Genomic DNA, 61,043 nt, shown 5'->3' with positions numbered 1-61,043 from the left:
CGTCGAACACCATTACGATACTGTCGTGTCTTTCCGTACCATCCCTATAGTAAAAAACCGGCCAAGAGCATGTCGGGCCACGCTCAGTGTAGGGTTCCGTAGTTACTCTTCCGCCACAATAAGCTAAACCGGAGCTTAAAGTATAGTAAATTGTTAACCAAAGGATAAAACGGTACCTTTCACGCGAGTTAAACAAATAGGCAAATTTGCATGATCAGTACCTAATTAAAGAAGTCTTTTTACTATGAAGAGGAAACTTTTTGCGATAACTCAAAAACAGCTAAACTGATCATGTCCGCTATAGTTTTCATTTAATGTCTTTCTTAAGCTCTACTTCCACGATTTTTTTCATATTTTTTGGACCTATGGTTCAAAAGTTAGAGGGGGGGACACATTTTTTTTTTTCTTTCGGAGCGATTATCTCCGAATATATACACTTTATCAAAAAATGTTTGTTAAAGACCCGTATTAGTTTTGAAAGACCTTTCCAACAATACCCCACACTGTAGGGATGAAGCAAAAAAAAAATTCACCCCCACTTTACGTGTAGGGGAGGTACCCTCAAAAAAATTATTTTTTTAGATTTTATTGTATGACTTTGTCGGCTTTATTGATTTATATATCCATGCCGAATTTCAGCTTTCTAGCACTAACGACCACGGAGCAAAGCCTCGGACAGAGAGACAGACAAACATACAGACGGACATGGCGAAACTATAAGGGTTCCTAGTTGACTACGGAACCCTAAAAACCGACGTTAGGAGTGTAGCCTGGTCGTTATTCCAATGAAACGATTGGGCAGAATCTTAGACTATAAAACTGTAATTTTCGGCAAAATCGCACTGTACAAAGATTTCTCCTTTATCAATCGTCTCTTTAAGATGCCTAAAATAAAGTGCCTGTGCCTCTGCAATATAAGCATGCGGTTTTAAAGTCTCTAGGGCATCACACAAACTATCTACAAAGTCATCAGAAGACAATATCTGTGTTGATAATGTGAAGCGATCTGTGCCAAGCCATTTTTCAAACCGTACTTCTGTCACTTGATTGTTGTCGAATCCTAAATTCAGATGTTCACGAATTGCTCTCAAGCCAGGACAAGATTCACAACTCTCATTAGGTGGCCTTTTTGTAGTCATTAAATGACACTTCTGTGTTGGATTGGGACACATCATCTGGCGAAGGCAATCCTTATATGTTGACAGTTCCATGGCAGTGCCCGCTGTCAGATTAGCAATAGCTCCACCATCCAACATTAGCTTCACATTTTGGTGATAAGTACACACACTTTTACCATATGTGTTCTTGGGTCGCCAGCGAGGACACATTGCTTAGGTCTTAATGTAAAAAACTTTGTTAAACCTACTCGAACGTTCGGATATTCCTCTTTGAACTTCTTATATAATTCGTTTATATTACACATTAGAAGTTGTTTCTGTACGTGGGGTCTTTTTACCGTCATCGAATTTGATATATATAAAATCTTTTTTTCCTGGCATGATACGACTGATGTCTTCTCGGAGATAAAAAGATTTTACCATATTTTCAACCTCAGCTGAGTTTGCGGCTAATAGAGTCTGGCTAACCAAATATTGTTGACAGATATTTCCTTGTTGTATCACCAATTGTCTATGATTTAAAAAAAAAGCTAAAAGTCTGTTGTCAATTTATGTCATACATTTAAATTGTTCGCGGTTTATAAGTGGTTTATTTCAGTTTATTTAACCTCGTAAATAATTACGACAATGTGCGAAGTCGACGTGAAGCGTTGTATAACGAAAGACTGCAATGTTAACAAGTCGTAAACAATTTAGTAGGTCGGTTATAAAGGTAGGTGCTCTATTAATATTTTGATACTTTAAGTACTAGTTTTAACATTTGCCTATAACTTTGATTAACTACGTGAATTTCTTAATACCTGAATCTTATGAACAGTGCCCTTAGTGTAAATTTAGTCGATAGCGAAACGTGACGTACGCGTTTGCGATAAGTCTCATTTTGTATGGGTTTTTGAACAGCGCGCCAAGCGGGACGTTTTGGAAAGTCAAAAATCTCATACAAAATGACACTTAACGCAAACGCGTACGTAACGTTTCGCTGTCGAAAATATTTACACTAGGGGTACAGGAAAAAGTGTGTAAAGAAACGGATAAACTAGAAGTTTTGGAAAATATCAATAAAATCATAACATTGGAACGTAACGAGTTACTGAAAACCAATATTTAGAAGAAATCTGTGGAGTGACTGGTCAGTAGTAATTCGACATAAAAATTTAAAATATATAAAAATATCTTGGAGAAACATGTCTATACGTGTATGACTTTGTACTTTACATAGTGCACATCAACGTATATTTAACTCATTTCCTTCGGTACCCAACGTGTGCACAGAAAATCAAAAATATTTTATAGTATCAAAACTTTTAAAGTAGAGGAATTGCACGGTGGATTGATAACACACAACTCGAAATAACTTTTGTCGATTTTATTATATAATTATTAAATTATATTTTCATGTTTGTAAACACGTCTTTTTATTTTGACAACTGACACCAGTTCTAAATTTGAATATTATAGGCTAGGTATTTTGCTACGCAATCACCATAAAGGTTGCACCTTAACACCTTCTCTCGTTGAAAAGACCTAGCTCGCTAATCAACTTTTCCAGTCTTGGTCTAGCAAGTGGCTTCGTAAATATGTCAGCCAGCTGTAACTCAGTGCTTATTCGCTGCACGTTTAAGTTTCCGTTGGCTACTAGCTCTCGAACAAAGAAATGGCGTATGCGTATGTGCTTAGTTCTCCGATGAAACTCTGGGTTTTCAGCTAGGCGCACAGCTGCCTCATTGTCCACATATAATACTGGGAGCCCTTCCGTCTTCACTAAACCACCGATAAGGCGACTCAGCCAAACACTCTCTCTTGCTGCCTCGCTAGCCGCGACTATTTCGGCCTCTGTAGTTGAAATCGCCACGCTTGATTGCCTCTGGCTAAGCCACGACACTGCTCCACCAGCATAAAGACATAGAACTCCAGATGTCGATCTTCCAGTTGTGGTATCACCACCATGATCGGCGTCACTATAGCATTCTATTTGGCCTTTTCTATAGTCCTTTTTGTAAATAATGCCCATATCTGGAGCATACTTCAGATAGCGTAGTATTCTTTTCAATCTAAAACAATCTGCTTGTGTTGGTTTTTCAAGACTCCTAGACACCACACTCACAGCATATGCGATGTCAGGTCTTGTACCAACCATGAGATATGCAAGTGCTCCGACCACCTGTCTATAATTGGTTAAGAAGTAATCTTCAGCCTTCTCTGCTTGTAGACTAGTATCTATCTTCTGAGGTCTTTGGCATGCATCATCTTTCACTATTGGAGTGGTCACTGGTCTGCAATCTTGCATTCCGAATCTCTGCAAAATCTTCTTTGCATAAGCTGTCTGATGTATCCTTACATCACCATCTTCTCTGGTTTCGATTTCTATTCCTAAGAAATGTGAAATTGGCTTTGAAGTGATTTTGAATTTTCTGCTTATTTGCTCAAGAAATTCCTTAATTACGTCCTCACTTGAGCCAGCGATTAGACCATCGTCAACATAGAGGGCCACAATTAGCTTTCCTTTCGCATTCTCTCTCTTAAATAGGCAAGGATCAGCCTCACTGACTTCGAGACCTATTTTTATAAGGAATTCTAAAATGGTCCGATTCCAGCAACGAGGAGCTTGCTTAAGACCGTAAAGGCTTTTCTTTAATAAACAAACTCGACCCGTACCGTCGTCATACCCTTCAGGCTGTTTCATGTATATCTCTTCATCAGATAGAGAGCCATAAAGAAAAGCTGTGGAGACATCGAACTGACTTAGCTTCAAGCCTTCACTAGCCGCTATAGATAGCAGGGCTCTGACTGTCGCCATCTTGGCTACTGGGCTGAATGTCTGGTCGTAGTCCTCTCCCTTTTTTTTTGTTTAAATCCTTTTACAACAAGTCTAGCTTTATACTTGTCTATGGATCCGTCAGGGTTCGTTTTGATCCGAAAGACCCATTTGTACGGAAGTGCCTTGCGGTTAGGCGGTAAATCACACAATGTCCAGACATTGTTTTGCTCTAAGGAGGCCATTTCACTTCTCATGGCATCAATCCACTGCTGTCTGTCTTTTCTCGACACAGCGTCCTTGTAGCTTGTCGGAAAATCTTCTGATACAACTGAGCAGATGAAATCGTCATATCTTTCAGGTCTTTTGATCGAGTTTCGATCCCTCAGGTCGTACCTTGGTTCTTCTATAACGATTGGTTCCTCTATAACGGTCGATTTATCGTTTTCTTCTGCATCGTAAAACTCAGATTCACCTTGACCATATTCTGCCTGATCGTGGGCTTCCTGTTCACGATCTTCTTGGCCGTAATCTTGGTCGCAATAATCCTGGCCTTGGTCTCCTGTACAATCTCCCTCTAGATCATGGCTAGGGTTGGCTCGGACCTCAGGTACATTCTCAATATCACATTGAACTGGTTCGGCTTGATCCATTCGTTCCTCGGGATGGATTACGGTTTGTTCCGGTGTTTCACGTTCATTGAAGATTGCTCCCTCTGTTTCTATTGGTGTTTGACAAGTATCTTCTGAGCCAATTGATATTTTAAATTCCACTTCACTTGCAAACGTAATATCTCGAGAGCGGTTGGTTTTCGTTCCGTCCCAAATACGATAACCGTCATTGTTTTCATAGCCGATGAGAATTCCTTTTATGGCCTTTTTGCTGAGTTTTTTCCTGCACTGTTTGGGGATATGAGCATACACTGACTCCCTATGACTCGCAGGTGAGAAATTTTAGGCTTTTTTTCCAAACCATAGCTCATATGGACTTTTATCTTTGACTTTGGTGGGTCCCGTCCTATTCAGGACATAGGCTGCTGTGTTTATAAGTTCAGCCCAAAGTTTTTGCGGGAGCTCACCTCTGGCGTGCAGCCAGGTCCTTGCGGCTTCGACTAGGGTGCGATTCTCGCGCTCGCTACAACCACTTTGTTCTGGTGTGTACGGCATGGTGAAACGCTGCTGGATCCCGTGTGCATTTAATATCTTTCTGACATCTTCGTTGTCAAACTCTCCTCCGTTGTCACTCAGTAAATATTTGACAGAGTGGCCGGTAGTCTTTGTTTCGTTGAGCATCAATTTCAATTTGTCTTTGACTTCTGACTTGTGACGCATGAAGTAGACTAGGCGGTATGAAGAGAAGTCATCCTTGAAGAGCACGAAGTATCTGAATTTCTGTCCACTGGGATGTTCGAATGGTCCGCATACGTCCGTATGTATCAACTCACCAGGAGTTGTTGCTCTTTCTCTTCTCCCAAATGGCAATCTATGAGCCTTACCGAATATGCATGCCTCGCACTTACCATTATCTTCAGGTAAGTTAATCCCGAACTCTCTCTTGACTAGAGCTTTGACATGTCTCTTGTCTTGGTGAGCAAAGCGTTCATGATAAACTTGCAGCATATTGGTGCCTATGATTGATTCCACCAAGACAATGCCTTTCCCTACTGCAGGATTCATTGTTCCGTCTGCTGTCTTCACAGATTGGTCATCAGAATCAAATGGCTCGAACTCTTGAAATATGTCTCTTCTAATGGTTATGTGCATCGTTGCTCCATTGTCAACATACCAATTTTCTGTATCTTGATCTGCTGCCTTTGAACAGGCGTTGACTGCCATTAGCGTCATGCTTTGTACTTGCTTAGACGATGAGGCTGGTGCTGAGCTGCTTGGCTTTGGTGGTTTTCCATCCTTTATCCATTTTTTGCAGTTCCTTACTCTATGTCCCATTTGTGAACAATAGTTGCACTTGACCTTCGCATCTTTCTTCTTTTTTGACTCTTGAGTTTGTTGGATTACTAGCGTCTCTTGACTAGTAGTCCCTTCTTTGTTCTCCAGAGCTTTCTCATAGGAGCACAATTGAGTTGTCAAGTTTTCGACAGTTCTATCGGTCTTATTCAGAAGTAACCAACTGGATTTGAACGCAAAAAATCTTTCGTCAAGAGTTTCTAATATCTTGCATATTAGTAACAGATCTGGGAGTTGGCCTGTGCCATCTGCTTTAGTCATCTCAACATTTAAATTGTTCCATATATTCTTCAGTTTCGACATGTGTGAGGAAACGTCATCGGATGGGTTTCGTTTAAAGTTAAAGAATTCCATGCATAAATGGTACGACCTGTCTTCCCTCTGACCATCGAACAAGCGATGTAACTCCTGCCAGACTTCATACGCTGTCTCAAATCGCATTATCTTCTGCAATGTGTCATCAGTCATATTCGTCGTTAGAATGAGAAGAGCGGCGCAATTTGCCTTGGTGTACCTTGCCAATGCCGCACTGTTCCTTGCAACCGCTGCTGCGTCACCCGCTCCGTTTTGAAGAGGTTCTGGTTTATTCAGTTTGCCCTCCAAAACATCCGTTGCGTCTGCGGTGCTACGTAGTAATATACATATTTTGTATTTCCACGTCGTCCAGTTATTTTTCCCTTCTAGGTTGCCGATCGAATATTTGTTCGAAATAATTTCCATGGCTGAGCCGTATAACCTTTTAAAGTAGAGGAATTGCACGGTGGATTGATAACACACAACTCGAAATAACTTTTGTCGATTTTATTATATAATTATTAAATTATATTTTCATGTTTGTAAACACGTCTTTTTATTTTGACAACTGACACCAGTTCTAAATTTGAATATTATAGGCTAGGTATTTTGCTACGCAATCACCATAAAGGTTGCACCTTAACAAAAACTATAATTCCTACTACACAAAGTGTGACCAGCTAAAGATTTTTTGAATTTCCCGCCAAAAATGTGTATAATATTTCAGTAGCCAGACTCTACCACCACGCTGGTTCGGAGAAGACAATATACCGAACTGGTCCACAAGTAGTTTTGCTTTCCTTGCCTGTCGCCTAGATGTTCCAAACTCTTCCGCAAGTTTATTTTCTGCCCATGATTTTAGTGCTGTATTCAATATCATAGTTTTCATGGAAATAGACGTCGATGGGTCATTAAATTTCTGCTTTAACTGCTTTAATATTTCTTCATTATCTAGGGCTGTTTCAATTTGAGTGGAATTGTTTAAATTTGTCTTCGGGAATGAATGGTTTATCTTGGGTGTTCTGCAAAAGTTCACTCGACGTTTGACTACATTGAATAATCTCTCCATTAGTTACTGGGGGCACTGGAGGTGATTCATTTAAAAGTCGTTTCCTACAGGATGCACATACATTAATACCTGGGACCTTTTACTCCTAATCTTAACCCCCAATTCCTCAACTTCCAACCCCGACCACTCAACTCCTATACCTCCCGATTCCTCAACTCCCAACCCCTTAGTCTCCGACCCATCAATTCACCACCCCCTCGACCCCTTAACCTCTCGAAGCCTGACTCGTCAAGCCCAAACCCCTCAACCCCCAAATCAGACCCCCGTCTGCCTTCACCACCACCGTCTACCTCACACACCTCTCACACCTATCCCTCACCTCTTATTTCCAACACTACCTACATCAAAAATCATAATACACCCATTACATTTATTTATATTATCCTATACAATTTAAATAATAACAAAATTCATTCCAAACACCACTTATATAAATCACTATTATTACAACAAAAAAATACACCCAATTGTTATAAGTAAGTTCAACATATCGCCCGTGGTCTTCATAATCAGTAAGTAGTCGCCTTACCACGAGTTTGACACTGACATATTTGCTATAGCGTAACTTACTTTCTATGCATCTCGCTTGTACTGGCATCCTATTAGGGCGAGCGAGATGTATAGAAAGTAAGTTACGATCACGTCACTTAATATGTAGAGTCAAACTCGTGGTAAGGCTACAGTTGCACTACATCAATTTGGCAGTTTACGAGAGGAAATGCTTGAGTTGCTTAAGAATAGAGTCATATCACCATACATGTGTTTTTAAAAATTAAGGAGTTCCCTCAATTCCTTGTGGACTCCATCATCAGATCAGAACCAAAAATATTATGTGAGCACCTTGGAGGTAACTCCTTTGAAACGAAAGAGGAATTACTGAAAGCGGACCACGGATGTAGGAGTAATCGGTGAACATACTACTTTAAAAAAAACATCATCATTATTATCAAAAATCATCATCATCAGATCCATTTCATCAAGTTGATGGTTTTTGAGAGAAAATTCTCTGTTTGCTCACGTGCTCATGGATCCCATCATCAGATCAGAACCCAGTTAAAAAAGGGCCAACTTGGAGGTATAGGTAAAAAACTTAAGTAAGTCACCTGATGTATGTAGTTGTGACGTGTTCGAATAGACAATACATGTTTAAAAGACACACACAAACAAAACAAATGTCTATTCGAACACGTCACAACTACATACAACAGGTGACTTAAGCTTTTTACCTATAACTCCTTTCAAACAAAAAAAGAATTACTCAAATCGGACCACGGGTCACACGGGTGTCGGAGTAATCGGTGAACGTACATAAAAAAAAATACCCAAAACTGAATACAGAACCTCCATCCTTCTATGATATTGAAGTCGGTTAAAAAAGTAAGTTTTGAGTGCAAGTGCTGGCGCTCGGTACTTTCACTAAAAATGTACATGTAATGTATCCAAATTATTCATTTTAAATTGCAACAGTGTGAGTTTGTAATGAAGAGTGATTTATTTTTATAATGTATTTATCGCTATTCGTAATAATTATATAGTGCTGAATTAACAATATCAAAAAACTGTAAGTATGTAAAGTCATATATTCGTGTGTACTCATGTAAGCAATATCGACCAAGCAAACCGACCGACAAACTTAAACCGTGACGTCACAAACGTTTTCGCGCGAGGTTTAAAGTAGCTACTACTTTTGAGTACCTATAGCTGAATTAGCTGAAATATTGTGTTTCTCGGAATCAATACAAGTGTACCATGAGTGTACCGACAAACGTGATTCAAAAATTTTTAATCATACCAATTGAAAAAACTAATATGAAGAAATGTACTAAACTCATAATATTTGCACAAAATACGATCTAAAATATATACAAAGATTACCAATTCACTGATCTTAACTTTATATTACGAGGGTTGATTGAAAAATTCGCGGCCTGGCCAATTAAAAAAAAAACTTCTTTCAATTCTGCCGCCATTTTGAACTGTCATTATTCAACTGTCTTCCCGCGAAATTTCAATTGGCGTCTATATTTAAAAGCAATTTTACGGCATATTTAAAGTTACGTGTCGGTAGATATCGTGAAAATGGAGAAATTAGAGCAGCGTGCTGTGATTAAATACCTGCATAAAAAAGGATTGACACCGAAGCAAATCTATGATGATATGCAAAGTACATTAGGGCAATCCTGTTCATCATATACGATGGTGAAAAAATGGGCAGCTGAATTCAAGCGTGGACGAGATAGTATCGCAGATGACCCTCGTCCCGGGAGGCCAACAACGGTGACTAACACGGACAATGTGGCAATTATATGCGAAATGATAATGAAAGACCGGCGATTAAAGGTGCGAGAAATAGCTGACATCGTAGGCATCTCTTATGAAAGAACTAAAACTATTATAGTCAAAGAATTAGGTTTTTCCAAGGTGTCGGCGAGATGGGTCCCGAGGCTTCTTTCAGTAGAACAAAAAATCGCTCGCCGTACTAATTCACGTGAATGTCTAGACCTGTATGAAGCCCATACTCAAGACTTTTTGGACAGATTTGTAACTATGGACGAGACGTGGGTCCACTCCACCACTATATACCAGATACCAAACAGCAATTCAAGCAGTGGGTTCATCCTGGATTTCCGCCTTCCAAAAAAGCCAAAGCAATTTTGTCGGCCAATAAAGTCATGGCATCTGTTTTCTGGGATGCAAAGGGAATAATAATGGTTGAGTATCTCCAGAGAGGTAAAACTATAAATTCCGACTATTATTGCGAATTATTACGCAGATTACGCGAGGCTCTGAAAATACAAAGACCTGGAATGTTGACAAAGAAAGTTATCTTCCACCAGGACAATGCACGTGTTCACATGTCACTAAAATAAAATGGCGGAGATTGCCAAATGTGGGTTTGAATTATTACCCCACCCACCCTATTCACCCGATTTAGCACCATCGGACTTTCATCTGTTCCCCAATTTAAAAAAAAAAAACATATGGGTGGTATGAAATTTTCAAGCAACGCCGTGGTCCAAGCTGAGGTGGATGCCTATTTTAAAGGTCTCGAGGAAAGCTTCTTCAAAAGTGGTGTAATGGCTCTGAAATCCAGATCGAACAAGTGCATTCAACTCGACGGGGACTATGTAGAAAAATAAAAATAAAATAAAAACCTCTGTTTTGTTTTTAATATTCAGGTCGCGAATTTTTCATTCCACCCTCGTATATTAAATGTGGGAGGAAATAATCCACAACGGCCACATTTCACGTTTACCACGCCCACCAGGGATATAACCGCGAAAATCGAAGTTCGACAATTACGGGCATTTTCTCTGTCACTCTAATTACATCTTAGTGAGAGTAAAAGAGAAAGATCCCCGCAATTTCCGAATTCCGATTTTCGCGGTAAGCCCCCAGGCAACCAGCTAAATCACAAATAGCTAAGGAGTAAGGACTAATCTGTAAAGCCCTTTTATCCTTTTTTTATATAGTCTGTGGTCACCAATGTTGAATTTTCACGTCGAAGTGGCAATTACATCCACACTTCCCGATATCGCGCCCTAAATCAAGACTATAACCGTGAAAATCGAAATACGTCAATTGCGAGAATTTTTCTCTGTCACTCTAATTACGTCTTAGTGAGAGTAAAATAGAACGACCCGCGCAATTTGCGAATTGCGGTTTTCGCGATAGGCCCCCAGTCCCAATTTGATAATCGTTTTCCGTTTCACGGAATATCTTATATATTTGAAATGTAAAAAATACTTTGTCTCTAATTGCGAACAATATTCTGTTTGATATTTTTGCATAAGAACCATTTTTTTAATTTCAAAATATTGTATTAAACGATGTGCTGATATTTAGTGAAACGAAAAAATACCCTTGCTCGGGCCCGAAATCGGGTCAGATATCAGGCCTGATTAAGTGTGGATGGAATTGGCACTTGAGCCAGTGTAGGCATTGTAGGTACGTCACATCCTCATTCTCACGTCAAACGTCATAAACGATACGATTGTCTGTCACACTCACAACCACAACACTAAAATACTATATCTGCTTCGTGTTGTCCGAAGAGAACCACAAATTTTATGCGAAATTGATATTTGTTGAACATTGATCAAAATATGGCAGCAATACCGCTAATGTACGCGCAAGAAGATTGTGAACTTGGTGGAAAAGAATCCATGGAGGTAAATTTTTAATGATTCATTACGACATCCTCATTTTCAACAATCGATCACATGAATAGAAAGTCAAGCGTATTGCATGGATATATTAAATTTGTATGTTTTTACGTTTCTTACATTTTGTTTTGAAGCTGAACGTTGCAGCGAACTCGACCGAAAGCGAGATGAGCTTAAGGCTCGGCCGCCAAACTCTATTTCCTACAATTATGTGGGTGGTGTGTTGACGTGCCCAAAATGCGCTCGGAAATTTAGTAGGACGGTTGAGTACGCGAGCCATCTAAAAGCGCACCAGAGAGTGGAACAGCTATACTCCGTTAACATTAATTAAAAGTGTCCACTCCAGAACACATACACTGTGGCCGAAATCGGTCAGGAGTCATCATCATCATCACATTTTGTTATGATATTGTAATTCTAATAATTAGTGAGTGTGTGAGAGATATTGAGAATGTGTCTGATTATAATTAACTCATTCCAGGACGATTTTGCATATCGCAACAATGTAATGAATGCAGATAAGGAAATCAGATTGGGATTTATCCGTAAGGTTTATGGCCTTCTTGCAGTCCAACTACTTGCTACATTAGCTATTTCAACTGTGTTCTTGCAAGTGTCTCCAGTGAAGAGTTTTATTCATGAAAAGTAAGGCTATTATTACTATACACATTATGTGTGATGTATTTTGACAAAAGGTATGGCATTATTGGTTAAGAAAAAGAATAAGAAGTATTTCTAAAGTCTCTCGATGGCAATGACTAAGTTAGTCCCCACCCTACTTGTCCATGGCTAGAAATGAATCAGGGACATGGGAATGATGTAAAACATTCCTATTACCATCTGTGCTTGGCAGGGACAAATGGGAATACACCTTCCAACAACTCAAAAATTAAGTATGTCACCTGATGGGATATATTTATTATGATTTTCAGGGCATATTACAATAATTTACACAGGGTATTAATTAGGCAACATTTGTTTATAAACAGCGTTGCATGATGTTAAACTAGGATGATGAAACATTGTTGCATAAACATGTTGCTGTGTTCCCCACTCTAGGTGGAGAGCAAGATGAAACATTCAGTTTTTAAACAAAAGTTGTCAAGTGTGGATGTGTGTTGTGCAAGTTTAGAAACATGGAAATATGACAGAAGAAGAACAAAATTGGATGATCAAATTCTAAATAGTTTGTTAACAAATGTTGCCTTATGAATACCCAGTTTTATTTATAAAATTGTACTTGCCTTTACTCAGTCAAACCAATCTTAATATAAATCTGTTCCCATCAGGCATTTATTTCAGGACCTGGGAATGGTTATCCCCAAAGGGATAAAACAGGTATTCTCCAGTAACAGAAATGATAATATAAAGGTGCATAAATAAATTCCAGCATAGGGGGCACACACATTGATGGGCCAGATTACATTTTATTTTTCTTTGCAGTTTACACTATAGGGTAATATATTATATAATCGAAACTTTTTATTTTAGTGATTGGATGGTATTTATTGCATTCATACTAAGCATTGGCACTCTCTTGGCTTTGATAGTGAAGAGACGTGACAGCCCTGCTAATCTGTACCTCCTTGCTGCATTTGTAAGTATAAAAAACTGCTGTAATCTCTCAAATCAAGTTTACATTATATGTATCTCATGTAACATTATCATCATTCATGTATTATTATTGTAATGTGTTACATTATCTGTAACCCCTTGAGCTTAAGACTCAATTACAGACAAGGGGTAAAAAAGGCTAGGCGCCAATTCAAAGAAATCTTCCTAAGAAAAATCATTTTTAAGACATGATTTTCTGAGTTATTTGAACTTAACAGATTAAACATTAAAGGTACTAAATCCTGGCGTAATAAAAATAATTGTACCTTAGTGTTAAAAAAGGCTAGGCGCCATTTCAAAGAAATCTTACTAAGTAAAATCATTTTATAGAAATGATTTTCTGAGTTATTTGAACTTAATAGATTAAACATTAAAGGTACTAAATCCTGGCGTAATTTCAATTTTTTCAATTATTTATTTATTTCGAATCCACAATAGATCCATAATTGTTAGTATTTACAACAAATCTTAAAATTCTATTATATATCTTACTATATATCTTAAAATTAATTAAGGTTAGTGACATATAAAATAATAATAACATATCTACAAGTACAAAAAAAATATATAAAAAATAAATATAACTAGGCAATCTAGATGCACCACTTCTCAGCATCTGTGGCTTCCACATGCAGTCCATTCCAGTGCATGAGCAGTGGTGCATCTACCTTACCTGCCAACGTTTTCAGGATGCTATTGGTACTGCCACACAGTCTCTGCATAAGTGACGCCGATCTGTTGCGTATAATTGCAAAAAAGTCATCCGTAATAAAAATAATTGTACCTTAGCGTTTTTTCTAAAAAATGAAATTGATAACTTGAAAAATTATAACGCCTGCAAAATTGTAATAGCAAGCAAAATATAAAATGAGTAAAACTTGGAAAGCACAAATAAAATGACTCATATTATAATTGAATATGAAGGTACAAAAATTTGGCTTTTATAGAATTTATCAATAACCACGGGAACATAGCGTAATAAAGTACACCCGCCATTCTGACTGTCAGGATGGCGGGTGTACTGTTTTATTATGATAACTTTACGTACCGTGAGGTACTAATTTTTTTAATGGAAGTACTAAATAGTACAAATTAGGTACAAAAATATGGTATGCTTTTCAATTATTTTTATTTAGGTACACCCGCCATTCTGACTTTCACGTTGACGTGTGCATTGTAGTCCTGACGACATCTTCTCTGGACTTCGCGACTGAGCTCCATGTACCATTGCCGATCCGCAGCTGAACTTGTATCTCTCTCTCTCTAGTTATAACATTGTTTGTGTTGGATATAACATTGCTGAAATTTATATTTCAATTGAGCTTTCATTTTTTCTGCCACGATTTTATTATTTATTTTTACTTTCTAAAATCATCGTCATACATAACCTTTTTCACCATGTTATTATTTCCTGTAATTTTATACCACACACGATTTTTAATATTATTTTCTCAACATTTTCGAAGTAAATATTTTTGGCGGTCCAAAAAACGCGTTTTGCACGATGTGCTAGTTTATTGTAAAGGTTAAATATAAAAAATACATATTAATTATACTAACTAGTGACTAATACGCCTTAAAAAATCATCCCCCCACACTACACTAGCCTCCATCTAGTCCCCATCACACTAGCAGCGTTACCCCGCTGTATGGCGATGGAGACCTGTTGGACAAGCCATGACTCAGAACGGGGGTCATTTCCTTTCTCCCTGAGTCGCTTGCCAAGCTCTCGGAAGAGCTCACGCGCCGCCCGCCCCCAGGGCCCGGCTGTCTCGAGGGCGACGGGCACGAAGAGGTTTTGCTCAATTAGATTTAGTATGTCAAAAAGATACAAACAAAGAACTAAAAAAATCAAACCCCATCTTTGTGGTAATTAGTATGACCTAAATCTACAAAATTTCATTGAACTCCTGTACTTTTTTTTCTTCCTAGCGTTGTCCCGGCATATTGCCACGGCTCAAGGGAGCCTGGGGTCCGCTTTGACAACTAATCCCAAGATTTGGCTTAGGCACTAGTTTTTACGAAAGCGACTGCCATCTGACCTTCCAACCCAGAGGGTAAAATTAGGCCTTGTTGGGATTAGTCCGGTTTCCTCACGATGTTTTCCTTCACCGAAAAGCGACTGGTAAATATCAAATAACATTTCGTACATAAGTTCCGAAAAACTCATTGGCACGAGCCGGGGTTTGAACCCGCGACCTCCGGATTGCAAGTCGCACGCTCTTACCGCTAGGCCACCAGCGCTTATTGAACTCCTGTACTAACAACACATAATGCAATTGCAATCTTATTTTACAGACTGTGGTGCAGTCCTATACAGTGGGTGTTATTGTATCATTCTATGATACCTTTGTAGTGCTGCAAGCATTGGCTCTCACTTTCACCGTGGTTTTCTCGCTGACGCTCTACACCCTCAACACAAAACGTGATTTCTCATTTATGGGTTATGGGTATGTATAAAATTATTTTCTAAACCATTAACTTACTCATTAGATGTCATCTTTACCTGGGCGCAGCCTGCATACGTTAAGTATATTTATCTACTCGTATCTACACACATATCATAAACCCTCTATGATGCCTTCAAAATCCATGAATAATGGCCAACATTACGATAAACGGTTTTGTTATAGTCGTTCGTTTTGTAGCTGGCCCGAACGGCTAATCCTTTGTCTATTGTAAGTAAAACGGCACGTGCTACTTACCTGCATAAATAAAGTTTCGTTCGCTTTAACCGGTTATTGATTTGCGACTCTATGCGAACTGCAAACCTTTTTGACTGAACTTATGACCCAACTAAGTACAGAACCATTCTAAAATGTCTCATCGAGCATCGAGATGCGTAACAAAGGCGTTATCGGAGACCGCACTTACCATAGATATAAGAAGTAAGGAGATTTATAACGAAGCATAATTTCAATGAGTCTCGTAGTCTCCAACTGTCCCCCACCACATCACTGAGGGCGTGGCCAGACAACCAACTCACGCGCTGTGATTGGATAAACCGCGCGGAGTAAGAAACGAGAGCGGCGACACTAGAGGGAGGAAAAGTGGATAAAGTAACAGCTATCGATATTTTATATGTTCTGAACACTACCTTATTGTTTTGACATTAAAACGTTTTGTTTTAAGTAAAAATTGCCATTGTCTTAATTTATATTCCTTTAAATATTTGACCTTATTTGCGAGTTATGATTTTCAAGTTAGGAGTATGGTGTACCAGTCGATCCATAAGTTCTGCAACAAAGGTTTTTATTGATAAAATGTAAAACTAAGGCTTTTAATTTAAAAAAAAATGTACCATGATTCGAAAGCTTGTTTTATGCTAATCAAAAATTAATAATTTATTAATTTGATTGTTTTTAAATTTTAGTAACGATTTTATTTACTGTTTGTTTAAATTGTTTACTTTGGGATTGTCCTTAGACGCGAGCACTCGCCTGGATTGTACTTCACAAAAGGGAGTAAAAATCAGGGTTACATTATTAAAATAGTTACAATTGTATTTTTGAATGAACTTTCTTTATTATAGCATGTGTGGCCAGAATCCGAATATTAAATAGAGTTATGAAGAACTGCGAAAGCAAATTATGTTAAATGATATTTTTGCAAGCATGAATATATCTGATTATACTTAGTGCAGTTATTCGAATCGTTGCTAAGACTCTGACTAAGATATACTTACAGGTATGAACTACAATGTAATAAATAATTGTTATTAAAACAGTTTTTTCTATGACGTACCTACTCGATATTTAATTGAAATTAATAATAATACTACATTAAGTGAAAAGTAATTACTTCCATACACAGTATATCCAGACATTTTTATCGATAACGCTCAAACATCAATTATGCACGAGCGCCACTCTGTTTCGCGGCGGCAAGAGGCTAGCGGTTGGCGATCGTACCAGGAAACAGTAATGCCATTGTGAATATCGTTAGAGGCTTAATACATTGCGCCGTTGCTTAGCACACTACAAATAGTTTTCCATGCTAAACCATCAATGTAGAATGCATATTCAAATTGCCACGCGTTTGTTTGACAAAATGGTCCGACTCAGAGAAATCAGATGTCACTGGAATTATTTGTAAAAATGTGTGGTTTTATTGACTAATACGTGAAAAAAAATGTACCCACATGTGAAATGTAACTCCATCATCCTCATAGTTTTTGGATGCACACCTATTTCAACACGAAACAACGGCATTTTAAGGAAATTGACTCGCACATTTTTCGATGATAGCTAAATTCCGACTGACGACGGCGGACACGGTATGGCCACGATCTGGAGATGTCGCGGCGACGCGCCACGCCTCCGTCAGATATCTAGTACCTTTTATGATCTGAGGCACTTACACTGTTTTTTTGAGCGTGCAACTACCCCGCGCTCAGGTGCCAATAAGAATTATTTTTTGCAGATTGTAGCACTTGCGGTTTTACTTACAATAGACAAAAGATTAGCTGATCGGGGCCAGCTACAAAACGAACGACTATACAACAAATTTCTTATCTTTGAAAATAGTGAAAATGTTGTTATTGCTTCGTAACTACATCAAAGTCGATCAAAGTTGGAACATCTCTGAAAAAAAAAGCAATTCGATTTGACCTCTATTCTAATGTCAGTCGAGATTTTTGTTCGAAATGAAATGTCAATTGTCAAATCTCACATGTTAGTTTTTATCGAATGATACGGAGTAGGCCCCCGGCTCTAGTTTGTCTCTGGATTAAAAAAAACTAAGGATGCGTGACATGCGTGAAGAAGTTTTAATTTACCGCCATTTGACGTACAGTTTTTCTTTTAGTTAGTTTAAAGTATAAAATGAGTTTGTTTTGTTGTTTTTAAAGTAACTATAGCAAAAGTTTCGTTTAAAATGAGCTATAAAGATACCGCCACACGTATCCGTGAATTCCGCCAAAAAAAGCAACGATGCCCCAATGTTGGCTGTAATTTGGGTTATTGAATATATCATAGAAAGTTTATAATATGTGTGTAGATAAAATACCTCGTTGGTCACTAAGTTCTGTTACTCGATTTGCAACCTCTTTATTTCCGTTAAAACAAATGCTACCGAAAAAATAAAAAAATACATAATGTGGATTTGTGAGCTATAATTATATACCACACATAACGCTTATCTCGTCGTATCTATAATGGATTGGGGCCTAAAAGAGAATCGTATCGCAGTAATCGCGTTGCACAAATGTGGGCACCCGCCAAACATGATTTTGAAGTTGCTTGAAAACCTAAAAATCAACAAACAATTTGTTTATCGCACAATTAATAGATACAATAGTACTCAGAACTTCGATGACAGTAAGAGGTCTGGAAGACCACGCACCGTTCGAACCCCAGCTCTAATAAAGGCAGTGAAGGCGAGAATTGCAAGAAACCCCGTTTGGAAGCAAAAGTGTGAAGAGAAGCTCCCTAAACAACGTTATGAAGACCTTGGACTACACGCTTACCGCAGACAAAAAGGTCATTAGCTTAATGGACGACTAAAGACTATGAGGCTAGAAAGATGTCGCGTGCTATTGAAGCGGTACGCACATAATGGCCACCGAAAAATACTATTTACAGATGAAAAAAATTTTACCATTGAAGAATGTTGTAACCGCCAGAATGACAGAGTGTATGCAAAAAACAGTCAAGAGGCGATTGCGGCTGTTCCAAGAGTGCAACGAGGCCATCATCCCTCTTATGTGATGATTTGGCTGGGGGCGTCATACTCAGGGCTAAGACAGGTTCATTTCTGTGAAAAAGGTGTGATAACTGGGGCCAAAGTTTACCAGGAAACCGTTCTCGAACCAATAGTGAAGCCCTTAAGCCACACCCTATTTCAAAACCAGCCATGGGTCTTTCAACAGGACTCGGCTCCTGCACATAAGGCAAAAACAACTCAATCCTGGTTTCGAAAGGAACAAAATTGACTTTATTGCCCACGAAGACTGGCCGTCCTCCAGCCCGGAACTTAACCCCCTGGATTACGCCATATGGCAGGTTATCGAGGAAAAAGCCTGTGCTAAACCCCACACAAATCTTGACTCCCTCAAGCGGGCCATAGTTAACACAGTGACGGAATTAGACATGACAATCGTGCGTGCCGCTATATATTGATGACTGGCCTCGACATTTGAGGGCCTGTGTCAAGGCCAGAGGAGGCCATTTTGAATGATATTGTCATATGTAATTCCTGATTTTGTGTACTTCATTTTAATATATAGTTTATTAAACTTTCGTTCGTATATTTTATGTATTATTATTGCAGTAACAGAATTCAGTAACCAACTAGGTAGTGAATGTTACTCTACATAATTAGGCATTAAAACACTCGACAAAGGAGCGCACCTTTTAAGAAACTCACTTCGTTTGTTTCTTAAACCCACACTTGTATTTTAATGCCTTTCATTATGTAGCGGTCACATAAACTACTAATTTAAGCCCAAATCATTGCGATATGTTTATTATAGTAACGTCCACTTTGCCCCTTAATTTCAGCGTTTGTAGGTATTCATGTTCTGTAAGATTTATTGCGAATATTTTATTGCTGCTATTTCGATGCAAAAAAAATACATATTAGGTAAGTTCCAATTATGAGAAACAATTTGTCAGTGGTAAGCAGGGCCCGTACATTTCATACCGTTGACGGAAATATGACTTCACGTTACATAAAGTCCAATTAGTATTTTCGTAATAATTAATCATTTCTCAACCGCTTTAGTTAACTGATATAGATACTTGCCAATCAGTACATAAACTGACTTTCATCTAATGGTCACTCAACTAAATAATACATTATTAGTTTATTAAATAAATCATTTTTTTGAACAGTATATTTCCTATTTATTTTTCTACGCGTCAATAGGTAAGTTATCTAAATGTGTAGTGTTGTAAATTAAATTCCTGTATATTAAAACACGTCATATTTGCAACGGCAGGAAATTGTGCCCTGGTGGCAAGTCTCGAATGCAGTTTCTCATAGAAGTCGGGGTAACGGTTCCGTATGACATCCACTATTTGAAGTAGGTACCTACTTCAAAGATGTATTTGATTCATTTTCCTTCGCCGAAAAACAACTGGTAAATCAAATGTTATTTCGTACATAAGTTACGAAAAACTCATTGGTACGAGCCGGGGTTTGCACTCGCGATCTCCGGATTGCATTGCAAATTGCAAATCGCACGCTCGTCGCTAGCGCTTCATTCACATTCGTATTCGAGAATGTTTAAAAACCGATATTCGTTACCTACATCTCTAGACTCTCTAGTCTAGACACAAGGCTGCATGTTAAAACGAAAGGGGACAACCGCCCCAAAACCGCCTTTCCGTACAAAGGTAGTCCCCATTTTCCCCTCTGGATATTAACATTATTGAAAATATGTTTAAACAATTTGATGTGTTTTGAGCATAGCTGTGCCCGACCGTTTGTTTTTTTTTTTCGATTATTTTCAATATTATAAGAGTTAGGAGCATTTAAAAAAATTATGAATCCTGAATGAATGAATTAATGAATGTTTATTTGAGTCAAACAAGTGTATATACACATCTACACATGGGTGTTACATTTTTAATACAACAAAGGTGAACTTATCCCTGAGTGAGATCCCTTCCTGTTACCCTTTGAGGAAATGGGTAGAACAGAAGTAACGATGAATGACAAAAAAAAAAGAAAAGTGTACAAACACAAAAATTTATGAAATGCAAGTTTCGAATACACATATGTAATGATTATTCATATACAAACATTCAAAAACATAATTGTTATAATGCAAGCCAAGTAAAATATTAAGAAGTTGCGTGGTTTTCGACTTAGCTTTACCAAACAATTAAGATCTTGGCAAATTTTCACATTTTTGTTTTCTATTTCAGCCTCGTAGCTGGACTCAGCGTTCTCATTATTGGTGGCTTGCTCCAAATCTTTATCCAAAGTTCCGGGTTAGAGCTACTCTTGGCGTTCGGTGGTGCTATCCTGTTCAGCCTGTTTTTGATCTTCGACACGCAGCAGATGATGACCAACTTGTCGCCTGAGGAATACATTTTGGCGACCATTAATTTATACATGGATATTATCAATTTATTCTTACACATTCTCCGCATTCTTAATGAATTGAACCGTAACTAAGCGATATAATGATAGTTTTTCAGCAGCTGTATTAAAGAATTTGCCTTTTAACTCTATGTATTAGTATCTAACAGTAACATTTTTGGCACTTGGTAATCTTTGAACCATGGATGTAATTTCGTGGGTAAGTCGTGGACTTATCAATGGATTTAAGATGTGTCTTCTTATAAATAATTCATATTCCTCTACAGAAAATTTACTATCACGCCACTGCTCGGCAATTTACCTATAAAATTCAATAGATGGCCTTAAAAATAAAGCATGAATGTGGCGACTAATTTTGTACCCGGTGTAAACAATCCCATCAAGAAAGCATAATTTCAGAAACACCTTAATCTAACTGGCTATAGGCAAAGAGAACTGATTGTAATAGAGAGCTAAAGTCTAAGATAAAAACGTGCCCCCTTTGTTTGACATCCAAAACAGATATCGCTGTACTGTGCCATATGTTTTGCAGTCACTGAATTGTCAAACGTCAACTTTTGACAATAAGAGTTACCGCAAAATATATGGAGTCATCTCTTTTACCTGTCAAATACGAAGTACGAAATTGTCTTAGATTTTACACATTATACTCGATTAATATATCATTGCCCCTGACTGGAGTAACGTGTTATTCTCCTGTGATTTAAATCCAAAACGAAGCATTGCATAATTCTGCAACTGTTATTCAGAATAAATCCATAGAAATACTTACTGCCTAATCGGCTAAAAAATAATTTACAGTCTCTTTTATTTGGAACTCTATTATATGTATATAAAAACAATGTAAGACGAAATTCTGTGAATTGTTTGACTGCTTAGTCTAGTGCCTATCGAAATGATGAAATGGACTGCAAAATGAGATATTCAAGTACGTCCGGCCGCTGCCTTACACCATGGCGGGTGCTACCTCTGCGTGTATCCCATGTTATGGTCAAGGGCAGAATCCCGGTGTACCCGCATGTGGCTAAGGCAGCGCGCACGCCTCACATCTGTGGAAAACGGCGTAATGCTATTCTTGAAATACGAGCGATAGAAATTGATATTGACCACTCGTTTCCAATTCTATTAGTAGAATTTAAATACCTAGTAGTGCAGATAGTATTAAAGGGAGAACACGAAATCGAGCGATCGAAATTTTAAAATCGGCCCCTAGACGTTGGGTCTCATTGTGGTGAATTATAGACAATTTTAATTTTACTGGGGTTAATAGTGGGATAGATGTGGGTAGAACGTAATGCTAAGTTGTCCCGTTCTAGTACTTGAATAATAACCCAAAAAAGACATAAAAAAAACGTACCTAATTTAAAATGGCTGTGAATGTTCAGTACGTTACATTCCTCTGTTTACCTACTTGACATAAATAAACATGATTACATACGTTCATAAATTTGAGTTAGTAAGATATTAATTTTGGTATTTAAGAACTTAGATAAGATATGGTTACATCAAATAATGGTTGTTAATTTATATGTTTATGTATAGTATTCCGCTATTTATATAGGTATTTTTTGTTAGATTTGCCAAGTGTATTATCAGATTATCGTCTATCACATTTTTATCACAACAGCTTTAGACGCAGATTTGATGTGGTTATGGTTATCAATTCCTATGAAAAGCACAAACACTTGCATTATTCGTGTCCACTCTTTCTTTAGCCTAAAAGTATGACTTATTTGTGTAACGTTTTCTGAAATAAACTGTAGGCATTTAAATAAATGGTTTCACTTCAAAAAAATTAAAATATAATCAGTTTTATCCCTATTATGGAATTTGATGTAGGTATCGTATTTTCATTTCGTAAACAAGGTAGACTTAATTCACAGTCGAGGTGTTAAATATTTACACGACTAAAATGACAAAAATATGTACACACGACCTTAATGTTCGGGCAATAAGGTCCTGAATACATAATCTTTGCACTTTATGTCGATACACGACGTTTAATAAATAAACATAGAAAGAAAGAAATGTCATTTATTCCATAAAGCACACATACACAGGACAAGAAGATGAAAGAAATAAGATAGAAAGATAATGATAAGAACCATAGAGTAAAGATATTATCAGAGGTAATTTGACTTATGACAAATTGTGACACTGGAATGGCGAATGGTTTTAAAGTGTGCGTGTAGACGAGTGATACCATGTAAAACATATTCTCCCTGATGTAATAATTATTTTTAAAATAAAAAAATGCACTGTTTTATGTTTTATAATAAATATGTACCTGATTTAATAGGTCTTGAAAATGCGTAATGTTACTTTGTGCAAACATTATTTAAAATAATAATATTTAGCATCGGGATGATATCAGTTCGTTTTTTTTTAATTTATACTTGTAACATATCTTATCTTAAAACCATAAGTTTTAAACAAGAAATATGTTGCAGATCGGAAATTATGATAAATTATGATTTATAATTTATAACTATCGATTATTTATAAAAATATAAATAATCCTAAAATATATTTTAATCAATTTTTTTTAATATATACCACGACGGTGGCAAGCATGCATACGGCCCGCCTGATGGTAAGCAGTTACCGTAGCCTATGGACGCCTGCCACTCCAGAGGTGTTACATGCGCGTTGCCGACCCTTTAAAAATCCGTACACTCCTTTTTTGAAGAACCAATGGATGTAGGGACAATATAGACTAAATTACAAATATCTACGGAGGTATATGCTTTTATGTCTTAACACATGCGACCATATCTACGGACTCAAATTACATGCACCGCGTGCAAACACTAATAAAATCATAATATTTAACATTAAATGGATCCAATTGTTAAAAGACATTAAAGATATTTGATTTTGAACAAAAATATAATATAGGTACACAACAAACAAAGGTTTACTATCAAATATTAGTCGTAAACGTGTCTTTAATCTCATTATTTTTGTTTGGGAAATTACCATAAGGAAATATTTTGAAATACGCAATCAATAATTTATCCATTTACCTAAATAATCTCTTATAAGTACATAACGATTTAATGAGAAGGGCATCAATTACCCTACTTTCGGGAAATTACCCTATTCAACATACTGGTCATATTCCTGTTCCGCAGAAATTGAAATTAAAATATCGTGATTTTACGTACGATAACATGATAATTGATAAACTGACCTATGAAAAGTTATCCCATCTAAATTTTTCGTCAATTTACTCAAATGACATGTCGATCCGACTGACGGCAAATTGGTGGATGAGGGTAAAACGTAGTGATTATATGCTCTTTGGATGAGGGCATAGAGATAACTGTCAATGTCTGTGTGTCACGCGTAAATAGGGAGCGTGCATGAACTATAGATGGCAGCACAGGAGCCGTCAGATTTTTGGCGCGAGGCGTAAATGTGATGTTTTTTGTTCCGATGTAGCCCACAAGATGGCAGAACCTACTATGCACAAGAAAACACTTGACATGTAAATGTGCCTGTTTATGGTTCCGATTCAGACCACAAGATGGCAGACCCTCCAACGCGCACGGTCCCTATACTAGGAAATTGGTGGATGATGGAATGCTAGTTGTGTTTTACCGATACTACGTCCGCAGTATTTTTAGTCCAAGATAAGAACAACAAAACAAAAAAAATTACAGAATTATGTACACATTAAAATCCGAAAATTACACTTGGGTCCTGCAATGTGTGCAGTAGGGAAAAGACCCTGTCTCAGCATATTGTTGCTATTCGAAAACGAGGCAAATTGCAACGCTGTTATTCTGCCAAGGCCTTAGGGAGTGACATATAAATATTAATAAATAGGTTTATATAGTAATATAAATAGGTATTAAAAAAAACTAATACCTAATATAGTAAATGAATTATTATTGAATATTGAATTAAAATATTAAATATTCATGCCAATAACACTTTACACCTCTAAAATAATAACAATAATTAATGTGCAGCGGGTCCAGATTTAATTTGAAAGTCTAAAAGAACTTCACGCAGTTTCCGTTTGAAACCGAAATTGGAACCACAGTTTCTAATAGGCGGCGGCAAGTCCTTCCAGCACTTGGTAGCTTGGAACCGGAAGCTGCCAGGGAATGCAGCACATTTATATTTAGGGGTGATAAGCGGCTTCAGGTTAGCGATATTACGTTCTGTACGCCTTTGTTGTCGCCAGATTAATTTTTCCTATAGATAGGACGGCTTGCCTTATTTAATTACACCAAACAGAAGAGACGCTAAGTGAAGGTGTTGCCTATGTTCCATCTTAAGCAGCCTTGCATTGGATAGGTAAGGTGAAACCAATGTTCGAGGGGGAATGTTAAAACAATAACGGGCGCAGGCATTTTGAACCCTTTGGATCAGCTTTTGAGTTATCTTGTACAAATATCATAGGACATTATTACACAATTTGACTAAGTCCCATGGTAAGCTCAATAAGGCTTGTGTTGCGGGTACTTAGACAACGATATATATAATGTATACATATGTATAAATATTAAATACCTACATAGAAAACATCCATGACTCTGGAACAAATATCCATGCTCATCACACGAATAAATGCCCTTACCAGGATTTGAACCCGGGATCATCGGCTTCATAAGTATACCTTGACTACATCGAAACAATATCTACTCGTGTCATATGAATAACTACTTACAAAATAGTGTTTTGGGCGATATGTGGTGATAGATAAATTATAATAAATCGGCCAAGGTGTTCACAAACTGAACAAAGCCAGAACGTTGAAGTGCATGTTCCGATAGTTTTGAGAATAGAAGCCGCTCCGAAATATACGGTGTATCACAAGTTTCACGAGGAACCCGAAAGATTTAAAACCACGCATTTCTTAGGCCTAAAGAAGGAAAAAAATTCATTATTTGATTTCGTGTAAATCGCATATGGCCTACGTGTATTGGGATTTTATGTTATTTCCGTTCACTGGTATTTCCCTTGTAAGCTACTTTTTCTCAAACTTGCTATGAAATGATGACATGACTTACGTCAAATTAGGCCCGGAAATACTACATATCAGGTGCGATGAGTGAAGATGATATGTAAAGGAATTTCATACTTCCTTACACACCTAGGACTGTAAAGCAACCTTCTTTTGTTTTTTAACGTCAAATTGTGACAACGTCTTGGCATCCAACCATCAACTAGCTTCTACCATCAGTTAGCTTGATACGGTGATCTGTTGTGCATATTCGTTGCTAAGCAACGGCGGTGGCGCATCGCGCAGGCGCGCGGACTTACGCGCGTAAGGTTGTACACCGCTGCTAGAGTGGCGAGCCGAGTGTGAGAGTCAGAATGGCGGGTGTACCTAAATAAAATTAAATGAAAACCATACCATATATTTGTACCTAATTTGTACTATTTAGTACCTCCTTTAAAAAAATTTGTACCTCACGGTACTTAAAGTTATCACCAAAAAACAGGTCACCCGCCATCCTGACAGTCAGAATGGCGGGTGTACTTTATTACGCTATGTTCCCGTGGTTATTGACAAATTCTATAAAAGCCAAATTTTTGTACCTTTTTTGTACCTTCATATTAAATTATAATACGAGTCATTTTATTTGTGCTTTCCAAGTTTTACTCATTTTATATTTTGCTTGCTATTACAATTTTGCAGGCGTTATAATTTTTCAAATTATCGATTTTTGTTTTTAAGAAAAAACGCTAAGGTACAATTATGTTTATTACGCCAGGATTTAGTACCTTTAATGTTTAATCTGTTAAGTTCAAATAACTCAGTAAATCATGTATTATAGAATTTATCAATAACCACGGGAACATAGCGTAATAAAGTACACCCGCCATTCTGACTGTCAGGATGGCGGGTGACCTGTTTTTTGATGATAACTTTACGTACCGTGAGGTACAAATTTTTTTAAACAAGGTACTAAATAGTACAAATTAGTTACAAAAATATGGTATGCTTTTCATTTGATTTTATTTAGGTACAGCCGCCATTCTGACTCTCACAGCCGAGTAGGACGCCACAAAACAAATTAAATTTTTTTTGTTTTAATTGCAAGTTTGAGAAAAGCGCTATACATATCTCGGCGAGAAACGGGGTTGCCGGCCGCGTATATATATATATATATATATATAATATAAAATATATATATATATATATATCTACTTGGTCTGCAACCCTACGTTTCCCGGCCTCTATAGTAATGTACTATTAAATAACATTTTCCCAATACGATAATCTCTTTCCCAGAATAGCCATGCAACTTTGCTGACGTTTTAGTTAAATCATTGGTTGACAACTGGATTTTACTTAAAAATCTTTAAGGCAATACATTTACATCCGCTGCAGAATCTAGCTTAAAAGTGATACACCCTTTACTGACCCGTCACTGTTAACATTATTAACTTGAACGATTACCTGATCGGTGGAGCCCTCCTGTATTTCGCACACGCGACGTGACGATCGACACATTCTCGCAATAGTTATTCATCAGTACCCCTAGTGTAACTTTGATCGACATCATAACGTGACGAACGCGTTTGCGTTAAGTCTCATTTTGTATAGGATTTTGAGTTTCCAAAACGTCCCGCTTGGCGCGCTCTTTCGAAATCCAATACAAAATGAGACTAAACGCAAACGCGTACGTCACGTTTGGAAATCGAATTTATTTACACTAGGGGTACCGATTGCAATTGTTACACCGTACTCCGAACGCGGGGCATTCCATTTTTCGGTGTGCATTGGCCGCAATTGCTATAGCCAGTTCACTTGTCGTTGCTTGCGGTGATTGATTGATATGACGATTAAACGTCCTACTCTCTGGGGTTAGGGGTAGAAAATATAGATTTGGTATGATACGCCTGATATTCCCGTGCTCCGCTGGGCGTGTTTAATCGCATCGGTGTGAGACGGCGCGACAGGTTGTAGTTCCGGATTGATTATTGTTTTGTGAAACATCGTGTACGTGCTGTTCGACACTATTTGTAAGTACTAAGTATTCCTGTGTGTTGGAAAATAAAATAAAAATTCCTGATGTTAAAGATATTGACTTAGACATACTTATACTCCAAATTTATTGATTGATAATTCCTTCTGTTCCTTGGTGGGACCCAGAGTGTACCAATATCATTAAAGAGCGATGTATAGCGGACAAGATCTACTCTCATCAAGAACTACATGGCAAGATCCAAAATTTTACTTGCTAAACGACTAAACTTGAAAGCTCAACGTTGGTCTAACTTCTGTTAATTCTTATCACCTAGAATACCTAGATCTTTATCTTTTCGACGTAGCCAACATTTTAATGACTGTCTAATGATCTTATCATTCATAAACATCCGTAAAAAATATAAAAAATAAAATTTATAGTAATATCAATTACAAATATTTAATTAAAACAAGAGCTGGGCTTTTTGGTTGCCAGAGTCCACAATGAAGGGTATATGACACGAAAACTTACACGGATCAAAATTGAAAAGCTTAATTTTCAAATTGCCAAATCAAATCAAATTATTTTCATGAATTAAGTGCCTGATGCCATGATTTCTAACTCGTAATTGCCACCTAAATGAATTGGTATAAAATGAATGTTTGGTGGATTCAAATTTACCAAACAGTCGTTTCAGTGGTAGGCCAGGCAACGAATGCCCAAACAAAGGTATAGAGAGAAATGCTTGGAACACAATTTTTGACTTCGCAACTGTGTTTGGTTGGACTAATCAGGAGGTGAACACCGACTTCTATACCTTCTTATTTCATAAAGGAAACCGTAGTGTTTACTTGTGCCATGCGCCTTGGCTCAATATATTTACCACATGCATAAGATTATACTATAATTTTTATAATGTATAAGTTCAAAATACACACAATGAGAATTTATAATAACAACTTAGAATACCAGTTGAAATCTAAGTATACAATATGTTTTTCTTCATGTTTAAAATAGATCTGATATAAGAAATCTGTATAATAAGTCTGATATAATTATAATAAAATTGTTAAACAAAAGGAAAAAAAAGCCATACAGTACAATTTCTATAATAGCCGAACACTGTACACAATCACTTATCCCAAATTTTGGCAACAAATCAAATTATTTTTAACAAATATTTTGATTTGTGTTTTTAAGTTGTCACATATTATATATATGTATATTAGCACAATCGGAATAGAACAAACCTCGCAATATCTTGGACAGTCCTGAAATTTGATATGTATATAAGTTAAAGGCCCCTTATTCATGTCCATGCCATTTGACATTTGGGGACCTCGAGGAATCGCAGCAATCTTGGAAAATTTGTACTATCCCGGAGAAAATCGCAAAATTGGTGTAAAACAACATTAAAGTTTATTACATTCTACACAAAAAAGTCCGGGATACCTTTGCGAAAAAAATACATCTTGTTATAGAATAATCTAAATCTAGATTTAGCGCTGTTTTTATGATACATGAGGCAAACGAGCAGACGGATCACCTGATGGTAAGCGATTACCGCCACCCATGGACACCTGCAACACCGGAGGGGTTGTAAGTGCGTTACCGGCCTTTAAGATGGGAGTACGCCCTTCACGCTTACACACTTCCAGGGGACATTCATTTAATAGGAAACTCGGAGGGATATGAATTCCACTTTTGTGTGTACACTATCTACCCAACAAAAAAAAAAAGAAATCTAATAAACTTTTGAATTTGTAGAAGAAGGCTTCGTTTTAGGACATAATATCACATGTCATTTTTCTGTGGAATTTAATAAGCTTCCATTTCGCCATACACAATATTCCCATAAAACTCATAGATCCTGAGAAAAATAGAAAAAATAAAAAAGACGTGTACTTCTGTGTAGAATTTAATAAGCTTTAATGTTGCCTTACACAATATTTTCATAAAGAATGTAGATTTAGAGTAAAACGCTAATTTCTCCTGGATGGTACTCATTTTCCAAGATGGCTGTGCAGCATTCCTCGAGGTGCCCGAATGTCAAAAGGTGTGGGCATGGAAAAGGGGACTTTAATTTATATACATACCAAATTTCATGACTGTTCCAGAGATTTCGAGGTTGGTCCTAATCCGATTGTGCTATCGATACTTACGCGTGAAATGTAATATCAGGCGATTTGTTTTTATTTAATGATAGATTGGGACACCCATTCACCGCACAAACAGTCATCTATCGTGTATTTTATAATACCGAAACCTGACCTTGATTACTGCGAGGGCCGTTATTTTTATTATTTTGTATTTTGTGGTCATAGTGTCTTCTCATTTATCGACTTCACCTAAATTATATCGATATTATAAGCCAACGTAGAGCATTATTTTCCTACATACAGAAATGCCGACTGTAAAAGAAGTAATTTAAAACCAAATGGTATGGAAAAAAATATGACTATCCATTTATTTTATAGAGAAACTAATAGAACACTTATTAGCACAAAAACAGACTTAGAACATGACATAAAAACACTGAATTGAACTGATAGAATGTGATATTTTCAACTATTAACTTTTTATTGCACATCTCTGTTTTACATTTTCTACTACTTAAAATATACCTGGAAGAGATCGCTTTTTAGCGTTAAGGCTGTCTGTTGTTTGCCTCTACTTTTTATCTTTTTAATATATTGTGTGCTATAATGTATCGATATATTTATATCGGAAATCCAGGGGCGTGCACTTCATAAAGACACTGCCTACCATTCCGATATCAATCCTTTTTTCACTTTTACTTGGTCGTACTTTTTTTTTAGTAACCCATAAAGTTAACAAAACAATCTAAAAACATAAAACCGCTCCATCTATCGGTCAATGGTTATCGCTAATGTAAAATATCGACAACATTCTTACCACGCGGTACTAGCGCCGCTGTGTGCTTTATACGTCAAGACAGAAAGCAGTCCTGACTTAACCTGTATATGTGTGCATCGTAGTTACGCGAATCAGTGTAGTACACCTTCTAGACCGCGAGCCAGGGACATATTTCGTCAGTCACCGCCTCCCGACTGATAGTTTAGATGCTGTTTTAAACTAAAAAAACGTCAGCTGGTTCTATCGCGGTGGAATGACCGTCAGCTGTAAAATGAACATGTAAAAAATATGCGCTTTACCACTTTATGTGCGGCAAAGTATGCGTAATGTGTAAATTGCGTAATCCCTTGATGGTTTTTCAGGTGTTTATGCCTGTTAAAATGCTACATGCAAAGTTTCATTATGTGTTATTGCTATCATAAAGTTTAGCGCTTATTTTTACATGCAACCAGCAAGCAAGCAAGCAGCAGCAGCTGATGTTCTTACCACCGCGATATAACCGGCTGATGATTTTTTAAATTAACAACAACATCTGAACTATCATTTGACAAAGTATCAAACAGGAGGCGATGACAATTTTTTTGGTTGTTTTACGTGTTTCGGTGGCTGCCATTCCTCAACCCACCGACGGAGCGGCAGCTGACGTCCACGAGGGTTAATCATACCTAGCCGTTAACCACTACACGAGTTTTCAGCCGGGAGGCGATTGGTCATGGAAACTTCCTGGCTCGCGATCTATTCCTATAACTACGTGCACACAATGATACAAGTAACGCACACAAACATGCGTGCGTACGTGCGTGCGCGCGTACGTGTGTGTGTGTGTGTGTATGTGCCAACTAGTTTTCTTTCAGTAAAAATCATACCGACTTGACAACGCAATTAAAACCATGAAACATTTTTTGGTAAGTTAGTAGACTTAGTAGGGCAAACTGCTTTCGTATGACCGAATGTTCTCTTCTACAGGTCGCAATTCTCAACCGATTCTCGTGAAATTCTGTGAGCAGGTTCAGTAGTTATATAGAATTTATCTGTCGTTTCGTTTTTTTGGAAAATGTTGAATATGATAGGAACTGGCATAAAGGCCTTAAGTGCCATTAGGGTCTTTGGCCCTTATGACTATTGTGAGTACGCCGTGATAATGACTCCACGAAATAAGTATTATTTGTTTTTAGATTATTAAGCTTATGAATTGCGAGGTCTACAACCCACAGAGTCACTAGTTTATGTTTTGTCTTTGTCCACCTAGTCTCAAAACTCTGTGCACGCCACTGTGGAAATCGATAAATGAGAAGTCACTATGACAATTCAAAACTGCCACGAAAATTCCGGCCACTGCTTATTATAATTGATATACATTTGTTGAGTTTATTGATCTTCGCTGAAGATGCTTTCAAGTGTGGCGGGGTCCATGCCGCGCGCGCCATCGTCGGGCGACGGTGGCGGCGGCGCGGCCGGCTCGGGCTGCTCGCTGCTGTGGTGGATCTCTTGATGGATTCTCATGTAGTATGAATCGCTGAACCTCTCTGTGCAGAGGTGACACTCGAGGTGTTCCTTCGGCAAATCCTCATCATCAGTGGATTTGTGTTCCTCAGCTATTATCCTGTTAAGTCATAACAAAATCAGGGTAAAATAGATAAAGATTGACTTATTATCATGCATGGTTAATGACGTGTAAATAAATAAAAAACTTTCGCCTATTAATGAAAAAAAATCTTTTATATCCGATTTCGTCAGCGTAGAATGATAATTTCCGCGATTAAAACTACCCTAGATTTGATGATCATAGGTACAGCGGTGTATAAGCGTAGCGTGAGGACAAAGGAGGTAACATACAGACGGTTGAGAGTCAGGATGGCGGGTGTGCCTAAATAGAAAAAGCATATCATATTTTTGTACCTAATATGTGCTACATATTTAGTACCACCTTAAAAAATCTCTCTTTTATTTCCACCAAAGGGGATACCGTATTCTTCATGAATGATCAGTTTTTTTAGATTCCCTGCAGTAATCTAGTGCAGTCACAATAAATTATCTTAGCTCTATTTATTTTTAGTAATATATGTCTCGTAATATAATGGTAGTTAGACTTCTTCTTCTGTAGCTGGAAATCCATTTTAAGAAGGAAAATGAATTTTCTACTTAGGCAGAAGTTTTGGGCAAATATTTACATTTGGCGTAATTTTGTACTGTATTCTTATTTACACTTTTGCCATCCAACAAACTTTGTAAAATTTGTATAGTTGTGACCCCAGGATTTTTATGTAACACATTCCGCATTTATAAATAAATAATTTTTCCTGTTTGATGCAAACGTAATAATGAAAGTTTTTTTGTAACCTGGAGTATTACATCTAAGGATTCTTTAAAACAAAATTTTGGATCCTCTAGCTTTGTTATTGAAATAGATAAAATTCTAAAATTGTTGTCGATGAAATTGATTTCGTTTATTGACTATCAATTGACGTGAATAATTTATTATCAGTGTAAGTGGCCAGTGTTAACCTCTATTGAAAAGGTTTATCTCAAGAGCGTTCATGCACTGCCCTGCAACTCGAAACATAAGAAAAGTAAAATAGCAACAATAGCGTTTTTGTTGTAATAATAACGGTTTATATTTCTAATGTCAATGATTATCATGTATCCCAAAAAAAAATGTTAAATTGTAGTCAAATAAATGGTACTTGTACATAAAAAACTAATTGTACAGAAAAATCAAGTATCGATATCGACATCAATATTTTTGCCTATCCCTAAGAACTTGACAGCTACCATTTTGCACCTCCGATAGCAGGGTTTAGTGATTTCATAAGTGTTCCGTGAGCAAAGTTTTGTACGGAACACTAAAAATTTTACCTCCTAGGACTTAGTTACTTTTTTCAGATTTTTGCTCATATCTCGAATATCTTTAAGAATAGCATTATAATTACTTCAGACGAAAGTTTAACCATAACATAACATTTTCTACACAATTGGTGATGTTTATTTTTACTCTACGATCAATACTTTAGGAACTACAGGATGTTTAATTTAACAAAGTGACAAAAAATAGACGATTTATAAAAACGTCTTTTTTCCTAATCTAAACCAAATTTTAGTTTAGAACAAGCAAGCTTAGTCACCTGCGGACTAGATATAAAAAAACGGCCAAGACCATGTCGGGCCGTGCTCAATGTAGGGTTCCATAGTTACCCGTCCGTCAAAAAAGACTGCAAAAACTCAAACACGGCTAGACCGATCAGGTTTGCTACAGTTTTCCTTGAGTCTTTATTAAGCTTTCCTTCCAAGATTTTTTTCATACTCAACTTACATAACTAGTACAAATAACATTAAGAAAAAGGAATTAAAATTACAACACATTAATTGAAATACATGAGCTACTTGCGTAAAATATTAACAATATTTCGCAGTCAGAAATTCTTCTATCTATATTATATGTAGAACGACCTCTCAACAAGCCAAGCTTTAAGTTTATTTTTAAAGATTAACAAACTTAGTCCGGATTAGTGCATTGTGCTAGCTAGACGTGTGATCGCAGCGCATTGTCTAATTGCAACTAAGTTATACAACAGGTCTCTTATCGCACCGGCCGGCTGCCCGGCAGCCGGACACGTGTGCGCATATGATTGTTACTAAGCGAGTAGTGATGGTGGTTTATAATGGGTGACCAAAATGAAGGACACGAGTTGGATAACGCCAGTGACATAAGTAAGTGTAATATCGAGCCGAAACAATAGTGAGACAGACCTAACTAATGAGAAGAGTGAGAAGATGGATTACTTGTAAGCGGCAGTGACAGTGCAACACGACATAACAAACGAACGAGGGACGAGGATGAAAATCGGGATGCAGAGGGGGAGTGGAACCTAGTTGACCGAGCACGTAAAAGATTCGATAGAAAGAACTCTCGAAGCCCAATTTTGAGCGATCACATTAGGGATAATATCGAAGTAACCGTAACTAATAAAGAAAAGATGCCAAAACAAATCACACTCTCCAAGATTCTAATGGCTAATAACATAAAGAGTGTACTTCAAGTAAAATACTTGAGCCACTTTAGCTTGGCTGACTTATAGATCAAAAACCTAACCCACTTCCAGATTACCTAGGAAACTTTAAATTTGGCTTTTAAGGTAGACTTTTAAGTGTATATAGCGGAAAAAATCTGAAAACTGAAAATTATTCATAATTAGATGAAAAACAATCATATATTGATAATTATTAGATTTATTTAGACTTATAGATCAAAAACCTAACCCACTTCCAGATGACCTAGAAACATGATACTTGGCATCAAGGTAGACTATTAGGTGTCCATAGGAGAAAAAATCTGAAAACTGAAAATGATTTGATAATTCGATGGCAAAAATCATATATAATCATTAGATTTATTAAGTCTTATGGATCAAAAACGTAACCCACTTCCAGATGACCTAGAAACTTGATATTTGTCACCAAGGTAGGCTATTAGGTGTACATAGAAGAAAAAATCTGAAAACTGAAAATTAATGAAAATTCGATTGAAAAAAAATCATATATTGATAAGAAATTAAGACTTATAGATCAAAAAGCTAACCCACTTCTAGATGAACTTGAGACTTGGTATTTGGCATTAAGGTAGACTACTAGACGTATATACGAAGGAAAAAATCTGAAAACCCCGCAAAATCTGGAAAGGTTAAAAGAAAAAACTCGAATTGCTCAACTTAAGATAAGAAAGACTAGAAGTCAGAGCTGGCAAACCTTTTGTTCGTCAATTGATAAATCTACGTCCTCTAGTGATATGTGGTCTCGTGTGAAGTGGCTAAAAGGCATTAAGTCAAACATGGCTTATGCAGACAGTCAAAAGATCGACGAACTATTGCGTAGCTTAACGCCTGATTACGCGTTACCTGCAGCCCCAAATTTTAAGTCCAACTGCATGAAATCAAAAGAAAATACTGCCCCAGGATGTGACGATATTTCTTATTCTATGTTAAAAGTATTTACCCGATTGTGGCAAAGAAATCTTATTACGTCTTTACAACATATTTTTTGAAAGTGGCTATGTTCCATATCAGTGGCGAGATATTAAGGTAGTGCCTATTCCAAAACCTGGTCGTAACCTACAATCCGCTAATTCACTTCGCCCAATTTCATTGATATCATGCATTTGTAAGATTTTTCATTCTATATTACACAAACGTCTCGAATGGCACTTTGAAAAAAATCTGATGTTTGCTGAGGCTACTACCGGGTCTAGGAAAGGTCGCTCATGTGTTGATAATTTAACTCGCTTTGTGACTGACGCGCAATTAGGAAAGGTAAGCGGGCCCATGACTTTGGGTTGTTTTATAGATTTAGAAAATGCATACAATAATGTCGACACATCTTATTTGGTAAACACACTAAGACTATTTTGAAATAGGAGCTCAAATATGTAATTATTAATGGAATTTCCTTAAGGAGCGCGAGCGTATACTTAAAATTTCAGACACTTATACCATCAGACACACCGGTCGAGGGTAGGCACAGGGTGACCCCCTCTCACCTTTATTGTTTAATATAGCGACGATTAATATCTGCAAAGAAATAACCAATGTAACAGTATCGCAATATGATGATGATTTTGTTTTATATACTGCTGCCAAGAAAGTCAATGATGGTATATTACAAATACAATCTGCTTTAAATATGTTCAATTGTCTATTAAAGGAAAAGGGGCTATCAATTTCAGGGTCTAAGAGCAAAATATGCGTTTTTGGCAAGCATATAAAGGCCGAGGCAATAAATATTAGCGTAAACGATACATCCTTACAAGTAGTCGATAATGCTAAGTACTTAGGGTTGTGGCTTGATCGTGGACTGAGATGGAAGCGACATATAGATGAAATAACACAAAAATGGACAAAATGTATCAATATTTTTAAAGTTCTCACAGGACCACGTTGGGGAGTGCATCCTAAACACTTAAGACGATTATATATAGCTCTTATACGTAGTCGATTGGATTACAGCAGTTTTCTTTATGACACTAGCGCAAAATGTCACTTACACAAATTAGACAAAGTCCAAAAACAATGTATGCGAGTAATTGGCGGATTCATCAAAAGTTCCCCTATACATGTAATGGAAAATGAATTGCACATACCCCCACTACACACTCGTAGACATTATCTGGCTGGTAAATACTATTTAAAATCTAAATCCCTCTTGAATTGCCCTACAATTAATTCCATTCGCAATTTATGTCAAATTCTTAGCTCTCGGCAGTATGGCAGTAAAACGCCTCTTTTAGTTTTCATCCACAATTGTCTAAAGGATGTCCTAATTCAGTCAAAAAAACAACTGGAAATGTTTAGTTTAGATACTTGGATCAATAATGTTAAATTGTCTGATGTCATCCAAATAAATTTAGAACCCATAACACAAGCCAAAAGACTATACGACAAAAAACAACTCAAATCTAAATGCACACAATATCTGGATGTAACATATGGGATGCACTACAAAATATTTACAGATGGTTCCAAAAATAAAGAAATATCGGGTGCTGCCTTTTATGACCCCCAATGCAAAGTATCGGCTAAGTTTAAAATGTCAGCCAATATCTAACGCATATCGAACTAGTTTCTATTTTAGAAGCATTATCTTGGACTGAATCAGTGGATGGAAAAAAAAATTGTAATCCTGAGAGATTCAAGGAGTGCCCTTCAGCATCTGGCTCGATGCACCTCGAATTATCGAGGAGCACCGATAGCCTATTCCATACTAAAAACAATCGATTACCCTACAGTGGATACCGTCCCATATAGGTCTCACAGGCAGTGAGGTGGCAGATATTTTAGCAAATGAGGCGGTTAGTGACGGAATCCCGTTTGGTATAGTACCTACTTTTATGGACACAATTCATCTAGTCAAAGAACAATGCAGACAAATTTGGAGTGAATATTTTGATTGTAGATCTTAAGGAACAGCCACAACTCTTAAGGAAGACATGGTTTGAAGACTCGTGGTTGTAATCAAAGAGAATTGATGATTGCAATAGAGAGGTAAAGTATAAGAAAAAAACGGCCAAGTGCGAGTCGGGCACACATTTTACAACTTTGGAAGTCTCTCGGGCAAACTATTCAGTTTAGAAAAAAATTATATTAGAAACCTCAATATCATTTTTGAAGACATCCATAGATACCCCACACGTATGGGTTTGATGAAAAAAGTTTTTTTGAGTTTCAGTTCTATGTATGGGGAAACCCCAAAACGTATTGTTTTTTTTCTATTTTTGTGTGAAAATCTTAATGCGGTTTATAGAATACATCTACTTACCAAGTTTGAACAGTATAGCTCTTATAGTTTCGGAAAAAAGTGGCTGTGACATAAACGGACAGACAGACGGACATGACGAATCTATAAGGGTTCCGTTTTTTGCCATTTGGCTACGGAACCCTAAAAATCATGAACATAGGTCTAAAATGCACTTTTAACATTTGTAACAAAATATGCACAAAGCTAAAAATATGAAAATTGCTTCTAAAATTCGGCAATAACAAGTTTCAGGGAACGTACCGATTACTATTTTTTTATTTAAACGCGAAAAAAAAAAGATATCCGCTCACGCTTACGCTCAGTGAGAGTGAGAGGACACGAACTTACTGGATCTTAAAAGGAGAAGTAACTGCGACCGAGAATTCCTAAGCGGACAACAAAACAGTGCACAGTTAAAAACTAACCGTTTGACATCTTCCAGGGTCTTGGGCTTTGGTAGGTGTTGTGTAGTGATAACTTTACAGAGCACACGATGCCTGGATAGCTGTTCGAATGAGTCAAACTTCTGGTTGCACCCGTAGCATATGGCTTTGTTGTGGCATGTCTCATGAACCATCAGATCTGTCGATGTTACAAAATCTGCAAATGAATAGAAGAAAAAAATAATATTTGTGTATCGGTCACAATCTTTGTGTCACAAATTGAGAAAGCGTTGGGACCCCCCTCCTAGTAGGGCAAAAGGGGAAGTACCGTTTGTGACCACTGTACCCTTTATGGCCATTAATTATTTTAAATACGATTAAATGGATTTGTTCATATCTAAAGATAGAACACACGAAAAAGGTTGAAGCGAAAAAAAAAAATCATCGCCACTTTATGTGTAGGAGAGGCACCCTGAGAAAATATTGTATTTTAGTTTTTATTCGTGAATGGTTTGTATATCCATGCCAAATTGCAGCTTTCTAGCACTAACGAACACCGAGCAAAGCCGCGGACGGACAGACAGACAGATGGACGTGGCGAAACTATAAGGTTCCAAGATGACTAGTATAAACTCACAAAAATAAACTTACTTCGTCTACATGTTGAGCACACGTATTTATCCTTCTTCTTTAGTGGCGACTGTTTTCCCCCAATCTTTCTTTTTACTGATTTATAGGAATGTTGAGCTATCACATGAGCCTATTAAAGAAAAAAAACGGTATCATTATTTGAGAGCTTAATGGTAATAAAGTAATATTTAAGTTATAAATTATGAAAAACGTGATCTCACTTGCTGCCTAACAAAAATCGGACCAAGCTAAATCTGCATAGACTTTGCTGTGGTAGAGTGTGAGAGTTCCGTTATAAAAGACCAATTCCTAAGAAACTATGTCAGAACTTGTCACCTCAGAGTTAGCTTGGACAGACTTATGTCTACAGGAGAACGGCGCTTTACATATGTACAGGTTCCCGCAGAGAACTGAATTCTATTATTCTATTATAGAGGTTAGCTAAGCATGCATGCACCACTGTTTTGGAGGTTTTGCAGGTAGAGACACTGTAAAATTGTGTCATTTTTAAATGCAGGACGCGCTTATAAATACTTGGCGCCGTTTAGTCAAAGTTTCACGTTTTATGAATATCCAGAAGTTATTGATTGTAAAAAAACATAAAGTCTAAGAAACTGACCACAAGAAAAGCATGTAGATTTCTGACGATACTTGGAGAAGATCAAAGTTGAGAGCAACACAGATTACTATACAAAATTCTACAAAGATATCCAGAAAAAACACAGAACTATATCGAGATAGAAGAAAAGAGTTGATCGATTTGTAAGGGGACCGAGCGTGTAACATTTTGCGAAGACACATTGACGTCACGAGTGACATTTAGTGATGGGACACATAAGCCGTGTGAAATAGTACATTATGATACAAGTGTGCTAAGTTGGCAAAATGACAAATGGACTTTATACATCGCTGGTTTTGAACGCACGCTAAGTCTGTCTCGGCAAATTCAAGCCGCAATGAAAACACGCAATCGGCAGCTCCTGTCATGATGAAAATATAACACAGAAACAATATCAATTGTTTTTTAATTAAATAACAGATATTTTAGGACAAAGAGTACTTACCGATGAAAGGAAATACCAGGATTAACAGCTCCAATTTTATTTGTGGTATTTGAACAATTAATTATTGAACAAGCCGTCAATTGGACTTTAATTTTTGACGTTTCACGCGCATAACGGGCGGGAGCCGATTGATGTTCGCGGCGAGCATAGGAGCCGCGCGGCGACTTTTTTGCACGCAAGGCACATACACTCTTTCCTTTCTAGGAAGCTTTATCTTTGTACATTTGAATCTCAGCCTCTACATCCTTTTTTAATATTCAGTAATATGAAACTTATTATTATTTACTTTATTACAAAACGTTACCTTCAGCCCAGATACACTGTGGAATGACTTGGCACACAGCATACACTCCAGAGGAAGGTCAGTAGGTACAGGGTCAGAGTCTATCTCACTAGTGGGTTCCTCTTTCAATGGTGCATCTAAAAACTGAAAATACATTTTATAACCTATAAGTATTCAACTCGATCACCTATTGAAACTTGTCAAAATAAATAAATATATATTTATTTTTTCGTTGTTATATTTTAATTATTATAACAGTGAAGCAACTTGATTGATAAAAAAAAGCTTTATGGGCATTTCAAAACCTGAAAGTGAATGAATAAATATACCTCTTCCAGCATTTCATTTCCATTTGGCTGTGCAGAATGCTCAGTTCCCTCATGGTATGAAAATGTACCTAGAAATGTTATAGATGTGTATTTAAAAAATATTATTTGTTTAGCCCCTCGTGCTAAAATGTATACCCCTGCAAGCGAATGATTTCGAAAAGAAATTGAAAGTGGAATCTTGAGCGTTAAGAGGGGTTCTAGATCTAGACACAAGAGTTAAAAAAATTGCATTTATTTATTGCAGTGGTATTCACATGCATATATACAGGATCCTAAAGTTGTCGACTTGCTTTTCGGCACGATCTTTTCCTTACTATTGGTGATGATTTATATTGTTTAATTATGCATACCTCGCCAGTCGCGTGACTGGGCGCGACTGAAACTATTTGACACGACGGGGGAATCGATTTGGACGATAAGTAGAGTCAAACTCTATTGCAATTGAGTTCCGTTTTACATAATGAAGCTACACGAGATTGAAATTTATGTATCCTATTATTATAAATTATTTTAAGGTACGAAATTGTGTAATTTTTGTATAAAAAGACATTTAAGTTATTTCTTTAAAGGATGGCCTGTAACGTCAATGGCAATGGCATGGAATAAAAAAAAACAAATGTTACCGTAACCGTACCCGTCATGTTTGAAAAATACTAAAAGCTTGAATCAGTGTTGGACACTTTTTCCGTACCTCGTAACACATGCCTCGAAACACATTCCTCGCAGAATCATCGCCCACATCCTTCACTTGTTTTGTATGTACAAATGTCGCTGAGCTGTTTTCACAAAAGCTGAAGGGAGAATATGAATTCCACTTTTGTCTAAGCATTTGTACATGATCTACCCCAATATCAACATTTTACTCGACTATTATTTAACCAGAAAGTAGGGTTATGGGTTTAAGTATTGATGATTCAGTACAACCTCTAGCCTAGGATTCTAGCCGGATTTAAAAAAATGACATATCGTTAGATTTCACTAGTCCTTCACGACCTGTTTACACTTGTTTTATTAAAGAAAAATCAGTAGAGCCGCCTTTAGAGGACTCCCAATATTTAAGTATATTTTTTCTTCTAGCACCTAAATTATAGAGATTTCAATAAAACAGACATCAGTAGATCCGTAATTGATACATGAGTGCTAAGCAATACAAATTTCATAAAATTAGCGGAAGAAAAATGTTTAGGGCTAAATATTTTTGATTGCAAAAACAGATTTTAGGACTTAATTGGGGTTTAAAGAATAGTGACAGTAATAAAATTCTTATATCGAACAATCTATTTAGATTTGAAGACGTATAATTTTGCCAGACAGTAATTCAAAAAATTCAAAATTCAAAAATTTATTCTGCAAGTAGGCCTCAAGGGCTCTTTTACAAGTCAATACAACATTTATAGTAACATCATATAGTGACATGAAAAATACATAACAACATTTATAAATACAACAGCCAATACCTGGGTAAACATTACATTATAATAATCTTAAAATATTAGTATTTTTCAGTCCTAATTTAAATGCTTATAATTTAAATATTTATATATTTTCAGAATTATATATCCGTTTTGATTGGTACCAAGAATCTGATATAGTAGTACTTTGGTCGCTTTTTAAGTGAATTAAATTTAGTATAATGCATTTATGGTCCGAGAAACCGAATTCACACACTTCAAAGTCAGTCTCTAGTAAAGTTTCTGGGCGCGTGGGTTTGTTTACATATTGTTTGAAATTATATTCGAGCATCAAGTCAAGAAATGTCGCGGTTTGTTTCGAATCATCAGAACATTGACGTTGAAATCACCGCCAATGATAATCCTTTTTTTGTGAAACAATCAATAGGCGTAAAATAAAACAACCTTTTTTTGTAACTTATTATATATACTGCTCACAATAAAATAAGAGCCACTAAGTGTTTTTATCGTAAAGTGAAAAGCAGAACGTGAAAACAGGGTGTTTGGTGCAAATAACTATATCGAGATAGAAGAAAGTAGATTTGTAAGGGGACCGAGCGTGTAAAATTTGCAGACACTTTGACGTCACGAGTGACATTTAGTTATGGGAACATAAACCGCGTGAAAACATTTTAAAGTATCGATTAGAACGGGGCAATTCGCTATCGATAACAACCGACCGATGATAGTACATTAAAAGTCTGTAAGTAAGATTATAATTACTATGAAAAAAGCATTAATGATAGATAACTTAAGTTACCAGATACTTAAAAAAAATTGTATGAAAAATGTTGTTATTAAAATGTGAATTAAATTTTTTAATGTTTATTTGATTTGATAACTTACCATTAACTAAAATGCAATATAGATGTTACCACAACCTGCCTGCTAATCATATGTGTTCAAGGCCGGCAAAATGTCCCACCTTGTCGCTTGTCATAAGGTCGCTTTGACAGGTTATTCGTATAAATTAAATATACAAGAAACTTTTGTTCTTATTGGCAAGCGACAAAATGGGACGTTTTGCCAGCAGTGGACACATATATATTTCCATCACACTAGCTCTTAAAAGGTTACTTGTAGACGATGCGGCCCCTAAATTTTAAATGTCGATTAGGGCTTTAATGTACGTCCGAAATTAAGCTGAAATTTTATTTATTTCCTTCAGTTTCATTACCGCCATGATGAAATACATTGTTGTGCCACGGGCGGTACAAGAAATACGAATTCGTACCAATTAAGTTTGTTCGTTTTATCAAATCCCACTCGTTCTTAAATCTTGATTACAAAACACGAATAAATGTGCCCTTACCAGGATTTGAATTGAACCCGGGACCATCAGCTTCGTAGGCAGGGTCACTACCCACTAGGCCAAACCGGTCGTCAAACACCACTTCCGAATTCACAGTAAAGTTCTGGTCTAGGCAATTTAAATTGGGCCTCGAAAGCCTAGAAGACTATCCTCGTAGTGTCCGCAATTTGGACTGTATCTTACAAAGTTTTTTTTTACAAAAAAAGTTGTCGATTGAACTGTCAATTGAAGTTCGTTAATTCATTATTTTCGTATTAAGTTAATTGTTAGAATACCTTCAGAAAACATGAGTGAAATGGTGGTCCGTCCGTCTGGATGAAATTTTTTCAGGTTGTATTTTTTGATGGCTGACTGGCGTGAAAATGTTTGTGCACTACACGAGATCAAAGTTATTTACATCTCGTGCGCTTTTGAGTCCCTTACTACGCTCAAGATTCTAAATTAGATTCACTCGCTACTCTCGTGAATTTATTATAGAATCTTTCACTTGCACGGGACTCAAAACAAGCACTCAAAGAAATATCAAACCTTGCTTTCTTGTTGTATAACTATTGTCTCACTCAGTGAGCAAAATACGATTTTGCTCACTGTTTTTAAGCAGCAAATTACCCTTGTTCAAGCTGCTGACGTGAAAAGTATTTTTTACATATCAAATATTGTTAAAGATGAGCTGATATTCCGTGAAACGGAAAATAACTTTTGCTCTGGCCCGAAGTAAGACCTACGACTTAGTGTCAAGAGTTAGGTACCTAATATCATTATCGCTGGATTGGATGGTATCAAATATAACATCATGAACCTTAAATTAACCTTTAACTTTTATTTTCTGTCGCGCCAAATTTAACAACCGTCATGCTATCTCAAGATAAATAACATTTCTATGAGTGCCGTTTGCTTGCGCACTCACGACCAAACAGTCGAGTGATTGCAACCGCGCTGCTAAATAAATAGGTATTTAAGTCGAATGCTTGAGATTATACCGGCTTGTACAAGGCTTATGTGTAGAATAATTGCATACTGATCTATTATAGAACTAGTAGCATTCGTGTTGCGATTACTCTTATATTCTTTCAACTATTTGGCTATTCATATATTTATTTACGATATTTACATTACGTGAGAGAAGTACGCCCAAATCGCGTTGAGAGAACGTGCACAGATTTTTCGTTCGACATTTTAAAGATCTACCTATCACACCACCAACAGCTGAAATACATAGAAACGTAGCCTTTTTTACCACATGATTTGCTAGTTTGGTGAGACCAATTGTTCTCATCGCTCGCACAAAGGACTACTACTAGACTACCTAAAGTAGCGAAGTGGAAATCACTTACAAATATAAAAAAAAAGTTCTACCGTAAAACATGGATGTTTATTGGTTGGCACTGTAAGCTAGGTCACTAGAAAAGCTGCCGTTTGTCCATTTTAAACAGAAGGTTATTTATTTGGGTTATATTTTTACTAACCATTGATCTTAATAGGTTGTGGTTTTATCCATTCCTCAGGCTCTATTTTTATTTCTGCATCTGCTAACTCCTTGTATTGTGTATCAGAACATCCATTACCATTCTCACCATAGTCATCATCAGACAGAACTTCTTGTTTAATTTCTATATCCATGGGATTTTCAAAAACAGTATCATTAATATTTTGTTCTAGTTGAATAGGTTTGGGCCACACGGTGGCATCACCCGGATCTAAATCTGCTTGAGGGTACCGCTGTCTAAGAATTCTATCACTTTTTTGTACAACTGCAGCGAAAGTACACGCATTCTGCAGTTTTGTGTAACAAGTGCTGCAGATAAACTTTGAATGTTGATCTGTTGATGATAGCTGTAAAGTAAAAACGAAATCTCCGTCAATGTCAAAAAATCCATCAAATGAGTTGACAGCATAATATACTACGCTAAGGCTACGCGCATGTAAGGCGGTTATCATACCGATGTAGTGTTGTGAATTTAAGCTAGACTCGAGTCGCGACTGCTGAGCCTCGACCGTATAAGCCTCAAATTAATAAGTTCGCGTTGCGCATGATAGTTTAGTTTCTAGTATTAAGTTTACTGTTTTTGTACGCCGTTTGGCAAAATATAGTGAAACTGTACATATATAAACTGACCACCAATGTAATTCTACCTATATTTACAAATAAAACACTTACTTACTTACTAAGACTATACCGATGTCGTACCTATCCGTACGCCACTCCAGTATGCTGCTGAAACAGCTTATGCCTATAGCGTGGTCAACCTATAGGTGTGACGACCGCCTTAAAATGATTAAGAGCTCGCCCAGGGAAATGGTACCTATATCCTACTGAGACCACACGAAACCAGTTGGTTGACAAATGATTAATTATTACGAAAATACTAATTGGAATCATACTCTATGTAGCGTGACGTCATTTTTCCGTCAACGGCATGAAATGTACGGGCCCTGCCTATGACTCTAAAAACTAAATCCACTAATAAGGATATTAGGTATAGCAAATTAACTGTCTACTTTCGTGAACCATTTTCCGGGGCTAACTATCTGTCTAAGACACGAGATTTGACGACAAACAGTATTTAAAAGTGCTAAGACAATCAAGTCTTTAGCATTCATTTCCAGAGTCCTACAATTAGTATCTCATTAAAATAAAATTAAAATAATAATGTCTCAGACTGAACAAAATGGTTGTACCAGAATACTTTAAAACTCCCCTCGTTTTAAGACCTAATTTCTAGAAGTTGATAAATAAAACAGCGAGAGTAGAGATTGTCGCGTTTCACGGTAGGCTCTGTGTAAATTGCCTTGATGCATCAAAGTCATAGTGAAAACTTGTCAAAAAACCCTAGTATGTATAAGTTACTCTGCGGTTTACAATATGTGCCAGTGCTGTACTCTGGCGGGAGAACATTGCAGTAATACCCCCTATTAAAACCATGCACAACTTATACTGTGAATTGTAGGTCTTACCTTGATATGTCCAACTTTAGCAAGGTCTTCGGCTACAGTACTTTCCATTCCTTCCCACGGTGATGCCCAAGGATCAAAAAGATTAACTAGGCTTATGGTGGGACCAACTTTCTCAAGACAAGCCCTGCACTCCCACTCACCTGTTTTTGTTTTTTGCTGATCCGTTAAATCAGTTGATGTTGCCCTAAAAGTATCACAAATTTAACAGATAGTAATATTTTTATAGTATTTTATACAAGTTGTATAAGAAGGGTCAAAAAAGGCGAGTGGCGTGAGTTACAATGTGAGCCGGAGCCGAAGGCGTAGGCGAACATTGTAAAGGAATACGCCACGAGCCTTTTTTGACCTACATATACAACGTTGCATACAATATTTTTCCTACGAGTCAACAAAAATAAATATTAATTTAGGTAAACAAAGCAAAAGTATATAGCCAAGACGCGCGAGCATACCTTATTACGCGCCCAGCCCGCCGCGGGCCGCGGCCGGCCGGTCAGCGACACCTCGTAACTCATGAGGCCCTGGTACTTGCTACTTGCTAAATTAAATTTTTGGACAGTTTTTTCTCAATTTTGGCCACCGTAGCCTACGGAGACTAACAAGCAACGCTAAGCGGTCTTCGTAGTCTATGGGTGTTGCTATATTACGGGTGTCACATGCGTGTTTCTGACTTATGAAGTAATTATTTTTACTATGCAACCAAATGAATATTTTGTAAGTTGGCAGCAATGCACTTAGTTTAAAACTGTATTCGTTTTGGTTTTGTTAGGTTAGTAGCCATTAATCGCTAAAATATTTTCCTACTCCTCTACTGTTATCTGTCATTTAAGCATTAATTAACACGAATATAAGAACATACATAAAAGGTTTCAAGAAAAGTCTATATTGTCTATTCCTCATAACAGCACTTGTGCGTTAAATCGCTATAACGTTACTGCGATTAATGGCTACCAACTAGGGCATGCAATATCGGACCATTTTCAATCCCGATATTGAAATCCGATATTGAGTTCCAATACCGGGATCACGGGATTAATACCGGGATTAAGAAATATTTAAAAAAAATTGCGTGGTAAATCAGTCTTTATTAAGGATAAAATGGACATAAAAAACAACAATATTAACATTAAAATACAAATGTAAATAAAAATAAACGCTAAATCAACAACAATAAAAATAAAGAAAAATTCAAAGAAAGCAACATCATAATATTAGTCATCATTTGTTTTTAAAGGCGGCAGTCATTATTAAGAATAAAATTGTCATTAAAAATACGCTAAATAACAGTAAATAATTAGAATCTAATATACAAATGCAAAAAAATCAACATCGTAAAACAGTATCGTAATCGTAAGTAGTTATTAATTTTAAATGACGATTAGAAAATCATATAAATTAAAATCTCAAGGCAACAAAAGAATACAATCAACAATTTTAAACACTGAATCAACATCGTAATTAAAACAAGGGATAAAAATGATACCTATAAAGTAAAAATAAATTATCTCCTTAATGCTAAATGTAGTTATTTATTTATTATCAGTCAATCGTTCTTCTTGGAAATGGGTCCTTAAAAATGACAGCGTGTCGAGCATTTTGTCGGATAAAGAACTTCTTATTTTGGTACAGAAATACCCGGCGGATGAAAAAATCCTCTCGCTTTCAACGCTAGTTGGCAAAAGCGTAGAAAGGTATTGATATGCTTCCGTCAAATACACGCCTCGTTCTCCGTTGTTATCGTACATAGCTTTTAATTGCTCCTGTATGGTAAGCTGTCTCGGGCTACTTGTGCCTGGTGTTGGTTCCAATTCCAAGTTGGCGCAAGGTTCTTCTACAGGCATAACATTGAACGTTGTCTGTTTATATTTTAGTCTTCTTAATACAGAGACAATTGCTTCGCAAATGTCTTCGCCTGTCGGTTTGCGAAATGTGTCATCTTCTGGCGTTTCATAAAAGCCTTCAACATCATGGAGATAATGAAGCACACCAGCCACTAACAAACGCCTTTCTTGGATGCGTTTTCGCATGTTTGTTGCCAGCTTGGAACTCACAAATGTGTTTTTTTCATCAAGCTTGGTTAGCATGAATTTTAATGCTGTATCGGCGGTATACAGCGTTGCATCACGGCGGCAAATTGCTAAAACTGTGATCTTCACAATGTCCAAACTTTCATGAATCTCAATCAAACATTGAATTTCCTCTTCTGTGAAATTTATATGCGAGTTTATGTCGATCAATACTTTTAACACCGAGTTTCTTATTTTTAAAAACGAACCAATCATGTTTGCCATGCTCGACCAACGTGTTCGGCAATCTAGCTGAAGCTCAATGTTATGATGGAATTCCTGCACAACATAGTCTCTTAGAGCATCTGCTTTCAGTGGTGACTTTCTGATCATTCTGATTACTCGTCGCACTTTCTCTATTGGCTCTTTGTACATTACAGGATCTGTTCGTACACGTAAAATTTCAAGCTCAAAGTGGCCGTCATCGTCTGTTAGTATTTCTTCGTCATCAGTTTCAGTTTCAGTAGAGTCACAAAAATCCGTTTCGTATGTTTCAGGCACAGTTGAAGCCTTGTAAATTGTGTCAATTACAGCCAATTGCACACCATGAGCTAGACATAATTGGTGTTGACCTTCAAAATAGGTGCCCATTTTTTTCATGACACTAGCGCCGTCGGTAGTTAAGCTGACAACGTCTTCTTTGAGAAAGATGCCGAACTTCTCCAGGTGTTCTCTCAAAACAGTTATGAGAGCAGTAGCCGGCATTCTGCCTGATATTCGTACAAGGCCTAGATTTTTGAAACAAAAGCCCTCAAATTGTCTGCAGTGAATATTGATATTCATGTACCGTTTGCTCCGCAGTGATGTCCATTCATCTAATGTGGCTGAAAATCTATGCCCCTGCACTTTCATTTTATTTATGATTTTTTTAGTATCGTCTTTCACACCCTCAGCGTATTCGAAAACAATTTTGGAAACGGTGTTCGCTGATCTGGGCAAGTTATGGCCACTGTTTTTAAATAACTGCCGCAGATCACGGCTTTCAATAAAAAGTCTAAAACGGATGCCATCTAATGCTGTCATGCGGGAGATGACAGCTTCCGTGGAGTCCGAAGACTTAAAATAATCCGTCATCAGTTTCCTCTTTTTTGATGATTGTGTGTCTCTCATTGTTGTGGATAATGTGGATGGGCCCGGTATGCTAACATCTGTGGGAGTAACGGCGTCAGTTAAAGCGGTCGATGTCGATGTGCCTTCACCGGGATTTCCAGTGGTTGTAATTAGATGCTGATGACAGGAACGGATATGTACATGCAGTCCTGAAGTTGTCCCGCCAGTGGTTTTCAAAACTTTTGAGCAATGATTGCATTTTGCAGATTGTTTGTCATTCGCCTTCTCGAAATGGTTCCAAATGTCTAAGGAGCTTTTCTTGTTTCTACTATACGTTACTTTTGGCGCAGACCTGAAATAAAATTGTATAAATCAGTATCGTCTAAGAAGTAGCCAAGTATAACAACGTATTAGTAGTGATAATGCCAGCTTCAGTCATCGCAGCCGAGTAGCGGACGGTAAATTAGATACACGGAGTCAATAGCCTATAAATAAACCATGTTATATTAATTATATTATGTATTAGTCCTATATTTAATTTGGGATGATTTGGGATCATGTTAAGTAGTGCGTGTCCTTAATAAAAAAATGCAATATTTTAGTGTTTAATTTTTAGATAAATAATACTAGATGTAATTTTAATTACTTTTTTTACGCAAGATCCGGGCTAATGAATAAAGTCCTTCCTTATTAAGGTTTCCAATCCCGCGAAGTGGCACCGTCCGCTTCGATCGCAGATTTTTTCAAGGCATAAAATAAATACTACAGTAAAAACTTCGACATCGATGCTCATGGATCTATTTTATGAGAGAATTTACGAGAATGTAATTGTATTTACTTAAACTATTAGGTTTTATATCATTAATATGGCCAGTGACCAGCCAGGCGACCACTGACTTCAACTGACGATAATTTTATTAGACCGATAAGCTAATATAAATTCACATAAATATAAATAAGGTTTCTATTACTTACATTTTCCTCCGTTGGCGGGTACATAAACATTCACTAAAAAACACACAACATAATTCATATGTCACGTCAGTCAAATAAAAAGTTAAGCACCAGCTACCAACATAAACCAAATAGTGTATTTTTGTTTACAAATCGGCTACACATACGTAGTTTCGGTGATCGTGTCGTGGCTATTTAGCAACTAAGGCATGCAGTTATGTCCTAATACTATCTATGCAAAAACAATAGATAACGATATGGTCCAATCCCAGTCCTTCATGGCGGCAAACCGTTTACCTGCGGCGCGGCTCGATTATCTGACGGAAAACCCCGAATGTTCCCGACTTCCCGAGCTTTGTGCTATGCACCACCATGTGTTATTTTAAATTTAAATACTTTTTCAAACCAGGCCATCTAAAGTGTTTAATAATAACAAATATAGAGATAGAGGTAATAATTGCCGTGTATTATTTCTTTAAAAATCTACTTAGAAAAATGAATTTCGAAATCCCGATATTTCGATATTGGTCCTTTGAAATACCGGTATTGTAATATCGTAAAACTGGCCCGTGATCCCGGGATTTCGTGATCACGGGATCACGGATTGCATGCCCTACTACCAACCTAACAAAATCAAAACTAATACAGTTTCAAACTAAGTGCATTGCTGCCACTTACAAAATATTCATTTGGTTGCATAGTAAAAACTATTACTTCATAAGTGGGAAACACGCATGTGACACCCGTAATATAACAACACCCATAGACTACGAAGACCGCTTAGCGTTGCTTGTTAGTCTCCGTAGGCTACTGTGGCCAAAATCGAGAGAAAACTGTCCAAAAATTTAATTTAGCAAGGAGCAAGTACCAGGGCCTCATGAGTTACGATAAGGTGTCGCCGACTAGCCGGGCCGCGGCGGGCCGGGCGCGTAACAAGGGATGCTCGCGTATCTAAGCTATATACTTTTGCTTTGTTTACCTAAATTAAGATTTATTTTTGTTGACTCGTAGGAAAAGTATTGTATGCAACGTTGTATAAGTAGGTCAAAAAATGCTCGTGGCGTATTCCTTTACAATTGTAACTCAATTGTAACTCACGCCACTCGCCTTTTTTGACCCTTCTTATACAACTGTTGCATAAAATACTATTGTATTAATTTGAGACAACACTAAATAACTTTACTATTTCTAACAACTAATACACTCCATAGACAATTTGGATTTTGAATAGTAGTAGGCCAGGCCAGACTATATTTTCCTTCATCAGACAATTTGTGGTAAGTTATATTCCATACAAATGCTCCACACACACTAAAGCCATGGCACAACAGGTATGAGGTATGATGCCAACCGCAAAAGGGACAAAAAAGTATGAATATTGCATGTAATAATACCTACTTGTCAACAACAGTTTCCGATGATGCAAAGTCTTCAATGCTTGTATTACTATGTGCAAATACAGTTGGCAAATTTGCTTTATCACCATTAATAAAATGGCAGCTGCACAATAGATCTTCAGTAGTAGGCTCCTTGTCTTTAAGCCTAAAAATATGATTAATTATATGTTAGAATATTGTTACCAATGATGTATAATTAAAAAAAAAGACTAGCAACAAACCAAATTTTCAATTCAAGTCTAAAAATATAGGTGTATCTGGATAATTCCGAAACATTTTTAGGGTTCCGTAGCCAAATGGCAAAAAACGGAACCCTTATAGATCTCGTAGATCGTCTGTCTGTCCGTTTATGTCACAGCCACTTTTTTCCGAAACTATAAGAGCTATACTGTTCAAACTTGGTAAGTAGATTTATTCTATGAACCGCATTAAGATTTTTACATAAAAATAGAAAAAAAACAATAAATGTTGAGGGTTCCCCATACTTAGAACTGAAACCCAAAAAAATTTTTTACATCAAACCCATACGTGTGGGATATCTATGGATAGGTCTTTAAAAATGATATTGAAGTTTCTAATATCATTTTTTTCTAAACTGAATAGTTTGCGCGAGAGACACTTCCAAAGTGGTAAGATGTGCCCCCCCCCCCCCCCCACCGTAACTTCTAAAATAACAGAATGAAAAATAAAAATAAAAATATATGATATACATTGCCATGCAAACTTCCACCGAAAGTTGGTTTGAACGAGATCCAGTATGTAGTTTTTTTAATAAGTCATAAAATTTAAAGTAATTTTTTTTTTTCATCAAACCCATACGTTTGGGGTATCTATAGATAGGTCTTCAAAAATGATATTTAGGTTTCTAATATCATATTTTTCTAATCTGAATAGTTTGCGCGAGAGACACTTCCAAAGTGAAAAAATGTGTCGTCCCCCCCCCTGTAACTTCTAAAATAACAGAGTGAAAAATAAAATAAAAAATATATGATGTACATTACCATGCAAACTTCCACCGAAAATTGGTTTGAACGAGATCTAGTAAGTAGTTTTTTTTTATACGTCATAAATGGTACGGAACCCTACATGGGCGAGTCCGACTCGCACTTGGCCGCTTTTTCTACCTTGTTATCTCAGCCGTTGGTAAGAAGTTGTGTGGTGATGTCTAGTAGAAGGTAGCTAAAACTAGTACATGTATTACACTTCTTTAAGATAATACAAACTTTATGCACCCAAGCCTTCAGCCAGTATACCCTTGTGCCATCAACTATACAAAATTACAGCTAATCATTGCGCGTCAAATTATGGTCCCTAAGACAGTTCATTATTGTATGATTGGAGTAGCTGTCACATCACATACAATGTTTGTAGACTTTAAGACATTAATTTATTAAGTTACTAACCGCCTTATTCATAAACGTGTACTAAAGTTACGATGCCGCTAATAATCGTTTGTCCCTTTCGTCACCAATACGTCAGAGAGGGACAAACGATTATTAGCGGCATCGTAACTTTAGTACACGTTTATTAATAAGGGGGTAAATGTTTTGGTTCCAGAAAGAAATCTTAAAAGACGAATACAGCATAGCCCATAAGAAAATCGTAACGGACACCTGTATCCTGCCTAGTCTAACTTACGGAAGCCAAACTTGGACTTACACAAAAAAAGGAAAGCTACAACGACCTGTCAACGATCTATGGAGAGAAGTATATTGAATATAAGGAAAATACAGAAAGTTAGAAGCGAAATAATATGTCAAAAGACCAAACTTACAGACACTCTTCAACAAGCTCTTCATCTAAAATGGCAATGGGCAGGTCATGTATCCAGATATGGGGACAAAAGATGGACATTAGTAGCAACAAAATGGACCGGACCTGCAGAACGGAGGCTCCGAAGAAGGCCCAAAAAGAAGTGGATAGACATCTCCTCCGTCACTGGAAAAGACTGGCTCCAAAAAGCCCAAGACAAGGATGAGTGGAGAAAAATTGAGGAGGCTTTCACCCAGCAGATGGGATCTGCAGTCAGCCCCAAAACGATGTTAAAATAATAATAATAATAACCAGGGAGCTGGGACGGCGGTATATCGATTGGCGGAAAAACGATTTGCAACCTACGCTATGCTGATGACACAACGCTCTTGGCTGCCGATGAGGAGATGAGCGGACTATTCCGGCGAATAGAAACCGAAAGAATCAAATTAGGACTTCACGTCAACCATGCTAAAACCAAGCTAATGTTTGTGTCCCGGAAAAAACCTCCTCCACGAAGCTTAGAACTACAACACCTTAATTGTGTCAGCACCTTCACCTACCTCGGCTCACTTATATCTAGCGACGGTAGCTGTGACGGGGAAATTATCCGCAGGATTCAAATAGCAAAGGGAGCCATGGCTCAGTTAGACAAGATCTGGAAAGATCGAGGTACATTAAAACAGACGAAAGTTAGACTTGTGCGTTCTCTGATGATCCCAATCTTTCTCTCTGGTTGTGAGACATGGACTAAACGAGCAGATCAAGTGTATCAACGCGTTTGAGATGTGGTGTTGGCACCGGTTTTTACAGATGACTTGGACAGCTATGCGTACTATTAAGTCCTTATTATTTGTGGAGACCGGTCTGTTGAAGCTTACACGGGCTACATGTTATGTTAAAAGTATGTAACTTTACTTTTGAGTGGCATTAACGTGAGACACTTCAGTCGGTTCTTGTCTGATTTAATTTCTTGTCTTTTAATTATTTATATAAGAATTCAAGTCTTGGAGACCCTCTACATCTCTAAGGATAAGGATTTAATGTTTTTTTTTTAATATTTTATCTCTGACACTTAAGAGACTTATACATCTCTAAAGAATTTTAGTATTTTATTTTATTTTTTTATTTTATTTTAGTATATGGAAAACCAACAGCGCTATATATATCTAGAACTTCCAATAGAATTACAGAGCCAATTACAGGTTCTCACTTATAAAAATACAATAAATTATAAAAAGTTTTTGCCCATCTTAATTTACACATACAAGTTCCTACAGCATAAGAACAGATCTATATATATATATATATATATGATTCATTTTTACAAAAAATAAATAAAAAAAAGAAAAAGTAGTAGGACATATTCATTGTCCTGCGCCAGAATTATTGTCACCCATGAAGTGTCTAATTTATTTATTTTTTATTACTGCTATGCTATCATTATATATGTCGATATCACAATTTGTAGAAACTTTATTTAAACTCATGCCTGCCCTGCATATGAAACTGTTTTTCCTATACCTAGTAGTAGCTTGGTAATTACTAATGGGACGAAAATGCCTTAGCCTCCTTGACGGAATATTAAAAGAGATCTTATTAAGCAAATTTGGACAATCTACATTACCTTTAATAATATTGACTAAGTACACTATATCTGCAATTTCACGGCGCTTAACAAGTGGGATCAAATGATGTTTCTTACACAGCTTGAGATAGTCGATAGAACTATAGTTGACTCGCATTTTATAACAAAGGAATTTTATAAATTTTGACTGTAATCTCTCAACCCTCTCAACATAAATTTGATACTGAGGATTCCATATTTGAGATGCGTATTCTAGTTTGCTTCTCACGTATTTGTTGGTTTTATTTTTATATCATATTTTTTTTTGTGTAATTTGACATTTAGAGACAGTATACATCTCTAATAAAGTATACATTATTTCATTGATTCCATATTCGTAATTATTATTGTTTGTAAAAATGGACATTTAAAAGTGCGCCTGTGGGCTATTTGCTGAATAAATATTTGATATTAGAAGAGCTACACATAAAACGCCGGTTGTCAACAATATGCCAGGACCTAACTCTCATATACTTCGGACTATGCAAATGGATCGCTAACTTTTTGTCCAGCAGACGCATACGAGCCGTAGTAGACGGAAGCTGCTCCGATAGCATGGACATTAACGCTGGCGTTCCGCAAGGTTCTGTGCTATCCCCAACGCTGTTTTTGCTGCACATCAATGACATGTTGTCTATCGACGACATTCATTGCTATGCAGACGACAGTACTGGGGATGCCTATTACACAGGCCGTGCCAACATCCCTCGTTCCGTGGTGCTGGTGAGTCGTGAAAAGCTTGTGTAAGACATTGAGAGCACTCTATCCAAAGTTTCGGTGTGGGGTCGGGACAATCTAGTCTGATTCAACCCCACGAAGAGACAAGTTTGCGCGTTTACCGTTAAGAAAACCCCATTTACTGTGGCCCCGCATTTCCAAGGCACAGCTCTTACCATTTCAGGGAGTATTGGGATCCTCGGTGTCGATATCTCCAGTGACATCCAATTCCGTAGCCACCTGGAAGGGAAGGCTGCACTGGCATCCAAAAAACTTGGTGTGCTCAATAAAGCGAGGCGATACTTTACTCCGGGGCAAAGACTGCTGCTATATAAATCGCAAGTCAGACCCCATATAGAGTATTGCTGTCACCTTTGGGCAGAAGCACCTGTATGCCAGCTCAGACCCTTTCACTCAGTCCAAAGTCACGCTGTGCGAATCGTTGACGATCCCAAACTCACAAGCGGTATTGAACGTTTAAGTCTAAGGAGAGACTTAGCCTCCTTGTGTGTGTTCTACTGTTTGTACAATGGACTGTGCTCTGAGGAATTGTTTGACATGATGCCAAAGGCCACTTTCTATCACCGCACCGCTCGCCGTCGGCAGGGTGTTCATCCTCACACCTTAGAACCTAAATGGTCACGTACGCCGCACCCGGTTCAAGAGGAATTTTCTCCCGCGGACACTCCAGCTGTGGAATGAGCTCCCTTCCGAGGTTTTCCCGAGGGTCTACAGTATGGGGTTCTTCAGAAAAGGAGTGTACAGGTTTTTAAAGGGTCGGCAACGCGCATATAAGCTTCTGGAGTTACAGGCGTCCACCTTGTTGCCACCGTCGTGGTATAAAAAAAATAATTAAAAAAACATCTCTCACGCCGCTCCCCGGATAGCCTAGAGACAGTTATTATGACGGGCGAAGTTGAAGGCACGAGACCTCAGGGCCCTCCCCCTACTAGATGGTGTGCTCAAATCACTGCACCTACACAATTAAAACTGCATGAGGCCATGCGCTTGGCGAGGAATAGAAGCCTATGGAGGAATCTGGTCTTCAACTGAAGGACATGATGTCACGATCCTCAGCATTGAGGGACCGACTGAAGAAGAATAATAGTCAGGTGACTGTAGAACAAATGAGCCCAACAATTCAAGGTGCCCAAGGTCTATCCCCGCTGGGCACAGATGGGAATAGGCGCTACATACAAATCATTCCCATCTGTGCCTGCCTATTGTATGGCAGTGGTCACATGGGGCAGGCACAGATGGGAATACACCGAATTCAAGGAACTGACATAGGGACCATCATTCAATGTGCGGGGTATAAGGAAGTTTGAATCTAGTTGTATTTAGAATTCGGTTGAATTACATTTGTAAAAAAATTTAATGATAGTCAATAAATTTTTCGTGTTATGGCTCCATCAAGGTGTTGAAGATTCTGCCAATGTCGAGGTTCAATCAATCAATCAATTTTTCGTGTTATGGCTCCATCAAGGTGTTGATGATTCTGCCAATGTCGAGGTTGGATGAAATGCTTTGTTTGTTTAAATGAAGGTTGACAGCTATTTTGACAGCCTTGACAGTGCAAGTGTTATTTTAAACATAAAACTTATGAAATTATGACATATACTTAACACTTGCACAGGCTGGGCTATCAAAACCGTTGTCAACTTAGCTTGGTCTGACTCTAATTTTACAATGTTGTTGAGGTCTACCAGCATCTTCTTTGACACCACACCAGGGTAACAAAATAAACAAAAAAACAAAAAAGATAACTACGTTAATTATGCTTACGGGCAAAGAGTTTTCCACTCCTCGAATAGTTTTGTATCGGCAGGAAATCTAAAGAAATAGCAGCTTTCTCTTCGAGAAATATGATTACACCCGGGTGCGTAACAATAAGGCATTATCAATGCAGGGCTACCCGTCTCCGTGTGTTTCTACACAAATCTCCACACCGTTACGTCACTATTGAAGCAATTTGTAAACCTATAAAAAGAAATGGCAATTAGAATTCCTCACTATGAAAAGAAGTAAATAAAGCGATTCCACTGACAAATGCAACGCCATTTTTGACAGCAATAGAGAAATAGAGCATTAGGGCACTTTTAGGTGAAGATTTTATATGATTTTGAACAAATCATCTACTTAGGTGTTTATAAGTCTCAGAAAATTGCATACTTTTTAAATCTAAGAAAAATTACAAATATATATTATTCTATTTCAGTCACGTTTCAATACATAATGCATCTCACACAACACTGCCAAACGAAATGAAAAATACATTGTTAATAAAGTCAAGTTCAGGAACATGTTTTTTCTCTTTTATATATATTTAAAAAATACTCACTTATAATTATCTTGAGAAATGTGGTAACCGAGTTTCCTCAGTGAAGATAGAAATATTACTAATAGTTATTTCATTTCTAAAATGCCGTTTGACTGCGACGTACGAACATGAAGGCTAGTCCAGAGGGCCAACCGCGAACCACGTTCGACGTGTTGCCTCTCTGTCGCACTTGTGAATTCGTACGTAAGCGTGACAGGAACGCAACACGTCGAACGTGGTTCGCGGTAAGCCCTCAGACGGGATGATCAAAGCGATGCATTCGATCAGGAAAATAATTGGCACCAATCTCATGTAGCGTCCATGTTTAGATTTACGGTGATAGCACGGTCAAGCACTTAAAATAAAATAAATAACTCAAAATGCGCATCCTCGGGCAAATGGCTCGCTACTTTTTCATTTTTACATACGCACCACCTGAGTTTAATCAGATATCAGGGGGCCTACCGCGAAAACCGAAATTCTCTCACTAAGTCGTAATTAGAGTGAAAGAGAAAAATGGTCGCAACTGACGATTTCCGCGGTTATAGCCCAGAGGGCCTACCGCAAAAACCGAAATTTGCAAAATGCGGGGATCTTTCTCTTTTACTCCAAGGACGGCGTAATTAGAGTGACAGAGAATGATGCCCGCAATTTGCGAACTTCGATTTCCGCGGTTGTAGCTCAGATTGGGCGAAAATTGTCCCTATCTGGATTGGCCTTTACGAACATGAACGAAAAGCCCCCTCCAGGGGGCCTACCGCGAAAACCGAAATTCGCAAATTGCGGGGATCTTTCTCTTTTACTCTCACTAAGACGTAATTAGAGTGACAGAGAAAAATGCCCGCAATTGACGAACTTCGATTTTTGCGGTTATAGCCCAGGACTATAACCGCGAAAATCAAAGTTCGTCAAGTTAAAGTTAGTTAGTGAGAGTAAAAGAGAAAGGTCCCGCAATTTGCGAATTTCGGTTTTTGCGGTAGGCCCCCTGAGGGCCTACCGCGAACCACGTTCGACGTGTTGCCTCTCTGTCGCACTCGTAATTTCGTTCGCACGCGGAGCGAACAAACCGCGACGTTGACGTAGACTCCACGCTCGCACAACTTCACGGCGATTTCGCAGTTTGGTTCGCGGCAAGATGGCGCCGAAGCGTCAGCTGATCGGATTTAGTTTGCGGCAAGGCACTGAGAGCCTACCGCGAACCACGTTCGACGTGTTGCCTCTCTGTCGCACTTGTGAATTCGTACGTAAGTGTGACAGGGAGGCAACACGTCGAACGTGGTTCGCGGTAAGCCCTCTGATCCAAACTGGGAATTGTCAAATTGATTTTTGGTTCATTAAGATCGCACCTATTCGCACCGAATATAACCAAGTAGCCGCCATAGAAGGTTATGAATGACCAAAGAATGTTATGACAGTTTAACAGATTGACCGACTCGTGAGCGAATCGCGGCGCGAAGTGATTGTGATTCGCTCACGATAGTTTTCATAACCATCTTAAGTACATTTTTATTTTCCGAAAGCGATAAACTCTAATTTAGCTCATAAATTATTGGATAATAGATAATACCTATTACTTAAGATAGCTTGAATGTGTGAATCGTGTTAAATTACACATTTAACAGAATATAATTTTTTGTATGATAATTTTTTTAGTGAGTAAATCCAGTGCTGTCTGATCATTAATTGCAATTGACAAATAAACATTACAAATTGAACCGTAAACCGTAATGGACGGTAACAGTTTACGGTTCAAATTGTAATGGTTAAATGTCTATTGCATTAACGTTTCGCCCAACACCGATGAAATCCATCCAGGTTTGCACCATGAACTGTTCTATATATTATATTACTCTTTGTCATAAACACAGGCAAACCAAATCCTTCTACCTACAGGGCCCTCCACACTCGTGCGCGAATCGAGGCGCGAAGCTGCGAACGCGAGTGTGGGGGGGGGCCTCGTGTCGATTTCGCAGATTGTTTAGGGCTTCGCGCCTTATTCGCCGTTTTTGTCGGTATTTGGCCCGCGTCAAAGGAGACGCGAAGCGCAAACTTGCAAGACTCCACACTCGCAATCGCTTCGCGCCGCGATTCGCTCACGAGTCGGTTAATCTGTCCTTCTATAGCGGCTACTTGGTTATATTGGGTGCGAACTTGATCAACCAAAAATCAATTTGAAAGTTCCCAGTTTGTATCAGTGCCTTGCCACAAACTAAATCCGATCTGCTGACGCTTCGGCGCCACCTTGCCGCGAACCAAACTGCGAAATCGCCGTGAAGTTGTGCGAGTGTGGAGTCTGGAGGGGGCTTATATATTGATCACGCGCCATATTGCGGAATTTCACTGCAACTAAATTGGTCATAGTAAACTGAACTGTCGCCGTATACGTGAGAATAACAGCGCCCTCTTGACAATGATTATATATTTCTGGTCGAGTTAATAGAATAATACCTAGCTTGAGAAATTTTAGAATAATAATTACTAATAATAATAAGGAACAAACAGACGCAACGGACCGCGATATTGGTCCGGTCCAAGGCCTTTGAGATGTTTGATATTTTATTTATGTGGCAGATTGACGTTGATCAAATTTTGGCTTTGCCTCACCTTTTGCCAGAAAAAATAAGAGGCCTA

At 37.5% G+C, this 61,043-nt stretch overlaps 2 protein-coding genes across 4 annotated transcripts; one reads left to right on the top strand and one right to left on the bottom strand.

Moving 5' to 3' along the window:
* The first annotated feature begins 11,157 nt into the window (after nt 1–11,157).
* LOC133528136 (protein lifeguard 4-like) lies at nt 11,158–22,805 on the top strand. The gene is made up of 5 exons (XM_061865383.1): nt 11,158–11,372; nt 11,848–12,011; nt 12,858–12,963; nt 15,279–15,430; nt 20,852–22,805. Exons 1-5 carry the CDS (start codon nt 11,307–11,309, stop codon nt 21,102–21,104), a joined length of 741 nt encoding a protein of 246 aa, XP_061721367.1. The 5' UTR covers nt 11,158–11,306; the 3' UTR covers nt 21,105–22,805.
* A 6,002-nt stretch (nt 22,806–28,807) lies between these two features.
* Nucleotides 28,808–58,578, bottom strand: LOC133527949 (zinc finger protein 41-like). Of its 3 annotated transcripts, none has more exons than XM_061865166.1 (10): nt 58,434–58,578; nt 57,878–58,072; nt 51,998–52,141; nt 46,530–46,713; nt 45,041–45,407; nt 40,812–40,879; nt 40,504–40,626; nt 39,157–39,265; nt 38,548–38,722; nt 28,808–32,441 (listed from the first exon to the last, which is right to left on the bottom strand). In XM_061865166.1, the coding sequence occupies exons 2-10, from the start codon at nt 57,988–57,990 to the stop codon at nt 32,207–32,209; spliced, it is 1,518 nt and encodes a 505-aa protein (XP_061721150.1). In that variant the 5' UTR covers nt 57,991–58,072; nt 58,434–58,578; the 3' UTR covers nt 28,808–32,206. The 3 variants fall into 3 exon arrangements, with proteins under 3 accessions (XP_061721150.1, XP_061721158.1, XP_061721166.1); XM_061865174.1 differs by lacking the exon at nt 58,434–58,578 and adding an exon at nt 58,265–58,357; XM_061865182.1 differs by lacking the exons at nt 57,878–58,072; nt 58,434–58,578 and adding an exon at nt 57,453–57,852.
* Nucleotides 58,579–61,043: the final 2,465 nt, after the last annotated feature.

This window comes from Cydia pomonella, chromosome 1 (assembly GCF_033807575.1).
Source record: "Cydia pomonella isolate Wapato2018A chromosome 1, ilCydPomo1, whole genome shotgun sequence".
NCBI lineage: Eukaryota > Metazoa > Arthropoda > Insecta > Lepidoptera > Tortricidae > Cydia > Cydia pomonella.
The sequence above is the reverse complement of the archived record's forward strand: the minus strand, read 5'-3'. Positions and strand labels throughout refer to the sequence as shown.

Bases quoted from the DNA above. Each gene is read 5' to 3' on its own strand.
- LOC133528136 (XM_061865383.1), top strand. From the start codon at position 11,307: ATGGCAGCAATACCGCTAATGTACGCGCAAGAAGATTGTGAACTTGGT. The intron at 12,012-12,857 runs GTAAGGCTATTA...TTTTTATTTTAG, and splicing joins AAGAGTTTTATTCATGAAAA to TGATTGGATGGTATTTATTG. The intron at 15,431-20,851 runs GTATGTATAAAA...TTTCTATTTCAG, and splicing joins TTCTCATTTATGGGTTATGG to CCTCGTAGCTGGACTCAGCG.
- LOC133527949 (XM_061865166.1), bottom strand. From the start codon at position 57,990: ATGCCTTATTGTTACGCACCCGGGTGTAATCATATTTCTCGAAGAGAA. The intron at 45,408-46,529 runs GTAAGACCTACA...TTTACTTTACAG, and splicing joins CTAAAGTTGGACATATCAAG to CTATCATCAACAGATCAACA. The intron at 40,627-40,811 runs GTATATTTATTC...ATGTATTTTCAG, and splicing joins GAAATGAAATGCTGGAAGAG to TTTTTAGATGCACCATTGAA.